The 72,089-nt window shown below is 39.0% G+C and overlaps 1 long non-coding RNA gene across 2 annotated transcripts; it reads right to left on the bottom strand.

The window, feature by feature from the left end:
- Window positions 1-47,867: 47,867 nt before the first annotated feature.
- LOC110361201 (uncharacterized) lies at window positions 47,868-62,842 on the bottom strand. Of its 2 annotated transcripts, XR_010471263.1 has the most exons (4): window positions 62,705-62,842; window positions 62,332-62,479; window positions 49,262-50,579; window positions 47,868-48,614 (listed from the first exon to the last, which is right to left on the bottom strand). It is a non-coding gene; the product is annotated as an uncharacterized LOC110361201 (long non-coding RNA). The 2 variants fall into 2 exon arrangements; XR_002417646.2 differs by lacking the exons at window positions 47,868-48,614; window positions 49,262-50,579 and adding an exon at window positions 55,677-56,308.
- Between the last annotated feature and the right edge of the window lie 9,247 nt (window positions 62,843-72,089).

Genomic DNA, 72,089 nt, shown 5'->3' with positions numbered 1-72,089 from the left:
AATGATGTCAAGTCAAGAGAAATAGAGAAGTTCTTTTTTTTTTTTTTTTTTACACCCCACTAATTGACAGGCTATGGCTTACCACCTGGAAACATCTCTAGATGCTGTGTACCCTATTCAGAGCGTCTATTTAGATGATTTCTACTTGAAGGTTTTGGGTCATCCCCTGTTGGCAGCTTTACTCCAGGATGCAGGTTGCGCACACTCTCCTACTCATATTTTGTGAGGGTTATGATTCTAAACTGTAAACATGAGTGTTATGATAGTAGGCCTCATTAAATCTATTAGGGTGCCTCATTCTCCTTTGTATGGGAACAACGTGGGAAGAGGCCAAGGACCCATCACTGCTGCACACCATTGTCACATGCTCCGTTGGACTCTGTCTAAGAAGTGACCATTTAGCTAACACAGAGCCACAAGAGATGGAGGGAGAGATGGGAAGAGGAAAAGATGAATGAGTTTACTTATGCAAGTGTTTATGGCCGCACGATGGAGAATATGATATTTTAAAAAGGGGTAATGAAACTGAAGATACCGACTGAGAGCACAGAGTCAGTAGAAGGGAAAAGGAAGTAAAGTGTCCAACAGCTGAAGTGACACCGAACAAGGAAGGACTTCAAGGGGACTGAAACATCAAAGTACCTTCTGCCTTCAAATATAACAGTCAAATCCAACATCCAGTCCCACTTGTAATCTCAGTGCTCTTTTCAGAATTTGCACTGGTTTGGTGTGAGGTCTTGAGCCTATTAATATCTCTGTACTATACTATCTGCATCTGCCTAATATGCGTATGTCTTTTCCTCCTGATGTTGGCTATCTAAGCTATGTAGACCAGATAAAATGATTTGATTTTGGATCGAAACATGTTGTTATTGTATTAATGCAAAATTTTCTCAAGTGTTACACTGATACCTTCAATAGCAACTAAATATATTTAATGTTTCTACCCCTATAAATTGCTTTTTTTTCCCTAAAAATTTCATGTTTCTGTTCTTTCTTGAATAACGACACACTCTTTTAAGTACATTTGCAGTCATGACTTAAAAAAATGAAAATCTTCTACAGCTGCCAATTGCATATGCAAGTTCTCTTGACTGGTGGCTTTGTCACCAGGCAGGTTATAAGGAGTCACCCGAGAAAAGAAAACAGAGAACTAAAAAGAACGTTCTTTACTGTTTTGGATAAAATTTTCTGATGTCATCGTTGTTAGCAAAACTGTGGGACCTGTAGTCCAGCAGAATATCTTAAACTAAGCTTTGAGGTACTAGAATGGTTTCTGTTCTAGAATAAATACACTGGCATTTCATCTCTGAGAAAATGCAGATTAAAAAAAAAATGAAATAACTTCAGGTTTTCATAATTCTTGATAATTCCTGGTTTTGCATTATGATAGTTGGTGGCATCACACCAATGCTATTCATTTTCCCTAAGCTCTGCAAAAAACATAGTTAATCAGAGGCTTTGGAGTACAGTCAAGCCACAGAAGATCATATTTCCTGGCCGAGTCATACCCAATCAGTCCAGAACACTCAATATTTTAACAACTCAATTAGTGCTACCAAATCAAAGGTGACTCTGACTATAACACCACTTAAAGACAACAGAAAAAAAATAGTAACAAAAAATAAGATTTTTACTCAGGATAAGTTAATATACTACTATTTTAATGTCATTCTTAGCCAACAAATTATTTGCTACTATTTCATCATTTCAGCCTCAAGTTTTGTCTCATGTCCTGAGTCCTGACTCAATTTTAACAGCTGTGTGAAAGTCAAAGTTTGGTAAAATAAGGACAGTAGAAAGTTTTGGTGTACATTAAAATCTTGAGTAATCAGCTGTAGAGACCAACTGTGATTAAGTCCCGACAAACAAAACAGGCACATTCTGATGGGAAAAAGTAAAAGCAGTTTCTTGCCTGTCCCACCAAAATGAGTACTCAAGTGAGTTAAACTATATTAATAAATGTAAACAATAATAATAAATGCAAAACTACTTGTTTTTGTGTAATGACTCTGTATGCTAAAGTCACACCTTCCATGTCTTATATGCATAGACTGAAAAAGGTATTACTACCACAGAAGGACCCCTTGCTGTGAACATCTTGCAGATTTCCAGGAGCCAGGCTGTCATCAGAAAAGCGATCACACTGAGCAACAATACAGAAACACTGAGGAGATAACTGTGAAAAATGAAGGATAACATAGAATATCAGAAGCATCTAAAACAACTTATTTCTTACTTGTTCTCAACAGTAATTAGACCAATAATTTTCTGAATTTTACCATTTACAAAATGTGCAGAGACACTTTCAAATACCAAGCTCACATAATAGGAAAGCAATATAAACCCTCTAAATATAAAAATGGTAGTGAATTTACTTGTATGTAATAATAGATTGTACTCTATGTGCATGGCTAACCATATGGTAAAGAAGCTGGTAGTCTTGCGTCTATCTGAAAGAATAGCATCTCTGTACAAAGAAACTGCCTTTTCACTGAAATCAAAAGAAGTGGGAGGAGTCATTTTACTGTAAGAATCATTTGCTCCTTACTAAGAGAAAGAACAAAAAAATTATATTTACTGTCACTCAAACTTCATCCGAAACAGTCTGACAAAAAATACATATAGATTTAGGAGTTTGGCAGACAGTAAGTTGCTGTGAAGTAAAGTTTTTGTGTTTTTGCCCGATACTTTTAAAAAAGTAGCTCTGTCATAAGTGATAATCCAGTAAACCCAGAGTGTTTCTGTTTGTTTGTTTACTTTTTACACTATAAATTAGGCTTAAAATAATCCTGCCTGTGTGTCATCAACTCTACATCAGACAGTCACAGATCATAATGCAGCATTCAGTGCCACCTTTGCACTAAGAATTACTGTTTTCAACATCCTGAGACAAAACAATGAGTGAATGGGACTTCTCTTTATATTTTACTTTTGGTCCGGTGGAGGGTGACTGCAGCCACTTGTGTTTAAAATTCTAAAACAGGCATCTAAAGTCAAGATAGAAGGAGAAAAGCGTTGCATCATCTAACAAAATACCATATATCTCCCCCCCTAAATTTTTTGGCTTTATCCACTGAAGTCTTACAGCTTTCTTTTTGCCATTGTGCTTGTAAAAAAGAAAAAGAGATTGAAAGGAAAAAGAAAAAGAAACAGAAAAAGAAGAAGAAAAAGAAGAAAAAGAAGAAGAAGAAAAAAAGAAGAAGAAAAAGAAGAAAAAGAATAATAAGAAAAAAGAAGATGAAAAAGAAGAAAAAGAAGAAGAAGAAAAAGAAGATGAAAAAGAAGAAAAAGAAGAAGAAGAAGAAAAAGAAGAAGAAAAAGAAGAAAAAGAAGAAGAAAAAAGGAAGAAGAAAAAGAAGAAGAAGAAGAAGAAAAAGAAGAAAAAAGAAAGGAAAAGAAAAAGAAAAAGAAAAAGAAAAAGAAAAAGAAAAAGAAAAAGAAAAAGAAAAAGAAAAAGAAAAAGAAAAAGAAAAAGAAAAAGAAAAAGAAAAAGAAAAAGAAAAAGAAAAAGAAAAAGAAAAAGAAAAGGAGAAAAAGGAAAAAGGAAAAAGGAAAAAGAAAAAGAGGAGAAAGGAAGAGAAAAGGATAAAAAGAATGAAAAAGAAAGAAAAAGGGAACAAATATTCATAAATGTTTTTAGACGTAGTTTATGCATTGGTGAATGGTTCTTTATACATGATACTTATGGGGTATTTGGTTTGTTTTGTGATTTTGTTTTAACTTTTAAGAAGTGCTGTTAATGTGATTAATTAACAAGAATTTATTGACTAAAATCTCTGCACAGCCAAACATATATGATTTTTAAAATGTATTTTTTCAGGTGAAACTATAAACCAGGGTCCTAATTAAGCCCTGCTGTTTCCTGAGATTTTGTGTGCACTACGCTGGGAAGGAAAGTTACATGGAACTTTACTTGATCATGGAAGAAAAATCTGGAGAGTAAATTCAAGCATTCTATTCAGTTCTCAAATATAGTCTTCACTTGAGGGCTACAGTGAATTTATGCCCATGTTAAACATTAAAGCTCTGTTATGGGGCCAAATAAGGGGAAAACTCAAATCAGCTCAAACATCAGGAGCGTAGAACTTCAGCACCACTGTAGCAGAGATCCCTGGCATTCCTCGATTTTCCCTGAAATACTGTGATTGATCACAGAGTTTGTTATTATGACATTCTATTACACGCATTCTCTTCCCATTACTTTGCTAAATTGGGAACCTTATTTTCTATAATACAAAACAATTTGTAATAAGTATAGTGTATTATAAGAGGGATTTGAAGCTTTGAAATTTGCCTTGGAGGGAGCTTGTGGGTAGCTATAGATGAAACTATACTCCACTGAGATCTTAACCCACTTCAGAGAGAAGGTCTTTATAAAAACTGGGGGGGGGGAGGGGGAAGATTAGCATAATCACTGATTTACGTAAATTTCTGACAGAATCTAGGTTTCTGTCTCCTATGAGATATCTACATAGCTAAGACTCAGATGTGCAAATATGAATATACACACTTGAATACCATCAAAAAGTACTACCACTTTAACACAGTGCCATAAATAACCGTGGAATTCACAGGAAAGGATAAGCAGAGCTGCTAGATTTATACAGGAGACTTTTTTAAGGTAATTTAGGAACAACTAGGTTGTCCATTAGGGAAGGATCCAAATTCAATTAACATGTATGCATTTATAACAGAAACAGTCTCACCAAGAAAAAATGTATATAGATCTTTTAATGTAAATGGTAAAATATTCTTGTTGACATTTTTATCTGTAAATCCCGTTTCAGTTATTTTGCACTTAAATACATAAAAAAGAGTCTGGATTAAATTAAATTGTGTACAGGCAAATGTATTATATATAAGCTATCCTACAGTTGAGTCCCTGTCTCTTAAATAGTTTGTGTCAAAAAGGTAATCATGCTACCTGTCATTTGCAAATCACTGCCTTTCTCATTTCCGTGGCTCCACATGTAGTGTATTTTGGGAAAGTGTAAGTCATTTCCATTTTCTCTGCTGTGATTATTTCCACTTTATCTCTTCTACATCAAACTTCGAGATGCAGACCAAGTCCAGGCTGCAGCTTTTGGCTTGAAAATAAACAACCTAGACATTACATATAGATATTCATCCTTAGATTTTAATACCTGATATGATTCAGGCAGGTGCATTTCTCTAAAATGAACCTTGAAATAAGGCACTTGTTCTTCTTTAAGGTATCTCACAGACTTGTTCTTATTCCTCTTTAGGCACTAAGGTAAGCTCCCCAAATCCCACCCCTTGACATTTCAAGTGCTTCATGTAAAATGCTGCTATCTTCTCTCAGCTTGGAGAATGGGGAATCATACAAGAGCACATCGCTGAACAATAGCACTGTGACAGCCAGACACCCTCCTCCAACAGTGGAGTGCCTTGACAAATATCTTTGCTGACCCCCTTCAGCACAGTCAAACTTGCCTTGTCATGGTAGCCATGTCAATGAAAGATCCGTTCAAATGAATAAAACATTAGGATGTACCTAGTCCATCCAGCTGCACTAGATAAGGGCATAGAAATTGCTTTTGGTGGATGCAAAACATGCAACACAGATAGAAACATTAAAGAAATTATTTTTAACTGGATATCTGAAATTTCTTCAGCTGTTCATCTCAGCAAGTCTTTCAACAGTGAACCTCTGTAACATGATTGGAAGCTATTTAGTACACCTAAGATCCTATAGGAACAAAATCTGACTTTTGAAATACCTTCCCCATTGTCTTGTCTTTGAAAGGCCTTAAAAGACTGTGAAGGATGATTTTTGCTTAAGTTTCCCCCCCTTTTCAGCAGGTTTTAGGCCTTGGGCTATTGGTATCCAAGTAGTTAAAACTACATCAGCACTAATAGCTATGAGCTCATCTTGTATAAGCACACTTTTAGTTAAACACCGCAATCTTGGAAAAAAAATGTTAGCGTGCTTAAACAGCCTGGCTCAGAATAGCTCACAATATGACGCATACCACAGGAAATAAACTGGTATGAGGCACCTACAAAATATTTTTCAAACAAGTCATTGAAGCTGTAAGCCCCATGCCTCAGCTTTAGGAAGTCACTTATTAAGAATCAACACCAGACGTGCCAAGCTAAGCTCTTGCTCTTGGTGATTTTCCAATTGAATATTCAGGGCCCTGTCTCGGTCTTGTTTTCAGGGAAGTACATGCCTGGAATGTTAGCAAGCTATTTGCTGGAAAAAATGCCCACAACAGGCCCAATGTTGATCACATTAATGCGTTTGAGTGGGTATAGAGTGCAAATGATTGAAAGTGCTTCCAGATCTTGGTTGCTGGGGACAAAGCAGGCTCTGTTCTCTGATCTGGTGGTCATTTTTTTCAGCGGAGGATGTGGTGCAGGAAGAGGGAACAGTGCCAATCTGTGTCTAATGGCTCCAAACAGGGCCTGGGCCTGGTTCTTTGGATGCTGATGAGTGGGAAATGAAACACAGATGGGTCAGATGGGTAAGGAGAGGGGGGATTACAGGTCAGGCCAAAGAGTTGGAATAAATTAAGTGCTTATGAGGTACAGAATGGCACATTGTTAAAGTAAATGGACAGGAAAAAAAAAAACATTTTGCCATTGTTAGGCACAGTGAGCAGAAAAAAAATCTTGTCTTCCCAGACCACTTTCGCACATCACACCCTCATCGGGATTATCACATGTTTGATATATGAATTGCTTTCTATAACACAGGCACTACAAGGCTGCAGTGCTCTGTAGTACCTAAGAGGAGCTAATTTTCTAGTAAACACTTCAGATGTCATTTATTGGGAGAAATACTTTGGTTCATGGTTCCAATCATAAGATAGTCAGCTTCCTAACTCCCTAGAGATTTCTAACAAAAAGGTAAGCAACTATGTATGAATACTCTGAGGAAACTATGCAACAAAAGGACTATTTCATGCATTCTCAAAATGCTGAATCCATGTTTGGTTTTATTCCTTTCAAATCTTTGCATCTGAATGAAAAAAAAAAATACAAAAAAAATAAAATAGAAAAGGCATTTGGTTTAAAGAAAGAATCCAAAAGGATTCTGGCAAAGAAACAAAACGGGGGATTTTCCTGGAAATATACATCAGCAATTTTACCCTGTACACCAAAAAAACCCCATGCTGTTATAAAAAACCCTTTTTGTTAAATAATATGCACAGAGGTTCACTGCACTTACTTTTGGCACATCTATTCCATAAATAAAAACCAAAAATGCATTGCCAAACTCTCTGTTGACTTGTACAGCAGATTTGAAAACCATTGAATTAGTAAAACTTGTAAATGAAAACTGTGTCCATGAATTCAAACTAAGTTTGGAGGGAGTTTCAACAGCTTTTTTCTTCAGTCCTCAAATGTAGATTCTTTCTTGACCTATGGCTATTTATTCCTCATGCAAACATGGTAAGTATGACAGGTAAAATAAATCCTTGTCCTTCCACAGAGAATGACTAGAAATCAAGTGAGAATCCTCACAATGTGGTACAGGCATGTATCAAAGCTAAGAAGTGTCAGCCTTAGTGATAGAATGGCTAAAAGAAACACTGAATAACAGGCAATGACCATCTCAAGTTCTTTTTACCACAGAAAGCCATTTGTCTTTTTAGCAGCAAAACTTCTGGGATATGTGTCCACCTCTCATCTACCAGCCACAGCAGCTTTCACACTGTGACCCACCTGAGGTCATGCCCATGGGTAATGTCTCTGAATTTCCCAGTATTCCTCTTCTTTTCCTGCCTTCCTCCTTCCCAGCTGATAGAGCCACAGACCCACACTTCATGTGCTGATGAGCCAGATAGAAGACACATGTAGAGGGGCCAACTGACATGCCAGAGCAGATACTGTGGAGTTTCCTTCACAGCTTTTCCATAGGTGAAGGCAGTGTGGGAAGCGGAAGAGATTAGACCATCTGGAGTGTTTGACCTAAATCATCTATAAGTCACTACGAAGCCCGAATGAACTTTACATTTTTAAGGCAATGCTTTATTGAATTTAATTGATCTTGATTTGAAGAGGAATTGTGTTTGGGGGATGAGGAGATCAAAGACAGACAATTATACTGATGATCAGAAATTTGCAGGAAATAAGGCCAAAAAGAACCTAGACTTGTGCAAAGCATCTGACATGATATACTAGCACATGATATACTAGTTTCTGAATTGAAGAGACATGGATTTGACAGATGGGCTTCTTGGTGGATAAGGAACTGGCTTGGATGATTGCACTCATAGAGTTGCAGTCAATGGCTCAATGTACAATCAAGGACCAGTGACAAATGGTGTTCCCCAGGGGCTGGTATTGGGACTGTCATTGTTTAACATCTTTGTCAGCAACAGGGACAGTGGGATTGAGTGCACCCTCAGCAAGTTTGCTGACAACACCAAACTGTGTGGTGCAGTTAACACACTGGAGAGAAGGGATGCTGTCCAAAGGGACCTTGACAGGCTCGAGAGGCGGGCTTGTGTAAACCTCCTGAAGTTCAACAAGGCCAAGTTCAAGGCCCTGCACATGGGCCAGGGCAATCCAAAGCACAAACACAGGCTGGGTGAAGAATGGAGAGCAGCCCCGAGGAGAAGGATGTGAGTGTGTTTGCTGATGAGAAGTTCAACACGATCTGGCAAAGTGCACGAACAGCCCTGAGGAGAAAGACATGAGGGTGTTTGTTGATGAGAAGCTCAACATGATCTGGCAATGTCTACTTGCCATCCAGAAAGCCAACTGTACCCTGGACTACCTTAAAAGAAATGTGACCAGCAGGTTGAGGGAGGTGATTCTGTCCCTCTACTCCACTCTTGTGAGACCCCGTCTTGAGTATTGTGTCCAGATCTGGGGTCCTCCACATAAGAAGGACATGGACCTGTTGGAGCAAGCCCAGAGACGAGCCAACAAGATGATCAGAGGGACACCAAGATTATCAGAGGGCTGGAGTACCTCTCCTATGAATACAGGTTGAGAGGGTCAGGGTTGTTCAGCCTGGAGAAGAGAAGACTCTGAAGAGACCTTATTGCAGCCTTCCAGTACCTAAAGAGGACCTACAGGAAAGCACAAGAGGGATTTTTTACAAGAGCATGTAGTGATAAGACAAGGGGTAATGGCTTTAAACTGAAAGAGGGTAGATTTAGATTGGAGATGAGGAAGAAACTCTTCACTATGAGGATGGCAAAGCACTGTAACAGGTTGCCCATATAAGTTGTGGATACCACATTCCTGGAAGTGTTCAAAACCAGGTTGGATGGGGCTTTGAGCAACCTGGTCTAGTAGAAGGTGTCCCTGCCTGTGGCAGCAGGGTTGTAACTATATGATCTTCCAACCCATTCTATGATTTTATGAATTAGAGTGATAGAAATAATGGAAAAGAAAAAAAAAATAGAAAGGGAAAGAAATAAGGCACATTTCTGAAAGTAAAGGCAGAAATACAGTTAAAAGAAGTGGTCTTGGTACAGCAAAAAGAGCAACAAGCTGCTGAGAGAAGACAAAGGGAGGGCAGGATACAGCAACATTCAGATTCACGTTGCCTGCTAGAAGCCCAATGTAGATATTTTTTGAGAATCGCTTTCTGAAATTCTCTGCTCCTGCCTGATCAAGAGAGGAGCTCAAATTTGGTAGGAAGAAGAACAGAGTAGGCACCAGACCTGTCTGAAAGACTGGTATTTACGCAGTCAGAAGGGAATCAGGAGAGCTCAGGCTGGAATGCAGCATGCCTTGTGCTCCCATACAGTACCACACTGTCTGAGCTCTGCAGTGTTTCTCACGGCCAGTGGGAAAGGTTTTTTTTTTTCCTTTTAGGTCCTGCTCTGAGCAAGTGGTAGGACATATAGAAGACAAGATGCAGACACATGGATCTCTCTACCTTCCAAATTCCTGTTCAATCTAGACGGCTATTTTCTGAATAACTGCAATTGGCCTTTTCTTCACCCAAACTCTCAAATTTAAAGTAGCGTTTTCAGTGGCTTCAGTCCTAGTGTAGACTGAAAGGAGATTTAATATTAGCAAAAAATACAAGATGAAGGGACTAACATCCTATTTGCAAAGAGTAGGAGTCCAAGTGAAGGCTATCAGAAAGTACAAACCATGCTCTTTCAATTTACTCTGCTTACATTTCACAACATTCCCTGCAATATTTAACATGAGACACTTCTAGTAAGGGGCATATGTGGATTGCTTATATGACACTGACCATCTGACAGCCCTATAAGGTGTCTATGGTTACCGGGTGGATGACTTTGCTGAACAACCCTGGTTGAGGTTATGCCCTGCTTATACATAATGCAGACACATCCTTGAGCTACCACATCCTGAGGCAGAACAGGAAGAAGAGTCCATCTAGGATGTCTTACAGAAGATGCATTCAGAAATGCGTGTAAGCAAGAGCATTGTAAAGAAACAACAAGTGCAGAAGTTAAAATTATCGGCACACACTTCTGATCAGAAGAGTCCAAAGGCAGTGTAGACACAGTTATTCTAGTCTTGGGAAGGTAAAAGCTGCCCCTGTGATCCAACAAAACTAAATTCCGGTGACAAAACTCCCTCATCATAGCATAGCATTAGGTGGTAACTATCAAAATGACAGTGTGGGAAAGTGAGAGCATTGTTTTGCCTCATTTTGTATGGCCATTGGAGGGGCATTGGAAAATAAATACATTTCACCTTGCTTCATAGGCCAAATTTGCATGTTCCAGCACGTGAGCTCCTTCTATAGGAGCAAATATAGCTGAATTCTTCCTTATATTTGAGGGCAAAGTTTCCCTCACAGAGCTGGAAAGTTCAATGTGGAAGGAATTCCACTTCAGAACTACATTATTCTACCTGTTTGGTAGCACCTGTTGGTTTAAAAATAAATTATAGTTATTGTCTATTATTAGGCGAAATATTATATCTTGTTGGGAAGCTGCAGTTTATGTCAGTCTCAGGGATTTTTATAAAACCTTTTCAGTGGTTTCATATGCTCTTAAGTAACCTAGACCTCAGAAATTAAAAAAGCTCTCCATCTTCCAGAGAAAATGTAGGTTTTTGCCTTAATATTTATTCATAATGAACTAATTATATTAAACCAACCCCTAAATGACTCACTAAGATAATGAGAGGTACTTAGGATGATGGAGGCACTTAGGTAATGAAAAACCTAGACAGACAGAAAAATAGATCTTATTTTAAAAACTAGCAGTTTGTGAAGAGTGTTTTTCTAAATAAGAAGTGCAACTCAGTATGTAAAAACAGCAATGGAAAGGGAATCTGGTCCAACTTATGCAAAAAGCCTCACTCTTCAATATTTGCTAGTTCTCAACCCTGCCTCTCTGGCCTTTACTTTTAGAACAAGGCTTCTTTAAGTCCTGCTGATGCAATAACTAAAAACAGGGCTCAGCCTTCAATGGCTGGTATTAAACTGGTGCTTTGCTGCTAATGTGCTCCATTGTATGGCTCTGCAAACAGTAGAGCCCTCATACAGTAAGCACCCTTATATGAAATGATTCCATTATCAGATACATGTCACAGAGGATTTCCTCCTATGTAAAACGTTGACATAAATTGCCGAGCTACAAGATTTATCCATTTACTGTGCCACATTTTTCACAGGATTTTGCCTTCTTACATACAGACATTACTTTATGAGTCTATTTCTGTACAAAGAAACTTCGTAAAAAAAAAATAAAAAATCAGCATAGCACTTATTCTGTCAAGAAGTGTTTTTCCTTAAGTGGGAATTTCTTGAACCAGATTTGGCTGAATACGGTATGTTATGACCACTAGAATAAAAGGTAAAACCTGTGGGACAATACCAGATTTTGGCAGGATACTGTTGTCGCTTTTCAGGTTTCACTTCAACCACTGGCCAAATGCCACACCACAGCCTTGTTCTAACAGTGTAAGTCACACCACAGCCATCACCATCCCATGTACTCAATGCACTGTACCAACCACTACCTACTCTGAAATAAAACATTACTTGTCAACTCTTGCTGCACATTCCTCATAGACTAATATTTGAGGTGTTACATATCTACAGGTTGTACATGTCTCTGAAATATTCATGTCGTTCCACTTTTGCGCACTGTGACAGGCTGTTTCCATTCCCAGTTTGCCTTTAAACTTCTTGATATCATTTTACTGGACAGATTGTCTGTCGTAGAGAACTATGAATAAAGGGAAAAAGAAAAGAAAAAGAAAGCTATTTCATATTTTCAAGGTTCAATTTGGTTTGTCTTACATGCTCATCCAGGCAACTGGAAACTTACAAAAGTATTATCCCAAAATTCTGAATCTAATATGAACCACACAGGTGAGGAAACTCCATCTTTAAAAATTCCTGACAGCCTTTGATCTCAAAATTATAAGACTATCCCACAGAACACACCCTGTCTCTGCTTGCTGCTTTTCCTGGAATAATTTGGCTAATAATAGAAAGGAAATTCTGAGTTACTGTGGACAATGTCCTGAGGACCTTACTCAGGTTTTACTCAGACTCGACTCAGATAATTTCCCTTGAATGGACAAGAGCTAGCCAGCTTGCGTTAAATCAGAGTGAAGTTCATAGGATTTTCCGGGAGTTACTCAATTTTCACTTTCTCATTGTGCTGAATCACACATGAAATACATCATATCCTACATAAAAATAACAACATTCCTGTTTCCTAATCCATCAAATACAGTGGTATTTTGTTGGTTTGCTTATACCTAGAAGAGGTTAGCAGTTCTCAGATAAATACAGTTTTGATGAAAAACACTGAGGAAGTAAGCTCAAAAATTGTTCTTAGTCTCTCAGGGTTTCTGAAATTGGAGTTTTTTTGACCTTGTGGCAGATGTGTGTGTACCTGGAACCCAGAGGGCTTCAGTCAGCTGGTTGAGGTCTGCAGCTAGAGAGGACAGCAGCTACCAGTTACCAGCTTCAGGATTTGGTAGACACAACAAGCTATCTGATATTTTGTTCATCATGCCAAGACAAGATCTGTTGTCCTATGTGAATAATGACCAAAGAAAGGGATCAGGCAGCCATTTGTTCTGAAACTCTTAGGGTTTCTTCCAGTGACACATTCAGTGTATTTGGTCTTACATTTTCCTGAAGATGATATCCTATGTAATTGCTCACTCGCAGACTTTGCTAATATCAATTCCAGAATAATAATGAATTGTTGAATGAATAAATGAAGTAGTGAGTAGGAATCCAGCCCCTGGTAAGTGTCCAGGTGTCACGTGAGAAAGATGTAAAAACAAATGAGGATGAAGGTGACAAAGACTTTTAAAAAGAGAAGTTTTTGTCCTCGAGAAGAAAATTATGAACTCAAAAGCTTTACATTTAGCAGAAGGGATGGATGGAAGTCATTGGAGAATCATCAACATGGGGGAAGGTCAAAGTTCAAGGTGCAAAATATTGAATACAAATCAAAGATATGATCAAATGACAAGAGAATAACTCTCTATGATACACTTTCAGAGATGATTGATTATTAATATGGGAGAATAATAATGGGATAGTACACCCAATGTCCTTGGAGGTTACAGAACCAGATGAATCAGGGGTCAATGAATGATTCTGTCATGACTGATCATATTCTAAAATATGGCAAAGGTAATCTTTGCTTCTCATGTTGGGAAAAAAAGAGTAGCACTAGCAACGAGCCATACTGTCTGTTGTGTAGTATCAGTTTTATGCCAGTAAAGTTTCAATAAAGTCCAGTTGCAATGGTACAAAGCTTGTGCAAGGTGTTGAAAACCATGCCTGATATATCTACCCTTCTTGTATGAAAATCAATATTAGCAAGGTTTTCCAGACGTTGCAGTGCCTGTGCAACTGCTTTTCTTGGACAACTCTTGGGCAGCACCGGATCACTGCAGAGGAGGAGGGGAGCAACCATCCAGATCCGCCCCAAGGCCTGGACCCTGTTCTCCAGTCAGCACCATGCCCTGATTTACAACCTGGTCCAGGAATCCTACCTACAATGCAGCTATATCAACACCTGCATCCTGGGGAAAACAAATATTTTTTAAGGTGAGGTTGTTGGGTACAAATAAGCTGCAAAGTATAAAGCTGGCTGGGAGCCAGGCCCAACAAGGGCATTAGGCACTGCAACGCTCAGCGTTGCTAGTTCCAGAATGAACTATTAAAGGGATCATTAAAACGACATGTAAAATCAGCCTGTTACTGTGAGGTGCTAAGTGCTTCCATTGAAAAGCTTTAAGGGAGCCGAGCCTTCCCTGCGTCTTATAAGATTGGACCCATATTTTCTAAAAATGTGATGAAATGATGCATTTTTATTTTACATCTTGACAAATCAATTTCCTGAATGAGTGTTGAGTTCACAGAAGGGGCAGCACATGTTGCATTCCATTAAAAAGAATTTACTAACCATTTTTCTTTTTCTTTTTTTAGGTGATGTATATGGTGTGCTGTGAACACTGAAAATTAATGTTAATTTATTTATCATTAAAAATAAGGAAATGGAGCTGGGCAGCATGGAGAGAAACTCTGGAAAGTGTGAAAGTATGTTCTGTATTCACTACTTTCTATAGGTACTATTTTTGTTTCACTCGATAATCTCAAAGGGACACCAAATAAATTGGGGGTGACTGAGCTATTAAAATCGCTTATTTAATGGCTTCTCTCTTAGTAGGGGGAAAACTTTTCAGTCTGTTTAGACTGAAACAATCTAGGTGGAAAAAATCTGGTCCCATAGATTTGTTTTTGCGCCAGTTAACAAAACCCTCTACCTCAGCTGTTTCATTTTGATCTTATTTAGTTACATTTTCATCAAGAGGAACAAGACAGCTGCAGTGGACCATCTCTGGATACAATACAGATTAGAAAGTAACTGTCCTTATACACAAAATTATCTCAAGCTCAATGGTTGTCTGCCGGGTAGGTATCTAACTTTGTGTGGTTTCTACCACAATACAAATAATGATCATACCGCCAAAACAGACATTCACTTAAACATTTCCCTCCTTAAAGAAATACTTTGGTCTCTCTTCACAAACAAAAATGCCTAAGATGGCTTGGAAAAAAGGTCCTGGAGGAGCTCTTTACAGAGATGCTAACACAGGATAGAAGGAAGCTCACTGTGGAGCGGGGAAAGACAAGGAGAAGACGAGACACATTTTTAGCACAGGGGAAGACAGTGAAAGGGACTCTAGTTTTAGATGTCCCTGTTCGTTGCAGGGAGGTTGGACTAGATGACCCTTGAAGGTCCATTCCAATCCAAACTATTCTGTGATTCTACAGTTCTGTGAAACAAGAAGCACGCCTGGAAAAGAAAGTGGTAAAGAAAGTGCAGCTGGAGCGCTGGAGAGGGGAGAGGCTCCTCAAATTTCTGACCTGGACGGGTGGGAAATAAAGCACACAGTTTTGTCTTGCTGCAAGTTCTCCTTTGTGAGTGTGACAGAGGTTGAAATTCTGACCCTTTGGAGTCAAGAGGGCTAAGACTGCCCAGTGACCTCACTTGCTTTTCCAACACCTGAAGTGAAGTTTTTATTTTGACTTAGCTGGTGCAATCCCTATATTCAGATAATAGGTGTTACCTCAGGTTAGATTTCATAAATGTACTGTAATCTCTGCAGTTATTGTATCTTGTACACAATTTATGCTTAGAAAAATCAGATTGACTATTTCAGAGAATCTGAAATGTGACCGCTAGACTTTCGTTAGCTAAAGAACATGGGTTTTACTAGGTGCTAACTAGTAAGATGACTGAGTAGTTCCACTGAAACATCAAACAAAACCAAATACTTAATATGCTTCTATTAATATGCTGAGTTTCCCAATCTGCAAAAACAGAAAGTGGAACAGTTTTTCATATTGCTGAAATTCCTATAATAATTTGGTTATAGTATATCTTTTCAAGTACAGCCAGATTATCTCTTCAAATATAACCATTAATCTGAATACAGTATATGTCAGATTTCCAAGCTAAAGTGAATGGAATTGTAAACTTCAGGAATTTTCCAAACCAGAAAGACAGGATGGAAATACAACATCGAAATCTGAGAAAGTTAATAAGTTTTAGCTTAGTAGGAAATATTTTATTACCATAGGGAGGTTTAAAATCACTTCAGAAAAATAGAAGTGCAGGAGTCATTTCTCTTTTAAAAAATATGTCACAGTTAGTAGTCATGAAAAAGGTGATTTATTGCAGGATTCTATGCCCAAGTTGTAGGTGCTTAACGACAAGTATGTGCTTACGTGCTTTTCCAAATAGAAGTGTATTTAAGCAAATGCTTCAGTTTGGTATTGAACTAGAGCCTTAAAGGTCTAAGAGGACAGCCCTCAGGCCTGGATTTACCCAGCTACCTCCAACCACTTAGCTGAGACAAACCTAAAACAAGAGCCTTGTCATCTTACTCTCTCTTTATTGAATATAGGTGGAGTTCAGGGTAAACTAGCCTCCACAGTTAAATTCTTAGGTTCAGTGGGATGAATCCAGCCTCATCCTGAACTAAATCTAATCTGAATGAATGGCCCTATTGCTTTCAAGCCACCTCATTAGAAAATGTAGGAGAAGAAAGACAAAGTCTGCAGTATGCCATGAAATCACCTAACAAATATGAAAACAGCAGAAGCAGGAGGCAGTCATCAACAGCTAAAGCATTTATCTAGGAAATGAGAAAACAGGAATAAAATTCTACCTGAGGGGATTCTAAACTTCCTGCCTTTTATTTCCCAGGAGACAGTCTTAGTCACTGCAGTACAGGCTGCAATAAACCAGGATAAGGCCACAATACATTTTTCCTCACGAAGCTATGCCATTGTTCAAGGAAGAATTCAGTATTTATAGGTCAAAGAGAAAATAAAGAGACATCTTGTTGTTGTGTTGTTCTGTGATTAGAAGAGTCCTCTGTATGGGGAATTGTGAGTTCTTATCCGTGCTGGCCATGTTCATTATGCTTTTAAAGATTTAGTGAGTCTTTAAAGGAAAATTATAATAGTCCCTCTCTAATAGGGATGGAAGTACTGGTGCCCTGAAATCTTAATTCAATCCACTTGTTGCTCATATGTTGTACATTTTTTTAATGGTAACAGATAACAAAAGGGTTTGTACATAACATGACTTAACTGCCTACATGCAAAATTATGAAAATAAAAGTCACGTAAGCCGCAAATGAAAATTTTGATATTTGACTGGGATCTGAGTTAAATGCTACATCCCTTGTAAATCTGGTCACTGATTATCATATGGTTATCATATGTTAAAGCAACAATAAATTAGCAAAATGCACCATGTGAAATTTGGAACAGTGCAGCAGTCAGAACATGTGTCAAACCTGCAGCTCTCTGGAAAATTGTGATGTAGCTGGATCAAGTTAAACAGACCATTCATTCTTTGTCTCTGAGACATGAGTGACAGTCAAGACAATGAAATTCAGAAAACAGCTTATTTTTACAACAGCTGGTTCTGAAGCACTTGGCGGTTTTAATAGTTTTCAGTCAGCTAAGGCTAATCATGAAAAGGTGATAAGAAACTTTATTCACAGAAACATGAATCTTATCTAAGAGATGATGCAGGAGGAGGGCAAAACCAGCATAGCAATTTGTGACTGATCTCAGGCTCAAAAGCTTGCAATATTAGCAAGCAAGTCCCTGATAGAAAACAGGTTTACAGGATCCTGGAAGAAAGTGGGGGTGGGAAGAGGAGAAATTCTGTTTGATTAATCTAGAAATGATTATTAACAAAACAGTTTGAGTTTGACAGGAGGCAAAGGCTCTAAGTTCAGAATGAAACTTACTGAAGACAGACATTGCTCTGACACTTCAGTGGATTGTTTCAAATCGCTGTAAGAAAGGGAAGTAGGAATAGGAAAAGTCCCAGAAGAACTGGGAATAGAGCTGAAATAGGCAAAAATTCAGCAACTCATACACAGAGGAAAGATCCTCTTACCTTAAGACAGACTATGTTGTTTATTGCTCTGGGAGACATGCAACAAAAAAGAACCACTAGAGTGTATACGTTTTCTAGCACTTTAGACTAAAAAAGAGACAAATCTCTGCCTATCTGAAGAATCAGATATACAAAATGGGACAATTTTCCGCTACCTATCAGAGGAGACATACTGGGGAACATGGGTAACGCCAAATAGCTTTCAACAGGGTGCCCTAAGAAAAACAGAAGATTTTTGTTCACACTCAACAGTGCCTTTGAGAAATATTGTTTCTGCAGACTACCATTTGGGTTGCTTCCAGCCCCTGAGGGGTTTCACTGCAAAATATAGCATTTTTTGTTAGTATGGAGGATAAGAAAGACTATAAAGATGATGTTTAAGTATGGGAAGAAAAGGTTGTATGGCATAACCAGAAGCTTTGAAGAAAGATGGAGCAGCTGGGATAAATCTAAATAAGTAGGAATGTAACTTCTCTGTGAAGACAATAAAATATGTGGGTGTGACAGTAACGTGAGAAAGTGTTCAGGTAGGTCACATCAAAGTTGAGGTCATGAATAGCAGGCAAGTCTTAATAGATGTGAAACTGGTACAAAATTCTTTGAAATTAAGATTTATGTAAATATGCTTAGTCTAACAGCCTAAACTGACTGCTTAGGAATGCTTCGGTGCAAAGCTATTCAACAGGCATGGGAAACTGAGGCAATGAGGCCCTGATCCTGAAATATAATTACATGAGGAGCAACACTAAGTTCTCAGAAGATCCTGCAAGTAGGCTATTGTCTTGGTCTTCATATAACAGCACAGCTGAAACTAGCAACCAGCGTTTTATTCATCCCACTTTCTAGCAGAGAACAATTATTCATCTGCTCAAATAGAGGGGTTTTGGCCCTGGTCAATGGTATAAAAAGTTTCATGCTTTTGTTTATGTGAGGATGTTGGTAACTAAAATTGCCCATAAAGTTGTTCTCAGGGCTAAGAAGTGCCCCAAAAATACACATCCCACAAGAAATACTCTTTCAGTTACAAATCGCTGAGTTTTAGAACAATATGACACTCACAGGCACACTTTCTAGAGGTCTCAGGAAAAAGTGATGGGATCAACATTCACCAAGAAATTTTTTATCCATCTTTTTTTTTGAAGGTGTGCAGTGCCTATGTGCAATTGAAACAAGGTCACCAGTGACTTGACAGTACACAGAAGGCAATTGTGGCAAAAGACACATATTCCATATCATAAAATACAATTTGGTATTTGGACAAACTTTGTGTGCTGTAACTGGGGCAAAAAATGAACATGAACAGAAAAATAATACTGAACAGTGAGATGTCTTGCAGTCTTGAGAAGCTGGCAGCCTAGACAGACATGAACCATGGGAGAACAGTGACACATTTTCCACCTCTCTGAAGAGGGAAAACTAAGGTTAGTAGCAGGGAATGATATCAAAAGTTGAGGGATTAGAGACACAAGAAATAAAAGCAAAAATAAAACTAGTGTCACCTTTTGAAAGCAACAGCCTTTCTTGCAGAGCCTCAGTGAACCTAGACTGCCTCACAGACCAATTGAACATCCTCATTAAGTTTAATTATCTGACTGATTACTGGTATGTGCAATTGTGTGTTAAGTAATGATGTTTTCCAAATGATATTATTCCACACCTTGACTTAGCAGACACCAGACATTTAAAACAGTGATAGTGGGGTACTGCAAAGATCTCAGCATTGTTTGGCAAAGGTAGTTACACCCAGGTACAGAATAACTGACTTTTTGAAACCTTCAAGACAGAAATTCAGAACAGTCTCTGAACAATTTACTGTGTGACGGTGAAGACCTTATACATGCAGAAGGAGGTCCAAAGCCTGCCACAGTCATGAGATGTCTTCCTAGTGACTCTACTGGGCTTTGGATCAGAAGGACTTCCTTCATGGACCTACATCCACCACTATCCTCCTCAGTGCTGCCCAGTGCCTACTCCTAGTTGCAGCTGTTGATGCTGGTGGGTACGTAGCTCCATTTCACAGCATACAGCTGGAGCACCAGCAGCTCTGGCAGCTGCGTCTCTCATGGCATTTCCACATAACCCTACAAAGCCTCAGTAAATAAACATGCAAACACGTGAGAGAGGTTAAAAATATAATATTTCTGTTTGGATCTTGTGGGGGTGGTCAAAATGAGTTCATTTGCCTTTCAGTCCCTCTAACAGCAGCAACGTACACAATATGAAACACACCACTTCCCAATTTCCAGGCTCAAGGCTACAGTGGCAGGCAGTACCTGCCCAAAATCCTTCCAGAGGAAATGGGGGGGTCACTAGAAGCACTTTGTACAATGCTCCCTTTTTCCCTTGAAGTTGGCCCATGGCCCCACACTACCCTGCTTGCAAATTATGCAGAGATAGCTTCCCTGATCAGCTTTGTTTTAAAGATGAAGTGCTATACTCTGTTTTGCTTGGGGCCTCTGTACATGAGGCATATGAGGGTAATCAAAAAACATCACATTAAAAGAGTGAACACACTGATCAGGAATGAATGAACATGAACCACAAAGGGAAACTTTAGTGGAAGCACGGGAGTACCAAATCACTATTCAGATGCTTTTTTTCTCCTTGTTATCTATCACTTTATCAGAGCTAAGTGGAAGCTGGCAAAAAAAAAAAAAAAAAAAAAGTTTGGGCATAAATATACCATTTTTGTTTACTTGGTATCTGTGATGCTACAGCTATAAGCGTTCTTTGTGAACCAGGCATTCATACAGGGAAAAGGAGGCAGAGAGGGTTGCGATTACTAAGGCTACAGGCACTGTAGAATGAAAGGCTTGGCTTTTCAGACATTATGTATTTCAAAACCCTCCACAAACAAACACAGCTAAAACTGTAGAACAAATACTTTTACTTCCTCTCAACTTTCTATTATAGCGTTTAGCTTATGGACACATTTGTCCAAGTTTGATTCCTTCAGAAACATTTTAGTAGTCTAATTTAATCACAAAGGGAGGGGGTAGGCAGGCTTTTACTCCAATCCCTGCTGTTAGAAAAACACCCTTGGTGTGGAATTTGGGTGAGTCTTTCCCCAGAGGTACAGAATGCAATAAAGATAAGAAGGACTACACCTTGCACCACAGATCCGTAGGGTTGCATGAAAGGGGCTGCACAGTTACCAGCTGTCTCCCCCAGTCCCTTTCCGGAGAACAGCTGGAAATGCATTCTCCAGAGATTGCATCTGGCTGGCTTCCCCTGCACTCAAATCCCATTGATCTGGTTCCGTTCTAGCCCTCTGTACTCACAGTTCAAAGAACAGCGAGGCCTGTAAAGAAATTACTGCCATATTGTTCAATCGGCCACAGTGAGCAATATATAGGATTATAATTAGGAACACATTAAGGGAAACAGCTCAGTGGAGATAAGCTGTTTGACTGCATATGCTTTTTGATGAGGGCTTAGTGCCAATCCCAGAATAAAAAAGATTAAATGTTTGTTACCAATCCTTTTGAACTGCTGGCAGAACATGTGGTAAAGCATTTTTGATTCAAATTAAAAGCATCCTAGGATAAAAATAACCCTGTTCTGTTAGACCTTTCCAAGTGAAACCATTTGTAGGCTGATTTATTGTCTTTTCCTTCACCTCCTTCCACCAGCATGATTAACATATGCATTTCTGAATCACATGTAAGCCTGGACAGGTATTTGTCTTGTTACACATCTGTGTAACAAATGGCAATACAAATTGTATACAGAACAGATGTAGATTTTCAAAGTTTCAGCAGATGGTATTTGACCAAGCACATAGATAAAAGTTTTATTGCAATTTATTGTTTCTTTCCGGTGGAGGCAGACTTATGAGGAGTCACCAGTCTGCAGGTGACAATACTGATGCAGAGCCCACTGCAACCAAAGCAGACAGGTTTATAATCAGGGAAAAACCTGTAGCAAGTGAAATACAGTCAAAGAAAACAAATCTCCATTAATATCCTCATGAAGTGCTTATCACTGCTCTCTGTGGTGTCTAATTTATATATCTGGCAGATGTTGGGTTTAGGATTCTTTTTTCAGTCTCTAGAAGGTTTTGAACTGGTGCCAAATATAGCAAAGAGACTGGAATTTGACAGATTCATGCTACATTCATGGAGCCTCCCACACTGAGACAGGTTTATGATATTACTGCATGTAAATTACCAGGGCTCAGGGAAAGAGCTACATTCTCACTCATGCCCCTGTACACACAGAAATATCTTTTTTTACACACTTTTAAATTTCCATTTTTAGTGAGCTGGTTAAAGATATGCAATTAGATAGGTACTGACTGCATTCAACAGGAAATATGCCTACTAGCATTAGCAGAAATATCCACAACAGTCTGTTCAACTCCACTGTAGAAACAGAGGCTAAAAAAAAAAAAATCAGGAAATTTGTAACAAGAGGATGGATTTAAAAGGCTAAAAATATAAAGTGATCTTACATTCAGAGCAGTATTTCTTCTTCTAGGAAATCCAATCTAATAACACTAAATGCTTTTAAGCAGTACTATTTTTACAACATGTGGAACTTCATATAATTGCCTCAGTTCCCATCTACTCGGGATTTAGAGAATTTGTACTAAGTCTCACACACCATGGGAACATGTTCGTACCGAGTGAAGAATAGTCATTTTGCACATGATGTGCTCAGGAAATGACAGCCTGTTGTGAGGACAGACTTCCAGACAGTCACGGACCCAAACTGCTGATTGCTTTTGGCCAGAGGGAATCCTGGGTGATGTCCCTATAGATGGACAGAAGGCCCCCCTCCACTTAAGACAAGCATCCTCTTCTCCACACTGAGCCCTCAGCTGTTAGAATCATAGAATCACGGAATAGTCTGTGTTGGAAGTGACCTTCAAAAGGCATCTAGTTCCACCCCCCTGCAATGGGCAGGAACATCTTTAACTAGATCAGGTTGCTTAGAGCCCTGTCCAGCCTGGCCTTGAATGTCTCCAGGGGTGGCTACCGTACCATACCTGAGAAATGTTTATAGAGGCTCTGCTCCCCACTCTCGTCATTGCTGCTGTGCTCACAAGCCCTGACCCTTTCCTCAAAGGCCCTTTCCTCACTTTTAGCTTCAGCTGCAGCAATCTCAATTCAGACAGACCCAACTTCGACTCAGTCATTTCTCAAGGAAAATCCAGCTGAATTCATTACAAGATTTCACTGAATGGATGCAGTCACAGGGCCGGGGGCATTGGCATGCATTTTATGAAGTCTGCAAGTCGCTTTGAGATCACTGGTTCAAAGTTTCAGTAGATGACACAAAATTGTTGTTTTAAGATGTGAAATAAAATGCATGGGACCTAGATTGAAAAGGAGACAGTCACGTTAATGAAATATTTACTGCAGTAGATACTTATGGTAATCATATTCAAGCTTTAGGCCAAAGCTCTTGTTAATTGCTGGCAGAGATGGTGCCAAACTTGGTCAGAAACTCCAGAGAAAAAGAATAAGGTGTATCAGGCAGGGGTCTGGCCTGGGTCCCAAACACAAAGAAGGACCATTTTGGTAGCTGAATTCAGGAATCAACATCCTACCAACAGCATCTTTAATTCCCAGGCCAAGAGGCATTCTTTTGCCTGGAGGTGGGATCCTGATTCTCCACTTCCTGCTCCTGTGTTTTTGAAATAAAGCCTTTGTTGCAAACCGCCCAGGTTTACTCATGTAATTCCTTTGAAGGTACAAACAACCCAGGTTGCTACTCTTCACAAAAGCCTGTGTGTGTTGGGAAGTATTAGCAGAAATAATCACCCAGACTCACCAATGCTGATTTGACTTACCTGGTATGCCAGTGTTGCCCATGTTTTGGGGACTAGTATGATTAGAAAGGAATGTAGTAAACAAGGAATATTAAAAAGTTCACATGCTATATATCCAGCATCTCAGTAAAGAGAATCATGAAAATCAAATTAAACAAGCACTGGTAATGTTGTTGCAATGGTAACATGGAGAGAGATAATGATTAAAAGTTTTGATGTATGTCTCACAAAAATAATTAAAACAACAACAACAACAAAAATTTAAAAAACCACACAATAACAACAAAAAAAGTGGAGATTGAAATCTCAAAGGAAGGAAAAGAGAACAGAGAAGGGAGCTGGTACTAACCCAGTAAAGCTGTTTTGAAAATGACATTAAAACTTTTGAACTAAACTTTTCTTCTTTCTTTTTCTTTTCTTTTTTTTTTTTTTTTTAAGGGAGGTAAGCAGTAGCTTTATGGTGGAGAATAAAATATAAATTTTGATTTAAGAATGCTAAAATATTATTTAAAAATTCAAATAAATTTGCTATCTCAAATGCTAAGCTATCAAAAATAAACCTTCAAATTAATTTTCTTCTCAGGTAGACAGCAGAAAGCTCACATTGCGATATTACACCCAGAACATTAAATAATTATTCCTTTTTATATATATATAAAAAAATCTTGACTGAAATGCTTAACCAGAAATTTATATTTCTTTAACCTGCTCATTCTTTTTTGCACCTCTCTAAAATCCTTTCTTTCTGTCCCTTCCACCAAGGAAAAGTATCCCAAAATAAGAACTGTGTGTCTTCATTCTGCATTTAAGAAGGCTTGGCACTACTCCCATTTTTCAGAGAACCAGCTAAAAAGCCAGATAAAACACCTTCAAAACAACCACATCACACAATTTGTTCCCTTGACTTCTGAAGTGGAAGATACATGCCTGTCTACGTGAGAAGCCTGATTATCCATTGCCTTGCTCACGTACATGCTCACTTAAAATTATCCAAAGGAACTGCAAGATGAGCACCAAATACTACCACTTCAGGTTTCCATTTGGCATTCAGTTTGCATCCGCCTTTCCAAAGGAATAAAGAACTGCAGATCTGCAAAAATAAAGGCATAACTCCACAAGTGTTTCCCTCACAAACATTACTCTCTCCCAGACCCTCCGTACCACTCATTACCAGCCTGGCATCTGTCCTTCCACATAACCCTCGTATGGCCACAAGTGAACACATGCCAGTCCCAAGATGCTCCTGCCACAGACTCACAAACCCGACCACCTGTGAGGCCACCACAGATGTAAAGTACAGAAGGTGGGGCTGCGAAATGCTTTTGTATGCAAGCTGACTCTTATTTAGTCTGTAAAAGCCTCTGTACTGAGGTCTCCTGTTCTTCCAGTGAATAACTCTAGCCAAAGGGCAGCCTTCATAAGTGGCACTCTCCCCAAAGACCATTAGCTATAAAAGACAGGTGATGAAACTATCTCACATCCTCATTTCTATCACCCTGCAATGACAATGAAGCTTGCCAGCTGAGAATTAACTGCATTTAGATGGTTGTTTTGGAAGTTGTGGTCAACACTGTTGGTTGACAAAGCAAATGGTGGGTTTCTTGAACATGTTTTCCATCATGTAGTGTAGAATCACAGAATCATTTTGGTTGGAAGAGGCCCTTAAGTTCATCAAGTCCAACCGTAACCTAAATCTAGCACTAAACCATGTCCCCAAGAGCCTCATCTACACATCTTCTAAATACCTCCAAGGATTGCGACTCAACCACTCCTGTCAGTGAGAAAATAGGCCTAAACAAATGAAGAACAAATGGTAGAAAAATATGAAGTGCTTAGAAACTGTACCGAGGGGGTTCAGCAAACAATTATAGATGGTCAGTGTTTGTCTGGAAAGGTCTCACACTGTTTTTTCATAGCTTGATTTGCATATTTTCTCACCAAAATTTCCTGTCCTCTCTCTTTGTTAAGAAGGAGTCTATCATTTTCATCCAAGTGTCTTTAGAAGTGTCACTGTGCATGCCACAGTAACTGAATCTCTTATTCAAGAGGGTTTCTGCTCTTTTCCATTGCTGCACAAACTATGAGATCTCCACAAGTTTTCATTACCCTTAGGAATCATGAGAGCCAACTATAAAGTTTATCAGACTCTTAAAATAGATGCAGCTGGAGAAAGGAGCTTAATCTAAGAGAACAAGGAACATTTCTGAGCCAAGTTTGTATTACAGTTATTGCTTCTTTCGTTGAAGGCAAATGTGTGTTTAGAATAATGTGACTGTCAAAGGAAATATTTACAGCAAAGGAGGACCTAGTCAAAAAAAGCCTCCATGAAAACCACGGGCACATGTGCATGCCTTTGGCCAGGTCTCCCTGTAGCTCCTGCCTGCCTGGGTCTGGCAAGTGCTCAGCAAGAGCCAGGTTTTAACATACCTCCTCTCCAGAGCAAAGAACGGCATCTTCAGTGGCACTTACCCAAGAAGAATCTTGGGAGGCAGAGCATTTCAGAGATGCTGAGGCACAATTTCCTTCCTGTTTTCCATTTGCCCCAAAATGCTGCTAATTCACTGCAGACTTACATCAGCATTGAACTACTTCCCTGTCAGTGCTAGCTCAGATGCTCTAGCTTGTCAATAAAGACGACCATGTTCATTCCTTCCTTCTCAGTCCACCATATCCCACCTGCTCTTGGCCCACTTGCCCGCAGCAGATCACTGACTGAGTGGCATCAATTCTTCTGCACCTAACTCTTTCACTTGGGTAATCCAAAGCACCCTCCAGGAGTAAGTCCATGAAGAATGTTACGGAAAGTTTTCCTTCGTCTCAGGTGCTTGCGGAAAATCAGTGGAATATGGTTAATAATATACAGTGTAACTAACTGTAGGAATTTACTGAAACATGAGGCCCTGAAGTAAAACTCTTACTATGTGGAACTCTGATCCAGTTGTCTAAGCTTTTCCAGAAAGAACCCCAAGACAGTATTGTTAAGAGAAGATACCCAGAATATAATAAATAACTTTAAAAAATGGTGCTAAAGGAAAAAGTCAAATCCATCTGCAGGAAATGGTTCATATAACTTGGAGAAGCCTCAGCCTTGCTGAGTAGCAGTCTTGGCAAGGTTCAGAAGTTGTTCATATTGTTGTTGGCAGGGCCCTGCCTACAACCGTGATATCTTCAATTGCTGAGGTACCACACTTGAGAAAGTTTTGTTATGGTTAATTAAGCAACAGGCAGAGCAAAGCTTGTTTATTCTTTATTTTACAGGAGCGTTAATTGAGAAATAAGCAAGTGGGTTGAAATTACCAATTGCCCCAGCAGTTTCTCATGATCTCAGAAAATTGTAAACAGTCTGTTCTCATTTCTCATTGGCTTTGTAATTTTTCTTTTAAATCGGAGAGCATAGTATCTATTCCGTATAAGGAATTTAATATCTTTAAAAAGGAATAATTTACTTACTTGATATATGTTTCACATTAAACTATACGCTTTGCAGATGTCATTGTCATGGAATAATTCACCCCAGAATTTGGATCAACTCTTAGACTTTCTGTTTTTCAAAAGACATTCAGCATTATATTCATGTTGTTGGTAATAACACACAAATAAAATCTAAGAATAGAGAGGAAAGCTGTGTAATTGCTCCACCCTGGTGTCTAATCAAAGCCTACTCATGTGTCTAGCTTCCAAGCAGGTAATACCATGTTACATGTAAAAGTATTGGTTATACCACAAAAACCTACGTCTAGTCTAAAATACTGTTTTGCTGCAATGGGAATAAGAAGTTGTCATTAAGCTGCACAAAGGTTGTACAGCTTTTCATATAGTAGTAAAGGAATGATATTAGAGTGCACGATTAATTAAATGATGTCTTATGAGGCTCATGAACTTATCTATTTTAATATTTAGTCCAGAAATGGAAGCAGGCAGAATATAGCAAACGGACGGCACCAAAAGAGGGGTTGGTTGGTCTCACCATTTTCCTTGTATCTGGACCCTCAAGCACAAGCTGTACTGAAGTAATTAGAGCAGTCACAAGTACTTAGGCCATGTGATGTTTTTCCAATGTGTCACATTATTCAGGAGCATGTTTCACTGTGGTTTGCACTGCATACTGTGTAAATACTCAAATTTTTCTCATCCTGGTTTCATTTGTGTACAGATTTGCCACTAAGACACTGTGGCCAACACATTGATGAATATATATAACATATTTCATTATGAAGGTTTATTGTCTCCTACCATTACTCTCAAACTTAGATGTTCAGGATACATCTGTAGTAGAAAATTAAACATCACTTGAACATTTTTCTGGCACTGAGGCCAGTTGATCAGGACCATGGTGTATCTGTAGTATCTCTTTTACCTTCAAAAACAGGGTGGCTACATGCACATCCACAGGTAGGAATGGCTGCTGGCCTGTGGCCTCTGTGTGCTCCTAAACCAGGTCAAAGAATTGTTTTGTGGAGTCCTAAAAGGAATAGATGAAAAACACACCATGAGCTGTTTAAATAACTGATTTTTATTGATGATTGAATTCCAGTGCCCAGGAACACTCACTGGCATTGCTTAATTTACCAACGGAAAGAAAAACAAGGAAAGAAAGGAAAGAAAACAAGGAATGATTCGCCTAATGTAACTATACAGGTCTTCGGTGTAGGTGTCTTCACCTCAGCTAATCACGCTAAGTTGCTTTCAAAGCCAAAGAGTGAAGTAAATACTCTTAAAGAAAAAATCATTTCACGTAATTTAACTGCCTGAATTAGGATGAGGTCAACTATTCTTTAAAAGCACCTTTGTTTCCCCACTACTCAAGAGGACTCAGGCAACTGGTTCAAATGTAGATGCCCACCATAGATCAGGTGTTTTTCTGCATAGGAGCTAGACCATGGAGTGCAGCAAGTTTTACTGCATGGAGTTAGGACTGCGTTCCTTCTCAGCCTCTCTCTTTCTCTCAGAAGCATACACTTGAATTTTATTTTGGGACAGAAGCATGAAGAAAAGCAAAGCAGAAAAGTCTTTGTTTTGCTCCTTAATTACTAATAATTAAATCTGACTGGAAGTTACACAAAAGGTCATTATCCCTGGATTCCCAGCCAGTATATTCCACTAGATGAGAAAACAGGCGTTTTAAAAGAGCAGCTCAAACCTTTCCTAGGCTGTGCACTTTCCTGAAAAAATACATGACAAGCAATTGGAAAAATATTAGGGCTGAGAGGAAACCAATTTCCAACTGATAATGCAAAATCACAATGTGTTCAGTGGCTGGTGATTGCTGGGAATCAACCTGATTCAGCTATTGGGAATCTGTACTTTGACTGATCAAACTATGAAGTTTGCATTGTTCGTTCTCTTCTTGTATTGCATTGTCTCTTCTCTCCTCAAACTTGTTGAAACAGCATTAATAGATTTTATGTATTGCTTATCTTGCACTAAATAGTGAATTTTATGTAATCTCACAGAAAGAAACAGTGACATTTTATTTCCCCAAAGTTTGCAAATTAAAGACAGACAAAGAGTATCTAGCAAAGGATAGGGGAGTGTGACTGTAGATTTATTTGGATCAATACAGCACTAGAAGTACTTTTAATTTTTTAATGTGCTGGACTTAGCACTTCATTAGTTCAAATTCATGTCTCTGTAAATCTGCTAAAATCCTTGAAGTTCAAATGGAAGAAAAATTTAAAAATTAAAACAAAAACAAAAAAACACAGCCACAAGCCTGTACTTGTATATATAAAAATCTCCACTTTCCAGGGATACAAAGTTAGATGAGTTGCTTGTTCTTGACTTTTAGAAGTGTCAGACAAACACCTGCTGGTAACTGCATTCCTTTAAGATGTCCTAAAAACTTAGACTGTGTTGTTCCATTAATAAGATTTTTTTGTAAGAAGGATCATTAAAGAATGAGGCAAAAATATTATGTTTGGTGGTATAACAGCACAGCAAGAAAAAAGGCAGGGAAAGGAAACTTTGCACCAGCCATATAAGTGGGATTCTTTTTTGTTTCGCCTTATTTTTTTTCTTTCCATTTTTTCTCATTGAAATCATAATACCCCTTTTCAGCTAAGCTTAACATAAACTGTACATACAAAACTGGCTAGCTCTTTGTGCTTTCCCTCACAAGACCACTTAGGAGTGCTCAATTTTGAGGAATGAAATCCTTAATGTCCTGAATATGTCCAGGAATACTGCTGACATTTTAACACACATTGAGAAAGAGATCACTCAGACTGTGCTGACCCTGCCAGTCCTGCCTCCAGAAAAGATGCTATCACTTTCTGGAAAAGAACCATCCAAGCTGACCAAGGTAAAGTGAGATCTAATGGGCTATTTTCATTCTCAGCTATCTAGAAGACATGAGCAAAGGTAAGAAAGACAGCTTGCTCACAGAGAAAGTAGAGTGACAAGCATGGAGTGTTTTGTTTGTTTTGTTGTTGCTATTTTTTTAATAAACACTTTCCAAAGGGATATAGATATTGCCCAGCTAAGCATGACATCAGTATGAAGGCAAAAAATGGCATTCACAGTTTTGAGTTAGTGCTCAACTGCATTAAACTCTGGACTTGAGGGATGCCTGTACCTAAAGTAGGAGATAGGAATGACAGAATCACAGAATGGTTGGTGTTGGAAATAGCCTCTGGAGATCATCTAGTTCAAACCACCTGCTAAAGCAGGTTCACCCAGAGCAGATTGCACAGGAATATGTCCAGGTGGGTTTTGAATGTCTCCAGAAAAGACTCCACAACCTCTCTGGGCAGCCTGCTCCAGTGCTCTGGCACCCTCAGCATAAAGAAGTCTCTCCTCAGAGTCAGATGGAACCTCCTGTACTTCAGTCTGTGCCCTTTGCCCTTCACGCTATCATTGGGCACCACTGAAGAGTCTGCTCCCATCCTCCTAACACTCACCCTTGAGATATTAATAAGCATTTATAAGATCCCCTCTCAACCTTCTCTTCTCCAGGCTGAACAGACCCAGTTCTCTCAGTCTCCTCATAAGAAAGGTGCTCCAGACCCTTGATCATCTTCATAGCCCACCACTGGATTCCCTCCAGTAATTCCTTGTCCTTCTTAAAATGGGGAGTCCAGAACTAGACACAGTACTCCAGATGTGGCCTCATCAGGGCAGAGTAGAGAGGGTCACACTCTTCCTAATGCACCCCAGGATATCATTTGCCTTCTTGGCCACAAGAGCACATGGCTGGCTCATCATCAATCTGTTGTCAGCCAGAACTCTCAAGTCCTTCTCTACAGTGCTGTTTTCCAGCAGGTCCACCCCTAACCTGTACTGGTGCCTGGGATTATTCCTCCCCAGGAGAAGGACCCTACACTTGCCCTTGTTGAATTTCATCAGGTTCTTCTTTGCCCAGTCCTCCAGCCTGCCCAGATCTCACTGGATGGCAGCACAGCCTTCTGGTATATGAGCCACTCCTCCCAGTTTGGTATCAACAGCAAATTTGCTGAGGGTGCACTCAGTTTCTTCAGACAGGTCATTGATGAACAGGTTGAACAAGACTGGACCCAGTACTACAATATTTAGAAATGAAGCATGCTTGAAATCTTGTCTCTCAAGCATATGTAGAAACATCTTTTCACAACTGAAGATAAAAACCTACATGCAACTTGGTTTCATAGCTTGAAATCTTCTCCCATACTTGGAGGTAAGAATTAGGTTCCCCTCATTACATATCTGGAAAGTTTATTTTTAAACACATGGGCAGGAAAACCATTTGTGCTCGGATTTTTGCAGTTTCTTTGTAGTTAGAGCACAAAATGTGTAAGACCTTTTCCCTCACTTTCAGAAAGCACAGTCCCACAGCTCTCACCTGTACAGAAATCACCTTTACCACCACAAAGCCTTGAGCTGAATGTCTTCCACTGTGCAGAGCAAAATGGGGCCACTGGGAAAATAAGCAAAAAGAAATGTTTCTCTTCTTCAGTGATGAGTACAGTCCTTTAAGAGGAGGAAGACGTTTCAGGTTCTCTTTATCTGCATAATGAACTATGTATTCTGTATTCATTAAGGTATTACTGAACAAAACACAAAGGCAGAGTCAGAACTTCAGGCAGTCCAACTATTCTCGTCAGAAGTCTATAGAATCATCTCCTCCTGGCTGTTGTTCTGCGTCCTAAGTCTGGGGATTTTAAAGTGGCTTCATTATTCTTTGTAGTGCAGTAGTTTGGAGACACGCTTATTCCTTAAGTTTACTGAGCTGCTGCATCACCTGATGAATTGACAAATCCAACTTGATAAATTATCATAAGTCCTTGCTACAAGATCTTGCAGGGACATAGGCTAATTAGTTCAGCAACATGAAATTATGTTTATCTGAACACCTATGTTGAACATGTTGAGTTTTACCTGTATTTTGTCTGAAAATATCTTACTTGCTACCTGTATTTCTTAATTTACCTAGTTTATCTTAATTTCCCTACTTTATCTTAATTTCTTTGTTCTAATGCTTATGTCATCTCTTCTGGATGACACAAAATACTCACTTTGCTCTTTGTGTCATATTGATTTTGTGTTTCATCTGAACCCCGTTCTCCGTGCTGAGACACCTCACATCTAATTCTGCTTTCTCTTAGATCTCAGGGAATAGTTTTCATAAAGTTCTCTAGGCCTGCCTTTTTGAAATAAAGACTCACCATTGCTCTCTAGCCTGTATTTGGGTTTATATTTAATTTAAACTAAATCAGCTCAGAATTCAAAGCTATCCGCTATAATTAGAACTACCATTATCTCTCCACGATGTGCCAAAACAAAACTGATAAAAGCAATACATCCTGTTCATGAGTCAAGAAAATTTCCAGCCCTCAAACCCCGCTATATCAGGATGCTATCAATATAGAGTACAAATATTTTCCATACTGTTTACATGAAATTAAGTTTCCCATAATAGCACAATTCTGGCAATATTTCTGTCTCTTAATCCATTAAGGAAACTTGTATCCATGTCTAAATCTGGTCTGGAATCACATCAGAATCCTGACATAAAGTGTCACCACCAACTACATCTTCGGGGCGGGGCGGGGGGGAAGTTTAATTTGTCTTAATCTTGAATTTGTAAAGCTTGGTGGTAAAAGTCGCAAAGAGAGATCTCCTTAAGAAATTAAGAGATATTTCCAACTTTTTATTTTTTTTCTTTCTGGTAAGACAGCTCTACAAGCAAAGGTAGCTCTGTAGCATTTTCTGTTTCTACTTGCTTGCCTGGCTGGAACCAGGAATTAGAAAAGCAACTACAGAACAAAACTAGAAAGGTGATGTCAGCCGTTTTTTTTAAAACCGAAGTACTGATTCATTGAAAACACACTTTGAGTTTTGAACAGTCATTTAAGTCAGTTCTCCTTTTGTTCAGACTGGTTTACCCATTCCAGATTTGACAAAGACTTTTCAGTAGTGCTATCAGGGAAAGTGGGCTCTGGCAGGTTCGACTTTGTTGGTAAGGTTAGCGTATAAAGTCTGCTAGCAAAATCGGCACTCACCAAGCCACACTGACCACATGTGATGAGTTTCCAGCAAAACCATTAAGGATGATGAATCCAGACTGGTGAGACTTTTTCTGGCCTGGTGAAGGCAGGATGAAAACTCTTAGTTACAGGGGAACCTTGGCAACAGACTCACCAACAATTGCAATTACAGAATTTTAAAACTTCAGAATTTTAGACATTAGAACAAAATTAATAGTTCTCTTGTGTATTTACCCAAAAGCGCTTTTGAGTGCTTGTTTTAAGTGCATATAAAACACCTTACAAGACTGAGACTCTTATTACACCTATTCTTCATGTATTGCTACTTTCCATTATTGCAGCATTTCATTCATACAAGCCAAACATGGAACTTAATGTTTGAATATTTTAAGCAGTCAATTATAAAAATACATATATACATTAAACAAGGTATAGTTTTTTCATGGCAATAGCAATATTAAGAATTTTTAAAATTGTTATAATGCTAGAATGGCTAAACTAGAGAAATGAGGCAGTCTTCCCCCCATCTGTCTTGAGACCTACTCTTTCTGCTCCACATATGAAAAAAGAATTGAGTAGAATTTCTCAATGATATGATTGTATGTTTAGATAACTATTTGGTCTTTGACTGCTCATTTTGCATGTAGTTAGAGGTTCCTAAGCACTTGGTCATATATAAAGTTATTATCACAATATGAATTGGAAATATCATAGGAAACATTCATTTCTTTCTGCATGAATTGGAAATATTATGTCATACTGCTTTGTAATCTATATGATAATCTTGAGAAAATGTTTTCCATGCATTTAATATCCTGTCATCCAAGTAAATGTTTCCTAAATCTGAATTCATTCAAAATAACTACGTCACCTGCATCAAGATAGCAGAACTGCTAGAGGTGCTGATTGAGAGGTGTGGAAGGACTGCTCTCTAGCTCCAACTCATCTTCATTTTGTCATGCCTGTTTAAATTCTGTTGCAGTCAAATGGGATTATTCAGGGCTTAAAATCGAGCATGTGTTTAAGCACTTTGGCAAATCATAGTATTGTCCATGGAACTCATTCCAGGTATTAACCATAGACCTGAAGATATCCAGTTGGACAGTTTTTTGAGCTTTTACTACATGAAAACATTTTTATTCTGTCTGCTCTTTTTTTCAATTTGGATTTGCAGGGAGAAGTTTTATAGTTCATCACTGGATGGGAATGTTAATGATGAGATTAAAAAATCAAACATTTTTCCAGCTGCTGGAAAAAGTTGGATGTTCTGTATTAATCAGTCAAGTGTCAGTGTGAGGTGTACAATAAAAAAAAATAAATCTGCTTCTCCGGCCTTCTTTTCTTAGCCATCTCTAGCACCTGTGCTGTTCTCTTAAGAGTTCATTGATTGAGGTCAGATCACTGGCATAGTTTTCTGTGGATAAATCCAAATACAGTTTTTCTTCTTAAGCCCTAAAGCCTAATAGCATGGACAGAGAAGAAGCCAACCACAGCAGTCTCTTAATTGCTCAGAGATTTTGTTCTGAAACTGACAGCATCTTTGTTTTCATTCATTCACTATTATTCAGCCTTTTGAAAAATCTACTGAAAGAAGATTTGTTGAAACAGGTACTCACATTTACAAAAAGAAAAATGGAATTATTTTTTTCATAATGGCAGTTCATGCACAAGTTGGAAAGGGGGTTGATAAGCAATTGAGAAGATAAGCATCTGAAACACTGTTATTTGTCAGCTGGCTGACTTCTATTTTATGTTTGCAAAGACGGAACTTAATCTTTAAATTGCCATACAAAACACATGGAAGCCTAAAAAAGAAGGAAAAGAAAATCTATGCCCACCTAACAGGTACCCCTTCTCCCATTCATCAGCCAATAACTTTACAAAGACCACAGATACCATACCCTCAGATCATGCACTTGTGACTCTGGGTCTTACACATGCCAAAGTTTTAGATTTTTTTCCTCCCTGTGAAAAAAATCACAACCCACCTTATCCCTTCAAGCACAACAATACACAAAAAAACCCCAACCAATCAACTAAAACAAAGCAAAGCAAAACAAAACAAAACAAAACCCTGGTCATGGGTAACTTTCTAAAGAGAAGTTGTGGTAAGAAGTTAGAATGCCAGTCTGTGACGTCGAATACAAAAGTGGTAGTGAGTATTTGTGGCTGTTACCTGCTACTAGTGACAATGTTACTTTTCTGGCTTCTCTGTGTTTGTCAGGTATCTGTAAAGCAATTTCACCTGACTGACAGCTAAGGTTGTATATACTTTTGGTATAACATTTTTTGGTGTCATCATACACAGCAGAACTTGGCGAAACTGCATAGGAATAGATTCCTCCGCTTTTTGACAGTTATTATTTCTAGAGATCAAGTTAATTCAGTTCAGTCTGGTAGACTGTATTTCTGAGCTTCAGGTTTAGACTTTGTATTGAGTACTGTGTGAAAATACATCTTGCAGCCAAATCTGCAAATAAGCTGAAGTCATAAAGAAAATATCAGACATAGCAGTCGTGAGACACAGGAGCACTACACATAAAATGAATGTGCGGTGCCCCGGCTCGGGGGGACCGGCGGTGGGGTGTTCGCAGTGGAGGGCCCCCGCCGCTGAAACCTGCTTCCTTTGGCCCCTCGCCAGAGCCCCAGTTTGGCGAAATTCAGAGCACGATGTAAGGCCTGTCTGTTCAGCGGGGCGGTTAAAATACCGTTGGATTATTCTTAGCAATAGGATACGGTTCGGGGAGTTGGGGGTTTTATTTTGTTGTTTATAAGATCCTTGATTATAGAGAGTTCTATATTTTTCTGATGTTTAGGATTGTCATTCAAGAAGCGCAGTGCAGATGCACGATAGCGGGAGGCTAATATCCATTAATTAGGTTTGCTTCATTTTCAATCAGGCATTGCACACTTGAATGAGAGTACAATAAAATCATGCTCTAAATCATAGATTCAGGATGACTATTTTGTTCTTGGTAGAGAGCACAATTTTTAATCAACTTTCCCTGATTTCAAATATACACCATGCTCTCCGGCATGTCACCTTGCATTTAGCAAATGAATTGCACATTTTCCAATTTGAAGTTATCTGAGTTCTTGCCAATTTGGGCTGAGATTACTTCCTGAGCTATAGACAGTTTAGAAGGTTTTTGTTGTTGTTGTTTTAAAACCTGCTGTGCTGGAGGGAAATGAAGTCTTGACTTTGATGTTCTTAGTGCCTTTACAGCTGTAGAGTTGGACCATCTGTGCCCCCTCAGGTTTGCCTCAGCGAAGAGCAGTGGGATGCAGCTCACAGCCTTTGGGAATGAGATGTCTCTAGATGAAGAGAATGGCTGAGGACTTTCACAGACATCAGATCCTGACTGCAAAGACGTCGCCCATAAGGTTTACTGGAGTTAACTTAAAATATCCTGTGATAATTTACAGCTTTGTTTCTTGCCCTGATCTCAAGAACATCTAGGTGGTTAAAAACAGGTTTTTCTGATTTTTCTTTCAGGGTAAGCCACACAGCCTGTTTTGAACTTATTTCATGGCCATACGACGAGGCCCCTCCTCTGTAACATGAATTATCTTTGTTACTGAGAAGAGTAACTAATAAAGCTGGGTTTCCCGCAGATTCGTGTCTTCTGTTCCATGCACTGGAATATCCCTATTTCCCTCCCAAATCCTTGACTTTCTGACCTGTTGGAAAGGAAAGGGCACTGTTAGTTATGGTTGAACAGTGTATGTGTGGTTAGCTAGTTATTTATACAAATCCTTCTTGATCAGATAGTAGTTACATCTTGACTCTGAACATCCATACAGAAAAGACAAGAGAAGATCCCTCTATATATTTCCCTTAAATGGGACCCTAGCAGGGTATCTCTCTTCCAAAAAGTCAGTCAATGCTGATTAAACTCATGAGACGTCTATGCTTCTATCAAAAACTGGTCAACACATTTTTACAGTTTGAGGGGGCCTAACAATAGAGAGAAAAATGGAAGGTTGTGCAGACGGTGTAATAACATACAACTTGCTTCTTTGGGAAATGAGGGAGAAATAGTCCTAAAGCTGGATGTTCACATATTCTGGCTGAAAAGTTTTGAAGAAAATTGATAATTGATGAAAGGTACTTCAGATACAAAAAAATGTAGGCTACTTAGAATCCTGTCTTGTCAAAGACGATTTCAGTGGAAAATACTAAACAAATATTTTTTCTTTATACATTATATATCGTGTATGTATACATGGAAATGTAAATCCTGTATTTTACTCTGTGTATGTCTATCATGGCATCATTGTTTATGTTCATAACTGAGGCTGTTGTGTTTTTTTTCTTAATACAAGAATTCTGCTACTTACAAGTACAAGCTTATGCTATCCAAAATTATAGTGCTTTCTCTTTAGATTTAGAAGACAACTTCTTGAAAATTGCAAATAAAATAATCTTCATTCATAATTTGATTGATTTAAAATGGAGATTTTAAGAAATATGCTATTATATTTCATGGGTTTTTTTCCTGATAAATTGCCTTGGCAACATAACAGCACTTGACATCGTGTTTACCAGAAATGGTAGGTTGTGGTGTCCCTTTTAGATTGAAAGAGTGAATCTTCATAAGGCTAGAAGGGATAATTAGACTTATTTATTTTACACAACTACATAACACAGAGCATAGAATTTCAACAGGTACTTCTGACATCCAGTCCATGACTATAGGCTGAAAGCGTATGTTTTAGATGTGCACTTGATTTAAGTGCTTAAACTCTCACAGGATCCAGAACAGCCTAGGAAAGCTGTTGTGGAGGTTATTTGCTTCAGCTTCTAGTTTGCAGCCATCACAAATCTTTTTCTGGTGAGACATGTACAGGCTCTATTTTTTAAATCACCCATTTCACCAGACATTTTCAAAACAGATGGCCCAGAGAAGATGAGGATAACTAAGTTTTGCAAGGAGGAGTGGGAAAGATGCCAGGGAATGAAGAGCCTGAAAAAGGGAGAGAATGTCAAAGATAGTGTGGGTTAAGAGATGTGTGAAGATAAGGGAATCCACAGGAAGCAGGAAGAAATATATGAGCATTTCAGTTACCTTCCACTGTTCTGGGGAGGCAAAACGGTTGTAAATCCAATTCAGAGAGCCAATCCATTCCACAGGCTTTGCACTCCTGATAAGCAAACACTCAAAGAAGCCCACAACATCTGAACAACTAGATCACCCAGGCAACACCAGGAGTGGGTGAGGCAAATAAGAAAAGAACTATTGTTCAAAAATCAGCCTAGTTTAATCTGGAACAACAAACACTGAAATGCCCAAATCATACTTTTCCCATGATATAACTTATGAGGCGGATTTAACATAATTTAAGTAGTATGCATGTCCAAAGACTGGAGTAAGTTTGGATTTCTTGAAAATTTCATGCTAGTTGTCATGATTCCTGTCTTTAATACCCTAACTTTCAAGGTCACCTGAACACAATTTTATCATTTGATGGTTTCTCAGTTCAAAAATGCCCGTTTTTTAAACCAAAATAATCCAAGAAAAGGTGTTAATCCCAAAAATAACCAGGTTGGCTCTGTGGCAGCTTTTCCAGTCTCTGATTCCCGGGCTGTTAGTGTAGCTAACCATTTGGGTGCATATCAATATGGTGTCCATGGGTATGATGCTCTGTAGCTTATCTACAATGTGCAGTCATTAAGCCAGGTTATCTCAGGTGTGACACCAGATTTGTTTTGAAAAATCCCATTTCCATTTTTTTACATTTTATTTGTCATATCATTTCAAATATCATGATATTTCAAACATATACTTCTGAATATTTTTTATCATGATAGGATGTTTGATTCTGGTCCTCTCCTAAGATCAATATAGTATCACTGTATTTTTTTGCCTTAAACTGTTGTTATGAACTCTCAGCATCCATTCCATTTTAACCTTATCTTTGACAAAGAAATAGAAATATGAGTAATTGGGAAGATGAAAGATGGAGAAAGGGAGATATATACTAGCTGAGTGGGAAATATTCTTCTCTCTTTGATGCCAAAGACTGATGTTCTATGCTAAATCCGAGATGAATTAATATAGTACAAGCATCAAAAATTGCTATTGATTTATTAATTTGATATACTTTTACAAACTTTAAAAATCTTGCTTCCTAGTCCAGATCTGTATCTATTATAGCTGTGAAGCACTGAGCTCCCTCTTGTGACTAGCACCTGAACACTATTCTCATTTTGGTACTACACATCCTGCATATTCCTGAGAGAAGCAGAACTGTTTCACATGCTGGATTCTAGCAGTCCAGCTCTACTTGCATTTATTAATGTTGTTTAAAAATGGCATGAGTAGCTGTCTGGAAAGAATACAGACTTAGTCTTCCTCATTTTTGGTAAATCACCCTTTGCCTAGCTGGACTTTCAAAGATAAAGCAACTGGGTCTCCTCAAAAAAATCACAATTTCTAATGGTGGATCTGTGTCTTCTTGGAAATTATTTGATTATCTCTTAGTGACCGATGATCCAATGAACAATATGGATACTTGATAATGAAATTAAGGCTAAATATAAATTTACCAACCATAGAGCCAGGCAATACAATCCATCATATCTGACAGCAATTTCCTTTCAGAGTTGTAAGGTTGTATTTCTTTATTCACATTTGGTGACTCAAGCAAAATTATTCATTAGCATAGGTACAGTAATTTCTGTATGATCAGTGTTGCATGTGTATAGCTTATTCTGAGATGGTATTAGGAATAACATACTTATGTAACTATGAATACAGTATGTTTACACAAATATATCAATAACAATCAACTTTCATTTCATACAAGTATATCGATAGAATTGTTCTGTGTAGACAGGATTCTCAGCAGAAGACTGAATTAAGAAAAAGTCTGAAATGTACAGAACAAGAGGAGTCCAGGTCAATATGCTCTTGTTTAGCGTTCTGGTCTGGAACATGAGTTCTTTGAGACTATTTCTTTATGCATGAGGAAGAACAAGCAACACCATTCCATAAAAAATCCGAGTTGTATAATCATATCTGGGCAACATATATCTATGAATAATGTAATTTATTGGTCTCTAACAGTTTTCCATCTCTTTGAATTTAAAAGGGAGCTATAAAGGGGTAATTTTAAAATCTTTTTAATTTAAAAGAGCAACAAAGGAACAATTAAAAAACACGTTGCTTAACAGAGTTATTTGTAAGAACATTCATTTTCTCCTCTTCCAAGTTCTATTATTAACTAGTACCAAAAACTCCAGGTTGCCATTCTTAACATGCTCAGTTAATGTGAATCCCATCATCTGACAGTCTAAAAATAGGATTACGCTTACAATTGCTACCATTACAAAGGACCTAAAATCTAACACTAGATATAAATTTCCCATTTTCTCAAACTATTGCAAAACCCAATTTTATTGCATCTAGCGCACAGGTAGGCACATGTCATTGTGAAAAATCAAATGTCTTTGCTAATCTTGCTATCCGCAGATGCAGTAATATGTTTTTCCAGGCAGGAGAAAAACATATACCCTGAACTCTATAGTCCTTACTCATACTAATCTACTGCTAAAGTGGACTGGAGTTTTGAACAGTGTAGAGTTACAGTTTAATGAATGCTGGTTCTTCTGTATAGGAGAAATTCATATGCTTTCATACTCTCTCAGCTTCATTTCCTTCCAAGGCTCATTAAGTTTTAAAAGAGCTAGCTTTCTTACCCTTGCCTCCTAGTAGGTGGTGTTGCACTAGCATAAATATAAGAGTATTTATATTTTTAGCAGGGAGAAGAGGAAAGGAGTATGATAAAGCTCAATTGCTCAGCCAAAGAGGTTTGGCTAAGTATCCACATTAAGTCTAAGGAAAACATCAATAGATTTCATGGTGGTCACTGAGTTGCCTAAATTGGCCACATAACATTTCTGTTATTGTCCAGCGGGCATGGACACTTGGAACTTCACAGGACCCAAGCAATTTGTCTGGATTCAGATGCTGTGCCTGTCACAGTCTGACCACACAGTGAAGAAAGAACAGATATTTTCATTTTTCAGAATCCCAGGTTTATCCACTGCAACTTAGAGACTTTTTCAGCACAGTGGAGCATGTAATAAATAATGCATTCATTCTGATGTGTTCAAGTTACCGAATGTGGAGGTGTTTTCTTTTTTTTTTTTATTTTATTTTTTTTTAAGCAAAATATTTTAAAATGTACCAGAAAAGTTGGCAACTTTAATGTTGGAAGATTCACCAAAATAAAAATTGCTTCTTGTCTGCAAAATGTTACTGAAGTAGTAAGAGGAGACAAGTGGAAACAGCAATAAACAGTGGTGAATGGCCCAGAAGTTATGGTAGAGACACAAGCAAAGTTTAAAATACCACTTCATCATCTTTGTTTCCTCATCTTCATAGCAATATTCTTAGTCAGTACTGTTGATATTCCCTTCAGGTCAGTAAAAAGCCTTTTCCCTTCCATTCAGTCTTTATCTTCTATTTCTTGAGTAGTTCTATAATCTGCTGTCTAAATGATGCAATATACTACTTTCATCTTTACAGAGTAAGATATTGATCCCATTATGTGGCTTATTTCCATCACTTCCTTTGATTTTTCTGTTCATTCTTTGCCATCTTAAAGAGACCAACAAAAATTCCAGGGCAAAAGTGAGAATGTGACCCTCTGACAGATGAGTGGAAGGTCCTTTGAAACCTGCCAAAATCCTGGAAAAATCTTTCTCTTTCCTTTTCCATCCTACTGAACTGATCTTGGCCTGACACATAGTTATCTAAGAAATATTTCACTGGCTCTTTGATTCAGTGTACCCTGTCAAAAGCCGGAAGTCTACAAGTCCAAGTAGTATTACCAATCACAAGGTTCTCATTAAACAGACTAGTATACTAAGCTGAGTTTTGCTTGAGCAAAATTAGGGAAGGACTGGAGAATTTGATTTTTCTTTGCTTCTTTGTGAGGATCATGCTGTGAGTGCTTTGGTTGGACACAATACATTGTTGACAATAATCCTTGGGTTTGTTAGATGAAGCAAGCCAATTTTTGTTTGCTGCAGAGGATCTCAGGAAACCTCTCCTGATCATAGTAGGCAAAAAAAGACATTTCTCAGAGGTTAGTACTCCTTGAAAGATGCCTACCAGCTTATGTGTCATCTGAAGCAAGTTTCATTAAAATTTGAATCTACATAACATGGATTGCTGCAGCTGTAGGCAACCTCTATGTTGATACAGAAAGTTCTTTTCTCCCCACTGCATCCACACATAGGTTACGTGTACAAGGGCAATTTTTGTGCCAAGTGAGTGATCACAAATTTTTCAAAACAGTAAATACAGAACACTTTATGCTTAGGGCTTTTGAAAGAGCTGAAAAGCTTCAGTTATGGAAAGATTCATGAACATGAACTGTAAAATTTATTCATAACAAAGATCCTGAAAGAAACTCTAATTTTGAAAGTACCTCCAGTCTGTAATTGCTGGTTTGTCACCTAGAAGGCCCTGTATTCTGACATTTCTCCTTCTGATTTTGTATGTAATATTCAAACTTCTGACACCGCTTAGCTGTATGGTGGAGACTTGCTAACGAGGTGCTCCAGAAGGTAATCTCTGACTGTGGCTAATCAAAGCAAAAGAGAATAAAGAGGAATTGATTTTGCCCCTGATCTATGAGCAATTCCTTTCACACAGATATTGGAACTTAAAACTTCTCCTGTCAGGGTAAAAGTTACCATAAGGTGTGGACCTCTTCCGCCTCCTGCTTCTTTATGCTGCTCTATTTTATATTAATGATTTAAATGTCAGTTGATGCAGAGAGAGAGAGAGAGACAGAGAATTACTTTAGCATAGGCACATGTAATATTTTTGGATCCAGTCTCTTCAATAACAAATAGCCATGGATTCAGTGAAAAGTTAAATGTTTCTCACCTTGTTTAAAGGAGTCTGTCTTGGGCTGCAGAGCACTTTCTGATGTCTGTCCCAAAATATCTTCTAGCTTAGTGGATAAAAGCCCAATTGGGGAGCTGTGGAGAAAGAGTCAAGCCCCAGATGTAACAGAAGAGCAGGATCTGAATATTTCAAATGGTAGGTGAGTGCTCACTATTCACAGAAGAAAACAACTAACAACATCCTATTTTTCCTCAGAGGGTGTTACCTGGCTGAGACATCTAACTCAATGGGAGGATTCACAGCTGTGAGCCCTCACTGAAAGAAGAGTCTCTCCTTTACCTAGAACCAGTGACTAGATCTTCTCCTTCACACTTCCTTTTGGCAAGCAAAGGCAGCTTCATGCTCTTTGTAACTACTGGGAAGTTCAGAATTAGGATCCTAACTCTCTGCATCCCATGTTCCTCTCAAGCGAACAGCAGCAAGTCAATTAAAAATCAGGCATTGTGACATCTGTGGCCCTTATTGAACTAGGGCAAGATAAAAACCAGGATTTAGAGAGACTTGGTTGATTAGCCTGAAATTGCATCTCAGAAAGCTGCGCTCTGATTTTTGTCTTTCTTTTATGATTTCTTATTTTACCTTGAAGTTCTGAAGTAATTGCAGTTTTACTGCAATTCAAGCAAAGAACTACTCTGGCCTAGTATCCCTGCACGTCGGTCCCTGCTAAGCCTAAGTGCCATCTTCTCAGAAGGACCTTCTCTTTTTGCCAGGGTTACAGAGATAGGTTACAGGCATTTGTTTCTTTCTGGGCCTCCAGTCACCTCAGTTTCTGAGGAGCAGCCCCAGCCCAGCTCCAGCAAGATCTTCTTTCCCAGGCTCATCCTTCTTGGCTGGGCAGCAGGGGAGCAGGTTCAAACATCCTAGAATTGCAGAATGGAGTGATGCTCAGCTCTCCTGCTCCCTGGGCAAGCACTCTTACTGCTGGGTTATTGCACAGAGATTGGGCAGCATCAGTTACAGTGCCTTCTCTGCCTGTGTTTTCAAAGGAAACACTAAGCTCTTGCTTCGCTTTTTCAAAGAATTGAGATAGGCAGCCGCTCTCAGGAAAGGACCTGGTTCATGGCTGGATAGAGGCACCTGTTGGCTGCCATGGCAAAGGGGCTCTTTTCACTTGAAGTCAGTCAGCTTGGGCAGTTCTTTCTGCAAATGCTATTTTGAAACATCTTTCTTATCCTTCAGACGGTTTTAGGAAGCCTAAATGAATAAGTGTGCTTTTTATTTTCACTAAGGAGCCAGGACAAGATTCAGAGAGGTTTTAAAGTTCGTACTCTAATGACACTAAGTGCTTAAATGCCTGTCTTTATTGAATGTACTTCTTAACCCCAAGGAACACAAATTCCTCTGGGCTTTTTTTTTTAAATTCTCATCCCCTTCCTGTCTGAATGGGATCTGCTCGCCTAAATGGGGACTGGTTTCTGAAAATCTCATCCATAAAATGCTCATTACTGAGGAAAACTTTGTGCAGCCATCGGAGTGAATTTTCAGTCATGTAAGCCAACCCAAACTGAATGTGGCAGGGTTCATTCAGAGCACTACCCCTGAGTATATTTTTCAGTAAGCAGGTAAATTAGCTACGCACACATGCACGGCACAACTTCCTTCCGAACATTCAGCTGTCATTAAAACCACTGCTGTTATTTAAAAACCTCTAAGCATGTATGATGTGCAGTTTTCAAGGGCTCATAATTCAACCAAATCAAAACCAGTTTTCACCAAACTGCTCCAAGGCTTCTTGATGGAAAAGGTTTCCTCGCGGAGTGCCATTGTTTCCAGTTATTTCATCCTGCTAGGTGTCTGAAAAAGAAAGTCACAAGAATTTGTATTTGTATAAGAACTTTCACTCTCTCATTCAAAAATATAGCACTGAGGATAAGCTTAGCAGGAGTAAGAAGGATTAGGCATTTATGTGGATAATGAGAACATCCATGATTACATCAAGGGGGTGAATAGGATGAAAACTCTGCAGCAACCAGCCCTCCCCTGGAATTTTTTAACATTTGTTTAAAAATTTTACAGGAGAAAAACTCCCGTAATGGTGTAAACAAAGGGAGAGGGTTAATCAGACACGGATTAAATTGAAGTCGTCCACCTAAGCACATTGATCGCGGAGATTAAAAGCACCATCACCTTTCATCTATCTTGTTTACCTCCCAAGCACCCTCGGGCTTTTGTGTGGCATTTTGGTTTCCATGGCCACTGAAGGTTCCTTCCTATAATCAAAAACGACCTCCTGTTATAAAAGACTCAGAGCCTTTGCTCAGCAGGCCATTTCCCCCTTTTATTATTCTTTTCTCTTGCCTTCAGGGAAAGCTTTGTGTGAGCAGGACAGAGCACTTGGTTGGTTGGCGGTTGACCTCAGTCGCACACAATGAGCTCTGAGTGCTACCTGAAATGTGTGACAAAGAGGGAAGGGTCACTGGTTTAGAGCATTACAAGGGCATGGGCAGGCAACTGTGATGACACTTGCCAAATGTCAGCATTCACCTAATTCAGGAGGGTCCCCGCTGATTGACAGTTCCTCACTCTTCAGCAGCTAAAGACAGAAAATACACAAGTTCATTAATTAATAACCCTGCTAGACTCTGAAGACATAAAGGCTAAAAAAAACCCAAACAGCTAAGCGGGGGAGGAGCCATCTTGGGCTGAAGTATATACAAATTATATATATATTTTAGGAGCACGCCTCACTAGTTTAAAGCCATTTTAACAGCCTACAGGCAAAATTTGTCATGGTATGTAGCTGAGTGCTGTGCTTGCTTAAAATGTTTTTGACAATGTGAGGAAAGCCTTTAAGCATTTGATGAAGGTAAGGTGGTTAGCAGGGCTTGGAAGCCAGTTTGGAGGTTCCAAGATAATTCCTCAGAATCCAATTAAACTGTTGAAATTTACATTCATTCAATTTTTCTAATGCGTTTAGTTAAGGGGATTTCTCCCACACATCACCTCCCCACACACCCCATACTCCCAAACCAATGATTTTAAATAGTTTTGTGTGACTTTTTAGCTGGTTTCTCCCTTTGATTGTTGAAGTGTATAACCTCTGAAAAAAAAAAAAAAAAAGGCTTTGAGCACATTTTTCTCTCCTGGCTACAGCAATGGGGAGATTTGATGCTATATATCATAGCTGAAATAAGAGCTTTGGTTTTGATTCCGGAGTTGTATCTGAGAGCAGTGCCTGTGGATAGTTGCTAAAGACAATACAATGCTGATAGTTTCCTATACCAGATACTTACTGTGTTTCTCAGATACCTGCTGTAGGATACCAAAACACTGAACAAAACAGGCTGTGAGAACAACAGAATTCATATTGCATACATGTACTCAGGACAAGGGAAATCTACAGTTATCAACACTATCAGATTTTCAACAAATATTATTTAAAGATGAGTTTAGCTGTTGTTCTCCTGTAAGAATTCTTACGACAAAAAAGAAGCAAGGGTGGGAGCTCAAGGTCTTTGTAAAAGTACTATTTTTATATGTGAGCACAGCAGATTCTAGTAGTGTAACCTTTATGTTTCCTAATGTGGAAATGCAAATATTTTCTGACATTTTCTATCACGTTAGCATCTTTTTTAGACATGAATGTGAATACTGTTATAACAAAGAATATGTTCAGCTGTCAGACTGAAATGGCAAGCTGTCTTCCAAAAGGGTCTGGAAACCATGAAATATGATGTAGCATTGTATTGTAAGTTTTATACCCAAATACTTTCTTGCTCAGTCTGAATTAATAGCTTTTAGTAAACTCTAACAGAAATAACGAGAAAATTAAGACATTTATATACAGCAGTCAATCAACAAACTTCTGAAGCTGAAAACAGTAACTTGTCTTCATGGTTGAAACTTTTATAGCACACATACAAGATACCAACATGACCAGTGAAACTCTCCTGCCACTTACAAGAGTGTAATCACGTCTGCAAAATACTGCAGTTTATCTGGGAGTAGGCACTTTCACTGCTCAGTTGTGAAGAGTATAAATTGGTCTTGTAGCTGAAAACATTTCTCCTGACAGAGGATATTGAGAACAGGGATTTCTGCCAGGAACTCCATGCTGCTGCTCGTACAGCTTTCATCTTTGGAATGTTACATTCAGATCTGCTTTAGATCATAAAAGGGCCATGATTTTCTCCACATCAGTAGGAATCAGGGCACAGTATGGCATATGCAAAATTTGAGGAAGAAGAAAGAATTCTATTGTTGAAAAAGATTTTATTACCAAAAGAGTTGCTTTTGTTTTGTTGGTGTTGTGTTGTCCTGTTTTGGTTTTCACATGGGTTTTGTTGTTGTCGTTGTTTTTTCGGTTTTGTTTTTTGTTGTTGTTGTTGCTTTTTTTTGTCAGGATTGAATGAATGACAGTTCACAGAAATACGTGGCGAGAATATGCAAATGGGTTAAATTTGAGCATACTGCAACATGTATTTTTCTCCCTACCATGCAAAGAAAAAAACAGAGGGAAGTAGGGCCAAAGAGGAACTCATCTCTAAATTGTGTAAAATAGCCCAGTCTTAATTTTTACATACCAAAACTCTCACTGAAGTTCCTAAGATAAATATACAGTATATCATACTTAAATTGGCATAAATATGGCTTGTCATAAACAATGTAATTACTTAGGAGGCTACTGCCTTAAATAGTATCTAATCACATTATTTAAATGATGTCTACAGACTAGGCACGATGCTCACCAAAGGCCCAGCCCAACATTTGAAAAGCCACCATTGGCATCAGCAGACCAGGAATGCCCTTTAAATGGTAATTAGTTACCCATAACCAACTAACACTAGCTAAGTTATGCTTCTTGCACCTTATTTCCGGATTCCCTTGTAGTTCCATTTTCAAATATCAGGCGGGTATATTTCATGCTAAAGAAATGCTCTCGTGAACCCTTTGTTCTAAATTATCTTCCCACAGACAGTCACTCAGCTTCCAGTGCCTTCCAAACCAGCTAAGCTAAAGCACCTGAATGCAAATTCAGCTTTAAAAGAATAACGTTGTACGCATCTGGAAGAAAGGTCATTTAGCAGATTGATTTGGTCACTGAACATTTTCCCTGCTGCCATCTTAAGACTTAGACCTCTAATCAGTTGCACTTGCTGCTCCGTGACCCCCTGGCATTATCTTTCTTCATTCCAGTGGCAAGAGTTCACTGCAGGCTTCTGAGGCCATGTATTGTATGTTTTGTGAACAAAGCTCCTAGAAATGGTCAGTATTCTTCCTCCATCTCATCTCTACCATCTTAAGGTCATCTCTTTAATGGAAATAGACTGCAGGTGTGTATGCTTCCCACTCCCCTCTTCCCCTTCACTTCTCAGAAAGGTCAATAAATGGGATTAAAATTCTCTCGCTGTGCATCAGACTCTCAAAGCGAAGTAAAGTGCACATGTGCATGAGCAAGTGTGTCCACACACACTCACTCCCACGTGCGTAGGAATACGTGTACCTCTTTACATTTGTGCATATAACAGATGTCGGTATGGGCCTCGAAATCTCTTCATTGCTCCACTGAAAGCAGGATTCAGGATGCATAGGACAGTGGGATTGCCATCTTGATACAGGCTTTTAGACTCTACAAATCAAATATGTCAAACAATAAATAACATGAAGCAGAGAAGAACCTAACTTTACCTAATTCAAAAAAACATGCCAAAACATTTAGACTTAGCTTTCTACATTCATTTCAATTATTTTCTTGAAAACACTAACACATTAAAACAATCAGTATTTTCAAATGAAGAGCAAAGAGGAGAAATACATTGACATTCCATTTTTCTAATGAGACACTCCTTTCTTTTCCTTGGGTAAAATATACGTAGGCAAGCATACCAAGTCTTAAAGTAAAAATTTAGTCCGGAATCAGAGCTACATATTTCAAGTTCAGTCAACAGTTCCCCATATCAAGATTTCCATCAACTTTTAATTTAAAGTTTTACCTCAGGGAAAACTTGCTCATTTCACTAATTCATGTAGTTCTATTGAAATCAATGGGACTATTTGTGTTAGTAAATTAAACTCTAATTAACTATTTCATTCTAACTTTTTGGCCTATTCCAGGTTAAGAACATTATCAGAAATATCTTTTATATAAATATTTCCTTTCTGAATCATGAGAATGTAGTTTTAATGAAGAAATTGTATGAACAGATTTTGAGCTAGGGAACATAAGATGAAAATAGTTTTACATGACCAAGACTGGAAAAAGTGTAATTCACTTACATGCTTGACAAACCTCCTCGTTTGGTGACAGGACAGCCATGTGACACATCCAAGTCATGTAGCTGAGGTGCAGGTTCTTGGCATGGTTTGAGGAATAAGCCAAGGGGCGTGTGGGTGAATATGGTGGAGAAGGCTTGAAGTCAGGCTGCTACCAATGAAACACAGCTTCCAGAAAAGTCCAGTGCAACACCAACACTTTTATTCCTGGAGTTCAGAAAACAGCACACTGAATAGTCCCTTGAGTGGAAGAGAAGCTGTTGAGCTGCACTGTGAACACATGAGACTGTGACACAGCAGCGTGTGTTTGGATGAGCTTGCATGACTGAAAAGGTGATCTAAATCCACGCTTGGAGGGACACAGAGGATAGACCAAGCTGAGAGAGATGGTGAAAACTGTAGGGAGGTTCTCTTCAGCAATTAGGTCAAAGGCGAAAACTTCACAAAATCTTGGTTCAGCGGTAAGGGCCTGGTTTGTACAACTGAATGCTGTTGATCTGGTTGATTGGGAAAAAATCACAATTCACTTTCAGAAGAAAAGAATGAAGTCCTACTGCTTCTGAGATTCATTACAGTGGTGATTGGTGGGTCACAATGTACACACACAGCTGTTTATCGGAGGGAACCGCAGGGTTCCAAGGCTTCAGTTCAGCTCATGTGGAAACCCTCCTTACCACTCCCAGCATGTAAGAAGTACAAGGGGAAGGTAAAAAGTATCATGTGTCACATCTTCCTTTCCTTGGGAAGAGGATCAATACACAACTATCTCTCAAGAAGTTATCACCTTTATCTCATTTCTCATCAGCAGATGGGATATGAAAGCCTGATCTGTCAGCATGTAGGTAATTTTTTTTCCCTTTGGAGCTTTCCTTCCAAGTCTGACATTTCTTGCAGGTATTCATGGGCAGATTTAGCTTTCAAGTATTCATTCACTCTGTAGCAATGGGATTTGTGTATTGCATCACTCAGCATCCCTTTGAGATGGCATGCAAAGAACTGGAAGTGCAAACACCTTCATTTCCTTCCAGCCATAAAGTGCAACAGAAAGATTACTGAAGACGCTCACTATTACTCAAGTTCAAGGTTTGTCTTTTCCACAGTATTTGACCAGTTTCATAAGACGTCATCTGCAACAAGCTGGATTTCCACATAAGGAGTGTCAGAAAATACTTCTTGCCTTTTTCAGAGCATGTTCCTCTCTTGATGTTCTGAAATTTCATGTCTGTCAGAGATGGCTTCTAGCCATGGAGAGCACCAGGTGTTCTTCCCTGTTGTCTTCTTATGGCAGTCTCGTTCACATGCCCAGTCCTGAAGAATTAGTCTGTTGAAGAAGCGTCAGAGACCTAAGTGGGTTTTTTATGCACCTAAAAGGTTTATTGAGGTTTCAAAACATCAAACCTAGGGTTCTGATAATCTCATAAGGAATGAGGCATTGGAGAGGTATCTGTTTTGTGGAGAAAATTTCATGGATTTGTGGCAGCTACCCAGAATTCCTTGGTCTCTCTAAACAAATTTTGTGCTTGAACTTTTTAAGGTTGAATTTGCAAACAAGGGATATAATTTAGGTCTTCCCAGTATGTTCTAGACATGCGTAGTGTTGCATATCACATGCAATTTTAATGCTACATAGAGAGATACCAACAAGTTACTTGATACGGGCTTCCTAGCTGTGGAAAAAAAAACAGTATATGATCTATGTGGTGTGAGAACTCAGTCCGTTAATTACTTATGCCACACAATTCAAACAAATGCCATTCAAACTTTTATGATCCAAATAGAGAAGAAAAATTCATGTCCTGTCCATGTTACACAATTACTAGTATGAATCTGCTGGTTCCTTTTGAGACATTCAGTATGGTAATGCACACATCACCTTCCTGAGTGAGCAAGTATCTTCTAATTTCAGAGACAACAACTACTGAGTTGAAAACGTTGAAGGTTCTTAATTAATAATTGGGATGACGGGACAAACTTCTCCCTCAGCAAGTTTGCAGGCAATTCAAAATTGGGAGAAGTGGATGATACACCAGATGGGTGTGCTGAGAGGGACCTTGACAGGCTGGAGAAATGAGCTGACAAGAACCTCATGAATTTCCACAAAGGGAAGTGGAATGTCCTGCTCCTGGGCAGGAACAGCACCACGCATCAGTATAGACTGCGGGCCAACCAGATGGAAAACAGCTTTCCAGAAAAGGACCTGGGAGTCCTATTGGACACCATGTTCAACCATGAGCTAGCAATCTGCCCTTGCAGCAAAGAAGGCAAACAGCCTTCTGGGCTGCAGCAGGGCATTGCCAGCCATTTAAGGGAGCTGATCTTTCCCTTCTAGTCAGCACTGGTAAGACAGATCTGGAGTGTCTCAAAACAGCCTCAAACGTCTTGATTCTAGACGATTCTGTGAAATAAATGGTTCCTTCCAATTGAGAATTTTATGAAAATGGCCTGTGGCAGTCTGTGTGTGACTCCTCACCAACACAGGTACTGCTGTGATCTGATACCGCTGCAGCACTTTGACCTGAGCTCTTGTGCTCTTATAGAATGGTTTGGGTTGGAAGCAGTCTTAAAAACCACCTAGTTCCAACCCCCCTGCCATGGGCAGGGACACCTTCCGCTGGACCAGGTTGCTCAAAGCCTATCCAATTTGACCCCGAACACATCCACAATTTCTCTGAGTAACCTGTCCCAGTGCCTCACCACACTCATAGCAAAGAATTATCATTAAATTAAAAATGCTATCTTGGCTCAGCCTGATGTTGTGATAGATTACATGGATACAGCCAGGCACTATTTTTTACTTGCCTGGATACAAAGGGATTTTTTAACCTCTTGTTCAGTAGATATGGACAACAACGATCTGCTAGTCTCCCCAATCTCCTAGGGCTTGATTTCTTTTCCTGGTATTTTTTCCTCGCCTCTGTTTAGTTTCAGTTTCTGTAATATACCATGCTAGTCCAGTTTATCTGGAGGTCATGAACTTCAGTTGTACTTCATTTATTGCCCAAATTTCTTAACCACTGCTGTGGGCAACCCTGCCACAAAAGAACATCACGGTCAACTGTATATGCCATTTAGCAGAGAACTTGATGCCTTTGTGCACGCAGTGAAAGTAAGTAGTTGCAAAAATTATCTGGGCTGGGAGCAAGTGGTCCCAAACCAGACTGCAGCTTTACTCTGAACCAGCCAGTTGTTTTCACTTCCAAACAGTTTTCCAGGCACTACAAGGAGGCAGTTTTGAAGGACTGGAACCAGGAGCTGAATTCCCATCATGCAGAACTGTCTTCTGCATGGGGATATTTGTCATGTGTGCAAAATGGGCAACGAGATGACAATCAGATTCACAGGGCATAGAGGGAAGATCTGGTTCACTTCCAAACTCATTGGATGATTCTTATTTACTACAAAATCTTCCTGTTCCCATACTCTTGTTTTCATTACTTTGATTCCCTGATTTTTTCTTTTTTTTGGGGAGGGGGAGGCTACTACTTTAATTTTAATTTTTTTGTTATAAAGATACAAAATAATTCAAATACATTAAATTCAGATACAGTAAGGAATTTAAACCTTTATTACACCCTTATTACACTTTTTATGACCTTTTCAATGAAATTTCTTGTAGTAAAATTAGCACAATATCTCACAGACAAGGATCTCTGATGACTGTATAGATGTTAATTAACTAATTAAGTATTTTGCAAGCATTTAAATATTATTATACCAATTTTGCAGAAGGATAATCTGAATTAGATTATATCAAAGCCAAAGAAAACTCAAAAACCTCAGATATAGTAATTTCAAAGTCCCACTTGTAATAAGTAGTTTACAGGTGCATCTGAAATGTTGGTCTTGCAACACATTTTGAAACAACATTTCATATTTTGAGGATTTCTGAAAAAAATCTGTCAGGTTCAGAGCTCGGTCATTCAGATTTCATTGTGAACAACCTGATAACCGACTTTATGAACAACATACTTTATTGCTCATATTAGCTAGAATATCTAAGAACTTTCTATTCTATAAACAGCATCTGTGATTACCTTTTTCTGTTGTAAATCTGAGATTAAAAACTAAAATCCATTCTAAGGAAATATCTTTTGCTGTAGTTCCACCGTACTGTATAGAAAAGGGAGTTCACATTCCTTCAAGTAAAGGACACTTCACTCTTATCAAGCTGCATTTTAAAGGAAAGCAGAAATCCAGTCATGTATCCCAATACAACTTCTGGCTCTAGATCTTAACTTTAGAGGCCCCTGTCTCAAGGATGTAGTTAATTCTTGTGTCTGGGCAAGAGACATGATCTCAGATATATCTTTTTCACAGCTTTTACTTTTTGTTTTTTTAGGTATACCTCTGCTCAGTGTGCTAGGTGCTGTAAATCCTAGTCTTCGGCACTACCACTTCCTATTCGCGGACCAGACTTCTTATTTCCTAATTTAGAGTTGTATACACCATTCTCATCTAACTAGCAAAAAGACATTATTGCACTGACTGACATCATTCCCAAGTTCTCCCTGATTCTATGTTCCTAAATCCTGTTGATGTCATTAGCTAAGCTACTTCTAAAAATGCAAATTAGTCTCCAGAGACACTTAACTCTTGAATACTTTGTCTTTGGATCATGGATCGCATGGGAGTGAAGTCAAATGTTCTTGAAAACAAAGCAGGAGAAACCTAACATTTTGAAAAAAAAATAGTTCATGCTGATAATTCAAACAAGTTGTGTATAAGCAAAATAAGAAGGAACTCAAGGATTTCTATTGCAACAGAAAATAAAATATCGCACACTACATTTGCAATTTAAGCATCTATTTAAAAAAAAACACCCTCATGAATCGGCAGGAATAGAAATAATAATGACAAAGATATTCCTGTGTGTCATCACGAAAGTATATGTTTCCAGATGCATTTTGCTTGGGTAAAAGAAAAAAATCAAACTTTCATAGCACTTTGCCTCACTGGACCAAATTTATCTCTGTTGTAGCCTGATGATGTCAACAGAGTTACAGTGTGGATGAATACAGGTCATTGTTTGTGCAGTTGGCAGAGGGTGCATGTGTGGGAGGAGAAAAATTAGATCTTCAAACCCGGATTTGCAGAAAAAAACATGGGTATGAGTTTAGACACATACTCCTATTAAAACCGCACAATAATTTTGTCACTGGAAGTTTCAGAACAAATGAGCTCCAAATGAAACAGAGAGAGGGCGTTTCTCCAAGTGATTTCCTGTGCTGCGGTCAGCACGGCTGCGTGATAGAGTGCGACCATGTGATGTTAGTCTTGAGATGTAAAACATTGCAACTGGCTTTTCTTAGTGGTTTCCAGACCATGAATTCCAGCAAAGCTAGGTGTCTGGTTTCTACCCAGAACTTACCTGTCACTAATTAAAGCAAAGAAAAACCCAGCCCGCATGGATCTCTTGGCTATGTTTGATGCGCAGTCCCCTAGAAAGAAGATTGAGTGCCATGCTATTTATCCCGTTTTCTTCAGTATAAAGTTTCTCTTAAGTCATAAAAAACAGTTATATGAAAGAGGATTCAAGTGCAATGCAGAAAGCTACAGTACAAGTAGTATCTTTTTTTCTAATACTTCAACTTTGGCATTTGCTATGTACCTCATTGGCTCATTTGGCCAGGGACTGATCCCAGGTGTTCTAAAGTTCTTTGCTCTTTATTGAAGATCCCACTGCTGGGCTACAGAGGTGCTCTTTACCACCTGCTTGACTTGCAGATGCCATGGGAATATCCACTTTCTTTTGCTTTGGTTATTCATAGCCTAGTCAGCGACCGATATAACTTCACAGAAGTTACTTTGGAAAGCACTGAAGTTTTCTGGATGGATATCTGCGGCACAGATGGACTACAGCAGAACATGTACTCACAGTCAGAAAAAAATAATTTCTATCAAGACCACTGAAGAAGTTACTGCAGTATCACCTGCACCCAAACTTAATTCCCCATACTACCAGCCTCTGCATTGTTTTGTAGAACTCCTTGGCATGAGTAGGAAACCAGAGCAGAGAGTCCTGGAAAATGTGTGAACATCTACAGTTTAGGAGTGAAACTGCTGTGTGACCTTGTCTCTTTGTACACAAGACTAGAAGAAGCCACCAGGCCTGGTGTTTTGAAACAAATGCAGTTTTCTTTGTCAATCATTTCTTCAAAACTGAGTCACCTGTATAAAACTGCTGTGATTAGATATCTAATTCTTTCTAATAGGTGTTGGCATCAAAAATAAGCATATTGTCCTTATTGCTAGAAAGGGTGAATAAAAATGAAAGCTATTTAAGTCATAGGTAGATCTTGAAGTACACTGGAGTATGCTGATGGAGTATGACATTTTCAAAACTATTCTTCCCTTTCTGAATTTATATAAACAAAAAAATAAAAGTACTCCAGAAATCCCAATGTATCTGGTTTATGTATGCTGTAAAAGAAATCTTGTGAGCTTCTGCAAAGGCAATTTGAGATTTCAGGTAGAATGAAATTCATGTTCACAGTTCAGTAGTAAGAAGTGTAAAGGAAAATATTTCTAGCAGCCAGATTTATTTTTCACAGAGCATATATACCTTCTGCAGTCACCCTGTATAGCACACACACCTCCTTCTGTTCAAGGGAGCCATCCCCTGCTTTCCTGCTCCCCCACTTAAGAAACAGTGCACAGCAAATTTGTTTATGGCCTCCATTTTATTAATAGTGGCAATCAGAGGAGCTTTTATGGATATGCTTTGTTTGCTTCAACCCTCACTTTGTCTTCTGAGTTGGTGGGAACCCCCGCAGGACACTCATAAATAGACAAATTTACAATCTAGCCTGTGTAAAGTGCCCACAGCAGCATCTACATCCAAGTTGTCTTTGTGCTCATGCACCAGCTGTGATGCCAGAGGGCGTGGGGTCAGAGCAGAGGGCTTCCTCTGGCTTTCTGCAAACCGGGATCAGCCAACCTTCATTTATCTACAGTTAAGGACTTGTTTTGGTTTCTCAGATCATGACTCTGCAGAGCTGTTTGGATATTTTTAATCGAAAGACAAAGCACTTCCTCTTCCAAACTTGGTGCCTGCAAGGAACATAACAAACTAATCATTCAGAATAATTAATTCTGTCAGAAAAATCTCTACAATTCTTACTAACGCTGAGTGTTTTGTAATCCTAATGAAAGGAAAAACCCGTCACTGTGATAATTTTCGATTGACCCACTTTCTTCAGTGGTTGGGGAGAAGGGGGTTTAGTGTGTTTTTATCTCTAAGGATCATAAGCATGAAAATGATATCCATAAATCTTGCATTTCAGTCTCATATTCCCAACTCAGCCTTCAAAGGAAACATTAGCTAATCAAAAGAGCCCAGTAAGATCATCAAATTGATCACGGGTATATGTGTAGCAGAGTGTCTTTCAGTTACCTGTTACTTTCATCTCAAAATATTCCCAGGATAGGGAAAGGGAAACATTATTACTTTTCTGTGTTTGTAAGTGGGAATCTGAGATGGAGAAAATATAAGCAGCTTCACAAGGCCATGGAGGTAGTCTTTGCAAAGCCAGGGACTGGAATCCAAATGCTGAGTGTTCAAGCCTAGCATTTGAAAGCACACCCTCCCTGTGGGTTTTAACGTAATATTAGAAGTTTAGGATTGAGATGCTGTTTCTAAAACAAGTTTTTATGAGAAAATGTGGAAAACAAAATATTAGTTTCCTACATTTGCCTAATATTGTAAACACTTAACTACCAACCTCAGTGAGGAAGCTGTCAAACAAACACAAAAACACACAACAAAAAATACCTTAAGTTTTAGAGATTTTCTTTTTTCATATTGTTATGCTTTAAGGTTATCTGTTTCTGTTGTATTTGATAGATGAAAGTTAAACGTGGCAGACAGTTGCATTTCTCATTACCGGAGACAGAATGGTATAGGAAATCTGTTCTTCAATATGCCTCCTTTTATTTCTAGGTCACTAATTTGAATCGATCCCTGATCAATAGTGACTGAAAGGCATTCATATCCGGCAGCTGTTCTGTGGTCTGCGTTAAATGAGGGAGCATCTTCGTTTTTTCCCAGCAGTAGCTGCTCTCTAGCACTACCAGAACAAGCTGGCAGTTTTCACGGAGAAGCTATGGACTGATTGCACATAGAACTTGCAGAGATCTGAAAAGTAACTAACCTATTTTAGTTGTTTTTTAAGGAGAGTGTTTGTTTTTCCTAATGATTCGTATTTTTTCACTACGGGCTTTTTTAATATTAAGCAGGATCATCCTGCTGCTTTTGTGTAAACGCATTCTGCCACATTCCGCATCATGACTGCAGTGGTGATGCTGCTGGCAACGACCAGAGGTTGGTTATTTACAAGTACAACGAGGAGGGACAAAACAACACACATAAATGGTTTCTGTGGATGGGATTCACATCGATTAATTTCAACTGTCTACAAGTCTTATGTCTAATGTTATCTGTCTGGTCTAAATGAATCACCTAGTCTGTTACTGTACTCCAAATCTCTCAATTAAAAGATGCATCCACAAATGCTTCATCCATACCGAGGATAGCTGGCTACAGACGAATCCAATGTTTTTTACATTCCCTTCAGTAACAGCTGTAGAAACCCTCTGTCACTGTACAGAAGATACTGGCTTTCTTTATAAGGATGCATCTGTATCATCTAGCAGTTGAGAAAGGCAAGTTTAATTGCTAGATTCATATTTTCCAGGCACCAGATTCCTGGTGAGTAGGTGAAGATGATGAAATACAGTGTGGCTGCTTTTCTATTTTTTTTCCTAAATTTCTCCTACCACTCTGACATGACCTCCCAAAAGGCTGGCATACAGTATACAATACACAATGCTTCTACTCCCAAAATATCTCTGCTTTGAACAATGCCTTCCACAAATTACTTAGTGTCTCTGGCAGTGTGCTGAAACCTAATCATTCATCCACCCACAAATAATTCTAGCATTTATTACCATCTTTTCTTCCCTTTTTCCAAACATGTTAAAACCTGCTGAACAGAAACAACACTAGAAATCATAATAACTGTCTAGTGCCACCAGTTCCCCAACATAATGAGCTGAGGAACTAGTATTTCTTTTACCATTTTGATAACAATACGATGTAGCCAAATTGTCTGGTAGCATTAAAAAAATGACAGAAAAAAATGTATAACTTGGCTGTAAAAATTCACTGAAACTTGGCATAAAGGGTTTTAGACAAGACTTTAGTTTTCTTTACAAAACATAAAATCCTTTCAGATTCTTTCCATGACCTTAAAAGCAGCTTTCATTGTTTTCAAAGAGGCATGTTGCAAGACAGTAAACTATGATGTTTCTAACTATGCTTGTGAAAAGAAAACAGAATGAGGAAAGAAACCTAAATTGCCTTCAAGATTTTGTGTGGAAACCAGGCTATTTTTAAATAGCATTTTAAGGAATTTCCTAGGCATTTAATTCACAGCCTCAAAGTTCATTCATAATAGTGCTCATGAAATACACTTAATTATAAACTTTGGTTTTTGTATTTTTCTTAAAGCCACATTTCCTACCACCTCAGGGTATGTATGGGGAGGTATATAGTAATTACGTAGTCTCTGTAGGTGAACAGAAAACCTAAAATAAGGAGAAAATTTTATTCTGCATTATACCCATATAAATGTGGATTATTTATATTTAGAGTAAAGGAGTTACTCTTGATTTAGTTCTGTGTGACTGAGACGGTTATTACTAATAATTACTACTTGTATTACCCAAGCAAACTGGAAACCCTAGTCAGGAATGAGGACCCCATTGCTTTAGGCATTGTACTAATGAGAACAAAAAAAAAGGAAGATTTCAGCAGTTTGAGTGCTTACACTAGATGGAATCAGACAGCCTGATGGGAGAGCTGGAGGAAACTATGTAATAGCACTGGTCTATGGAATAGACTTTTTGAGGTCAGAAAATAAAGCAGGTTTGCATGCATTTATGGGAATTTCCTCCCAAGCCTGGGTGGAGAGAAAGATGAAAAATTGGAAATGCATGCCTGAAAATTGAAAAGGAGATGATGGAAACTGATCCCACAGTCCAAACAGAGGTAATAGTTGGCCTTTTGGTACTGATCACAGCGATGTTTAAGTTGAAATAGGGAAAAGTAGTGCATTTGTTACAGTACAGAAGGAGGAGACAGTGCAAAGAGACAAATAGAGTTATGACAAACTCAAGGCAACAGATGGGGATAACGATCTTGACAGCAACAGTCCAGATAGATATGAAGAAGGCATGGCTGCTGCAATTTGTCAGAAAGAAAAACACAGGACACAGCAGTAACTGAGATACATGACTGCAACACCCAGAATGAGTCTGGATAAGAGTTTTAGCTATATGAAAGAGAGAAAAAAAGGCCTGCACTTGTGACACGACACAAAAATAATTAGCAAGGCGTGGGCATATTCTGGAAATGAGGTCCCTTGGAGACATGACCTGTAGAGCAAGTCACTCTCTGGAGCTAAGTGGCAGGCCAGATGGTTTAGTTGTTCACAGTGATTGAACAAGAGGGGCTGTGGGGCACACTGAGGATGTGGATGTGATTGTTGCAGCCACGCAGGTCTGGGACTGACTGAATAAAAGGGGAGGGAGAGATGAGGAGGACGCTGCAAAGGAAGCAGAAAGAGCAACAGAAATGCAGGAGGTGCAGGTGGAAAGCATCTTCTGATGCCCTTGTCATACCAAGTAGCATTTCAGCCTCATGCCAATTAAGTACTATTTATACACACACTGGATATGGTACCACTCATCAGACAACACTTTTATATGAGCACGAGTGGCAAGATCTGCTACTTCCCCCTCTGAAAGATGGATCATGAAGCTTGTAATTTATTAAAGGTCTGCCTTGAACAGATTTGTTATTTAAGTGTTCTTGGGAGTACCTGAAAATGACTACTGAAAATGTCCTGAAAATGACTACTTGGCATAGCTTTGAACTTCGATAGATTTCTAGTGCACTAGCTTCACTGATTTCTGTCTCACTAGTCAGAGAGCTCAGAATTAGCACATTAGCCCTTATAACTCTCTGGATCTGACTCAGAATATGCAACTCTACTGAAAATCCTGTGTTTTAAAACATCTGATTTTAACCAATTGTATCTTCACTGATGGACCACATTCCATCAAGAAATTAAAAAAAAAAAAAAAACAACCACCTCACACATATCAAGCATGCCGAATATGCTGAGATTTCAGGCTATATTTAGCTGAATTCACTTGGAATCTCCAATTTCAGCCACAGCCCTACCAGCTTTTGCCTTTTTCTCTCTACCTATCCAGAGATGTTTCCTCTCCTCAGACTGATTTTAAATATCTGGGTTTTGCATTTGCATATAAATGCAGATAGATTGAGCATATAAAGCTGTGATTTTAACATTCAAATACATGTCAAACCAAAATATTTTTAAGTCAGATGCTATATACAGGAATATTTTTCCTGACTCAAGAAGAAAGAATATTTTTTTAACATGCCTCGCTGGTGTTCTTAATGCATACTGATATATACACTGGTGTTCTTAATATACAGTTGTTCCTAAAGAATGAAAATTCTTTCTCTGCCTCATTTATGTAAAAGGGCTTTTATTGATTAAAGTCACATTTATTTTAATGTTTTAGGGATTTGGGTATTTTATTCCTTCACTGGTGTTTTAGTTATTCACTTAGTGAAATTTTCTGCTACCCCCCCTCCCCTCGTGTTTTTTTTCTTTGCATGTGATAAATCAAGTTACTTTTTCACTCTGGACTCCATTATGGGATCACAGTGGCTATACAAACCACACGGAGTTAAGCAAACAAAGGAATTTTTTCATTTTCTCTTTCATTCAATAAAGTTCCATTTTCTGTCACCCTGCAACCTTTTGACCTGCATCCTAATGGCACTGGTCACTCAAGGGCAAAAGTTCAGCTGTAGGTTAAGTCTGTATATGTTTGTGCCGGGCAGGGAGACGGTCGCTTCTTGTTTCCTGTCGTCTCCCCCCCAGCCCTGCCATCACTCCCCAAACTGTCCCCCTTGCCCCTGCTGTGAGCTCCCCCCACTCCAGCCCTCCCCCTGTGAAGGAGGTAAGGAAGGCTTGGAGGAAGCATTCCTCCAGCCTTTTGTTTTTTTTGCAGCTGTCATCAAAAAAATATCATCTTATTTTCTTGCTCTGGGGGATGAAAAAGCAAGAAATATCTAGCCAGAATACCTTAGACTGGCAGTCAGTGCTAACTTCTTACTTCCAGTCATTTTGGTCACTGTTACACATTCCTTTAGTCAGCATCTATAAGTTGCCTGTATTTCTGAGAGAGACTCTAGACCCCTTCCTTGCTCTGGAGAGCACTTGCACAAATTGTCTTACTTATTAGCTCCTGGTGTGAGCGGTGAACTCCTTGTTTACACTTTGCAGTTTTCAGAACAGTATTTCAAGGCACTTTGAAAGCAAATTGTACCTCAGGTGCACCTGCCTCACCCAACGCCCTCCAGTGGACTCTTCCAGGTAGCTTGGGAATGATCTAATGATACATTTCTGCAGGCCACAAGCATCATGCACATCCTCAGAGACTCATACTGCTGGACGTAGCATCCCACTCCAAGTCAGTGGCTCTGGCATGACATACTGCTGTCCTCTCTTTCCTAAGAATATGGCACTGTCCTGTCCAATAGCTCCTCTCAGCCTCCTCTTGCTTGCTAAACCCATAGCTCTTCAGGCAGGGCATCCTTCATCAGCAGACAACAGGCCACCACATATCCAATGAAGTCACCCATATCCAACAGACCTGCCTGAATAGGTGAATTGCCTAAAGAGGTGCAGGGTAAGAGTAGCTCCTAACTTGTCAAAGGAGCTTCCTCCCTCCCAGACCATGGGCACTGATCAACAGGGTGTTACTGAGTCCATTTTTGACTCTCTAGACCTGCAGAGGCAGAGCAGACATGTGCAGGGAGAGGAAGACTCCTTGTGCAAGAGAGACAGGACAGGTATTGGATGTACTTGGCAATGAATAAAATCTCAGCCTTTTCTTAAACAAAATTTCAGTTTAACAATCTAACAAGCTGTTGTAGCATGCCCTGTTGGCTTAAATGACCACATTATACTTACCCAATAACGGTCTGTGAACTTGCAATAGCACAAGGTGAGCGCAATCTTGGCCCAAAATGAGGGCTAGTAGCAATGCAGATAGTGCTGTCCCACATCACCTCCCCCATGGATAAGCAGGCTTCATCACTTCCAGACTACCCAGCAGCTCCTGAAAGCAGCAAAGAGGGCCCAGGTTATGGAGGAGTTTTGCTGGAAAGAGAGCAATCAGACTGCTCACAACTTTGCCAAGAGCTCCGTGATTGCATGATAACCACAGACTATTAGGACTATCCATGTTTCTGATGGAGCAAAACCAGAGGTATGAGAAAAGTGGACCAGGAGTTTAAAATAATGGACTGGACTACAAACTGCAAAGGGAATGTCATAAACTCACCTCATCCAGCCATTCCACCTTAGCCATAGTCATGCTTTACTTTCTCTAAATACGTAAGAGATGACTACACTGGCTAAACACCCACTGATTTTGTAAGCTCCCACAGCCTCAAGATTAGAGAGGTGAGTTATGGAACTGTGCCTGCAAGGATCAAGCCATAAAGGGCATCTGGGTAGACAGTAATAAAGATGGTTAGCACCTGTGTCTTGAGGCAGGTGGCCCAAGGGTGGCAGATGAGAAAGGAGTCTTGGGCATGTAAACCTGCAGGAGAGCATGGCAGAATACTTGAGAGTGATCTCTTCAGAGATCTGTGCTTTCTTTTCCCTAATTTTATCTCATATGTAATAGAATTACTGAGCTGAATGAAAACTAAACTAGTAGCCCCCAAGCTTGTTAACTCAGCTTCTGCAGAAATGTATTTTCTGTCTTTTCCTTAGTAACCTGCTGAAGGCCATTAACACACCAAGGGGCCTCCAGCTGTATTTAGTCTGAGAGGATCAAGAGGGACTCCAAATGGCCCCATAAATAGGGGAGCTGGGCTGCTTCTGTTGTAAAACCATGCCAAATCTGAGCTAGGCCTAGAGAACAAGGTGGCCTGTATCAAAACCCTTCTAAGCTGCAATTTCTGCATGTCACAAAATGCACTTGGAGGAAAAATGGGCCTATAGGTAATTTTTTTTCCTTCCTAATTTTAAGTTTCCTAGCACAAATGGCTATTGGGACTGCCCTGAGGAAACCAAGCTCTTGACCTAGCTAATCTAGTTATAAGTATAGTCTGAGCTTTAAGCATAGATACACCAGGTGCAGCAGAACCCTTCATGCGCTGAAGTTAAGGCTAAGCGGGGCTCTGTCTTTTAGGGCACAAGGGAACGTACCATAAGCTTTAAAACATTTCTGTCTAGTAAGGATGGAGTTCAGACTGCTCTATTTTTAAGTGATTTGTAAAGATCTATGCACAAATTATTAGAATACATTGAAAAGTTCAGACAGTTGTCTGAGTATAAAATTAATTGAAGCAAGCTTGAGCTGTTAGGATTGACTGAACAAACATACCAAGCATTACTTAGTCAGTGGGATTTTCCCAATAACATTAAAACATCCAGGTATTCTAATTCCCAGGGATTTAAAACAAACAGTTAAAATCAACTTAGCTCTGATTATCATGCGAAGTATTAATGGCTTGGTAAATGGAGATCTGGCTTGGCTGCTGGGGAAAACTGACATAATGAAAAAAAATATAGTAATTAGACTTGCTTACCAACTCAGAAGCCTTATTTTCTGAAGTCCCCCATACAAGCACTGATTCCCAAGGCTGCCTGGCCTTGGGGTCCCAGGGTTAGTGACACCTAGAACAGGCAGCTTGTCCAGTTTTCTTCAGTACCATGAGTCCCTGAGATGTTCTTATTACTCATTGCATGTTTTGTTCCCGTTCAAAATATCTAAAATAACATGAGAATTGTGTCACTGCTGCCAGGGGGGACTAAAGTTATTTATTGCCTTCTTTAGTGGGTTCTGTGAAGTCCTGTATGGGTATTTGAGGGTTGGGATGCTGTTGGAGGATTGTTTAGGATAGATTGAGGCCAGCTTGGTACAGTCATGTCCTCTGAAATGAGCCCTCCTTGGCCACTCCCAAGCTTAGTCATAGAGGCAGCTAACTGGAGCAGTTCAAAATGGAGTTAAGGAATGAAACAGTAGTTAAAGAATATGGAAAATCAAGGATCTAGTTCTTGATGGGATTGTGGCCCCACTTTTGTTTATTGGTGTCATCATACAGTCAGAGAATGTCTCAGAAATAAGGGAGGATATGTTGTTACCCAAACACCAAGAAGATGCTGTTTCAGCTTCTGCAGCATGCCTGCAAAGGTTCAGGTGACTACCAAAATCAAACAGATTTATTCAATACACTTCTACAAGCTGTCGGATAGGAGCCAACATTAAGGTTTTTTGGTGAAAGCTCATGTTCCTCCTTAATCCCCTTGCTCTGACAATGAAAGCTTTTGGAAAAAATGCAAAGACATATAACAAGACTTCAGAACATTAGTGTTGTAAGGTAATCATGTTCTATGGATATTATTTTCTAGCAGGTATTGGTGTAGGTTCTTCTGGGAAAAGGAGAGGTGTTTATATGTCTTGTATATCTCTATTTTCTTTTATATATATAGATAGGTGTATATATAAAACCAGATGATATAAATGTCCTGCTGAAAGGTTAAAGTGCATCTTTACACATTGCAGTCAGTTTATTAGATGCACTAAAGAACATTAAAACATTTTCCACCAATTACAGGTTTCTAATAAATTACCATAAAGTTGAAATATATTATTTATAATTTATCTTTTATATTGCTGAAACAACAACAACAAATTAATCGGGACCAAAAAGCTATGGCTGTTTTAAAAAATGTTGTTTGCATGTGAGCTCCTTAACTGGAAGGTATTTCTGGAATAACATCTAATTTTGCATTTTATAGAGAATTCACAATCTGTTAGTAAAATAACAATGGAAATAACGGAAAGCCATTATTTTTAAAGGTTCTTTAAATATATATATATTTGACACTGAATACTCATGTAGTTGCAACTTCTTTATAATCATGTATCCTTGCATTCCAGCATTTTTTAAATAGGCTGGTTCTATAAATCAGCAGACGAAGAAGGAAAACAACTCACAGAGCTACTTAGTAGAGTTTTAAGTAGGTTGGATACAGTAGTTACCAGTAATTAGTTGCACAAACGTCACTCTCAAGGCTTGAGAAATCTTAGCTCACATGCTGCATTCCACACTAAAACTTATTTTTGCCTTACAGAGGAAAAATAAGGTAAAACATCAATGTACTCTTCAGCACTGAGGAAGACGACACTAGTTGCTTTACAACCCAAAGGTAATACTGAAATCACTGTAGAGGGTAACTATGAAGTGTATGGTCTGCTACAACTTCACTCAAGGCTGTATGTGATTCATCAGCTTGACTAGACCCTAACAACAGCACACGATGCAGTTTGCGTGTGCTTTTGGGGTTTTGCTGCAGCTACACCATTGAATCTTGCCCAGGCTGTGCCATTAAAAGCCAACTTGCCCACATGCCCATCCAACTGACCTATAAGACAAGACATTGACTTGAGGTCTAAGAGACTTAGCTTTCATCACTAAGGAAAATGCATCTTTAAATGATGGAAAGATTTTATTAATCTGCTATTAGCTCTCAACTAATATGCTTCTTGGAGGGCAGTCTGACTGTACCATTGTCTCTTCCCTTTTCATTGTCAATCTGTCAGACCCAGCTGCAGGGAGATGGCTCTAGAACAGGCTGATTTATGTCAGGGAGACTTTCTAGACTGCTGAAATCAGGGAAGCAATTTGGTACTCAGATTCTACTATTTGCAAGGGAAAATGCAAGGGCGTGGGTGGAGGGAAGGAGGAGAGGAGAATGTGCCTGAAGAAAGCTAAGAATCGCTAATAATGGTTTGGCAGGACTGTTAATAGCTTTTATTCTTATTCTGATATTCCACATTGATAGCCTCGTGGCTTGTTAATCGATTGTTTTTAAAAAAGTTCGCATGTTTTTGAGTGGCCTTCCATGGCTGCAGCTTTTTTCATTACCCCATCACCATTAGCTTCTAAGTGCTTACTGGCAAAGTGACACACATGTGGTTAACACATGAGTATCTATGAATTGGTTTCTTTAACAGGGCCCAGGGGATAATACTTAAAACTGTCTGTCTACATGCTGTCTCATTTTTACTAGGAAAGGAGGGGTAGTTTGAAGAGGGACATTTGTAAATTGAATTTACTATAACATGGGATTCAGATTGATTGAAGTCAAGCATGCTTGCTTCAGACCAGAGTTTAGGGAGACCCTGTTGGGGGAAACGATAATGTATACTAAGTGATGTTACTATGGCTCTGAAAAGAGAGGGATTCTCCAACTGTCAGCCTCAGGAAATTTTTTTTTTTAAAGCATAGTCTTTATACCCCTTCCCTGTGTCTTTGTATCACAAGGGATATGTTTAAAGGGAAGGCAGACGCAGGCCACCATCCTGGTTCGCCAAGTGTATTGGAAGATGCCAGGGCTCGTTCCTCACCTCTGAACATGTTTTTTCCCCAAAGTGAGGACAGACCGCAGACACCTCCAAGTCCAACGTACACCCCAGTGTTACTGGGGTACATGACTACGGGACATGCTGTCCAGCTTAGTTAGCCTTTGGTTTGGCCATGGCCCACCTGACCCAGAGAAAGAGGTGGCAACCCCAGAGGAAGGACCGAGCCATCGAGGCAGCCAAAGAAAAGCACTGAAAACGGGAAATGGAAACAGAGGCTGAGCCACATTCTGCTATTGGCAATTTCAGGCAGCTGCAGCCATTGGAAACAACAGTCTGGATGCCTCACTGCCTGTTGCCACCTTTTGTTAACCATTTTCCAGACCCCTCCAAGCCAGAACAAGAGCAGTTTGGGCCCTTGCATTTGCTCATTTAGGCATTATGAGAAGTGAAGGTTTAGAGTCAAAAGCAATCAGTTTCAAACTACAAGGTGGATTTCTCTCTTTTCTTTCTTCACCATGACAGTGAATAACCATTGGCACAAACTACCTAGGGAAGTGCTGGGTCCTTCATCTCTCAAAGCCTTTAAATCAAAACTGAATGTCCTTCTGGAATATATAGTTAATCTAAAAACAGGTTGTGTGTTTCAGCGTAGGAGTTAACTGGAAGAAATTATGACATCTTCAGGTGAGGTAAGACTGGGTTATCCAAGGCCAGAAGGGAGCAATACATAAACCAACAAGTTCTTAGGGAAGACTTCTCTCTGTAACCCTTTTATTTCTTCTTTGTTCTGATTGTTATAATCCATCCACCTCTTAATATTAACACGTAAGCGCAAAATCCTAGTGTTGATATATTTTGGAGAGCACCGTGGGGATAAACACGGAGCAGTAAGTACCAATATCAGAATTTCTCACTCAATTCCATCCATATTGAATTTCTGGAAAGGTCAGGTCTTGACTTGCCTAATGCTACAGTAAACACTAGAGCCTTTTTGCTGTTTCTTTTAACAGTGTCTGCACAATCCCGCTAATTTTAAGTAAAGGTACAGTTAAGACCTATACTCTCCATTTGTGGCTGAGGCTTCTGTTCAGAGTAACTCCCAGACAGTTGTGGAAGTGGCCCTTGTTTGTACCAGATAAATAAAACTAATTTAAGAACTCTGGCTGAAGAAAAGCTGGAAGGATGGTAAGTGTTAAAACCTCCCTGCACTGTAGTAAACAGATAAGCCCTTCATGAGGCTGGGCAACATTTCCCAGGCGATTGCACAGATAACAAACTGGCAGTGCCCAGCCAATGGATCTCTCAACACCACTGATTCGCTGCAGATGGAAATGAGACTGCATTTGCCTAATGCACCCTGGAGCCTGACAGAGATAATTGTGCATGCAAACTGTCAGAGAAGAGATGGAGCAAGAGGCGACCTTCTTCCCATGCAGACAGCTGCAATAAAGACACCTCCCTACCCACTGTTTGTTGAATGAGACCTAGATGATAGTAATCCTGTTGTAACAACCCAAAACCAAAACTGAATTCATTCATTTTATTGAGCACCGTAGACTGACTGCAACAATAAAGTGGTAATACCTGTCCTCCACTGATTTTATCTTTATTGTTCACAGCTTAATTGTCCCTCTAGCACTAGGATATACAAATGTATTATTGAAATGAGACATCTGGCAGTGGCCCTAAATGCCTCTATGTCAGGAATTTACTGTGCATTACTTGTAACAGTAAATCTGTTGTGCACATCTGCACCGGCAGAGAAAATCACATCTGACAGCAATGATACAAAACATTCACAGGAGCTTTGCAAAGGCACGAGACTGAATGAATCCAGGCTTTTACAGTCCTTTACGATCTTCGCTGAACCTGATCGAGCTGAAGAAACCCATTTTATGGCACTTCTCTCAATTTCAAATCATCCATCCGTCCTTTCTTGAAGCAGAACACCAAAAAATCTTTTAAATAAATATGCCTACAATGAATTATTTTTCATGGCACTGTTTATGAGCTGGAAATTGTGTACATGCTTGTGTGCTTTGTGGATTCAGGCCTAGCTGTTTTGTTTGCTAGAAATAATTTCAGATGCTCACGTGAACAAATCCAAAAGACTCCTAAACAATCTATGTGGTCAAGTTACTACCTCAAAACTTGTTTCCTTTAAACCCATTTGTAAGACAAGGATTTCCTTAAAAATATCCGGTAATATTCTTGATATTCAGGAAATGTTAACATTTCTATATAGTTTTGTCTTACCCTAGGTTTAGGAAAGATTGTCTTGAAGCAAAACTTCACATTTTAAATTGCATTTCAGAAATTATTATAAGTTTTATTTGATGGGTACAGTTTTGTTTTGTATAGTCAATGTTCCTGAAAGTTTGGTTATATTGAAACAACTTAATTTAAAATTAAAAATTCTAATCCTCTCGTGGCCTCTTCTCCTCCCTCCCCCCAAAAAAACCCAAATAAATAAATAAATAAATATTTTTTTAGTATGAGGATCAAATTTATAATATTGAAAAATAATTTACGTTTTTGTTTTAAACATGCAAGCTCAGATGTATTTTTTCAGGCCTGATGAGGAAAAATAGAGATACACTAGCATGAATGCTTGCAGTACATCACATTAAAATAACAGATTTATTCTTAACAGCATACATAATGTTTCATATTATCTGATATATATAAACTTTTATAGAATGAGTGACATTGAACTTGTCAAGTTACAGAAAAAAATGACTTTATAAACAAGAGCACAGTCTTGCACTATATTTTACAGTGAGGGTTTTTCAGATATAGCCATAGTCTATCAAAGTTATACAATAAAGAAGCTATTTGGTGTTATTCTCATCTGGTAGTTACTTTTCATATTCATATCTTTACATGTATTAATTTAAAATAGTCTTGTCTGATGAGTGAGCCAGAGCTCTGGTTTTGTCTACCAGGACCGATACACAGTTTTTTTCTATGTTTCTAGAGCAAGGATCAATTCTTTTATATATTCTGCTGCTTCTCAAAATCAACAATAAGTACATCTTAGTATAGACTCAGAAAATACTTTTTTATTTCTATAAAGGTGTTTTGCTTGGATATTGTTTTCCCTTTTAATGACAGTGAAGAACCAACTCTGATATCAGTAAATGTTTTACTGTCTTAATGTAGCTCCCAGGGAAAATAACACTACATCTCCAGATTCTCTCTTTGCAGTTTCATCAGACCCATAATTTGGGTGACAGAAATTACAAGCCAATCACAAAAGACCCCTATACATTCTAGATATAGTTTTGCAAGTCACAGGGAGAATCCTGCAATTCTTCCTCAAGCAAGAGGAGACAGCAGAGGCCGTGTCTGTGCACAGACAGATAACTCATACCGAAACATGAAAGTATCTGATTAGGAGGAAAAAGAAATAAAAAGACACTATGAAGCTGCACAAATGAGCAAAAGAGAGAGAGTTACATGCTGAGGCGAGCACACCCACATACTCCTGGCACGAAAGCGTGGTAGCTAACTGCTTTGTCACAGAGATGGGCCAGGCGCCGAGGAAGCATCACTCATTTTAATTGTCAAGAGCGCCCCTTCTCAAAGAGCAAACATCTGAAGTATGGAAGGCTTTTAGGAATATCAAAATCAACACTTAACATCAGACCAGAAATATAAAATAATAATATAACTTGGTTACATAAAATGGCACCAGCACAGATTCAGACGAACTAAGTCTGTGTGCTTTTTTCAGCATACAGCTCTTATTAGCCAGATACTTTTTTAGAATTAACTGATATTTTCAAGTGGCTTGTATTGCGTTAACAAGCAGCATTAACTTGCATTTGCTCTACGCTGTCACGTGTATGCTCTCTTGCCAACAGATATCGTGTGAGAATCCAGGACTAATCTCAAACACCTCTTGGTTGCTGTACTTTTGGACAAAGGGTGAGTGAATCCTCTCAATAACAGGGATTAACATCAGTCCTGCTATGCTTTCTCTCTTTATGACTCAGGATACAAACACAATTCCCTGTTCCTTGGATCCAGAGAAATCATCTCCCAACTAGAGCCTGAAGCTTTGTGTCATGTGGAAAGAAGCCACCAGGAAGAGCAAGATTACAAACCAGCATGAGGATGGGAAAGGAAAGCTTAAGCAGAAAGTATTCCTCTAAACTAAAACTACCCAGTGCCCAGGAGTTAATATTTCCACCCATGCAAAAATTAACTGCCATGGGATCCAGAACAACAGTAATTGGTCACCACATTACTCTCTTCTCCCATCGGAAGGATAGTCCTTCAAAGAGAGCTGCGTAGCTGGATAGTGGGGCGTAAGTTCAATATTGACAGAGGGAAGCTTGCCACCTACTGAATCATCACCTGAATCACCCCGTAGCTGAACCACATATTAGAAAGCTGGAAGCATGTGCTGCTGTGCTGGAAACCATCGGCAATGATGCTACACTGAGGTCTGAGCCAGGGTAACTTCACAGGTTGCAGATTTTCTGTCTTGTGGTTCATTGGCACAGGAAACATGAAGTGTACACAACAGGCTATAAAATCCACTTTTAGTATAAACCACAGAGCTTGACGTGCATGAGGCTTGAGAAAATAGTTTCCATTTTCTGTAACAGTGATAGTGTATACAACTTCTACCTGTAAATGTAAAATACAAACTTGGATTATCTAAACATCCGCCTGCAAGCCTCTCACAGCTGCAAAACCCCTGAAGGAGCCGCAGGAAGAAGCATAGCAATGGTTAGTGTTACATTTGAAGCACTGGAAAAATAATGACTGATCCTTATTAAAAACTTAAAACTGTTTGAGAGGTTTTTTCCAGACCATTGAGAATGTTAAGGTGGTGGTGAGTCCTGAGCTCATGTCAGTTTGCTTTCTGTTCCTGCTACTTTCATTGCTGTTGTATGAATATGACTGTTGTTACTTGAAGATTTGCTGCAGATGTTTACAGAATAGTTTTAGTTAATCTGCACCAGTTAACCTGGTTCCTGCTCACAGGCTGTCCCCAGGAAAACTGGTGAAAGTACAGAATAGGTAGGATAAATTGCATCCACGGTTTACTTTTCCCTTACATATCTAAAATAGTAGGACAATATGTTCAAGCAAGAATCCTAGTTTGTTCCGCATTTCAATATTCCTTTACTGCTTAATCCTCTTGTACTCAATTAACACCGAGCTTCACCCATCCCAATGTACAGTGATAAAAACCTGCATTCCACAGGCTTCTGTATGATTGCTCGCTCTCTGAGCTCAGCAGCTCTCCATCTGATGTAAAATTGGTGAAAAACAATGTGCAGTGCAGAGCAGGCATTCTTGGCATGGTGAAGCTCCCATTTTGGCTAAT

Source organism: Columba livia, chromosome 1, assembly GCF_036013475.1.
Source record: "Columba livia isolate bColLiv1 breed racing homer chromosome 1, bColLiv1.pat.W.v2, whole genome shotgun sequence".
NCBI lineage: Eukaryota > Metazoa > Chordata > Aves > Columbiformes > Columbidae > Columba > Columba livia.
Note: the sequence above shows the minus strand (reverse complement) of the source record. Positions and strands in the feature narration are given on the sequence as shown.